The sequence below is a fragment of the Barbatula barbatula genome, assembly GCF_947034865.1.
Source record: "Barbatula barbatula genome assembly, chromosome: 21".
NCBI lineage: Eukaryota > Metazoa > Chordata > Actinopteri > Cypriniformes > Nemacheilidae > Barbatula > Barbatula barbatula.
In genome coordinates, this window is record NC_136784.1 from 564,759 (window position 1) to 626,900 (window position 62,142).

At 40.3% G+C, this 62,142-nt stretch overlaps 3 protein-coding genes across 4 annotated transcripts; all 3 read right to left on the bottom strand.

The window, feature by feature from the left end:
- Positions 1-6,153: 6,153 nt before the first annotated feature.
- Positions 6,154-12,644, bottom strand: lrrc3b (leucine rich repeat containing 3B). 2 transcript variants are annotated; one of them, XR_013788128.1, is made up of 3 exons: positions 12,134-12,644; positions 7,817-10,328; positions 6,154-7,771 (listed from the first exon to the last, which is right to left on the bottom strand). XR_013788128.1 is itself a non-coding variant. In XM_079484299.1 (2 exons), the coding sequence occupies exon 2, from the start codon at positions 10,192-10,194 to the stop codon at positions 9,409-9,411; it is 786 nt and encodes a 261-aa protein (XP_079340425.1). In that variant the 5' UTR covers positions 10,195-10,328; positions 12,134-12,644; the 3' UTR covers positions 6,154-9,408. The 2 variants fall into 2 exon arrangements, 1 of the variants encoding a protein (XP_079340425.1); XM_079484299.1 differs by having other exon boundaries at positions 6,154-10,328.
- A 10,630-nt stretch (positions 12,645-23,274) lies between these two features.
- Positions 23,275-52,785, bottom strand: slc45a4a (solute carrier family 45 member 4a). Its single transcript, XM_079485413.1, has 9 exons — positions 52,697-52,785; positions 51,877-51,959; positions 38,853-39,608; positions 32,478-32,666; positions 28,293-28,472; positions 27,097-28,193; positions 26,909-27,008; positions 26,618-26,829; positions 23,275-26,477 (listed from the first exon to the last, which is right to left on the bottom strand). Exons 3-9 carry the CDS (start codon positions 39,145-39,147, stop codon positions 26,103-26,105), a joined length of 2,448 nt encoding a protein of 815 aa, XP_079341539.1. The 5' UTR covers positions 39,148-39,608; positions 51,877-51,959; positions 52,697-52,785; the 3' UTR covers positions 23,275-26,102.
- Positions 52,786-59,390: 6,605 nt separating this feature from the next.
- Positions 59,391-60,485, bottom strand: LOC306910435 (G-protein coupled receptor 20; the record flags this gene model as incomplete). The annotated part of the gene is made up of 1 exon (XM_079485011.1): positions 59,391-60,485. The coding sequence occupies one exon, from the start codon at positions 60,483-60,485 to the stop codon at positions 59,391-59,393; it is 1,095 nt and encodes a 364-aa protein (XP_079341137.1).
- Between the last annotated feature and the right edge of the window lie 1,657 nt (positions 60,486-62,142).

The window sequence follows — 62,142 nt, forward strand, 5'->3', positions numbered from 1 at the left end:
TCTCTCTCTCTCTCTCTCTCTCTCTCTCTCTCTCTCTCTCTCTCTCTCTCTCTCTCTCTCTCTCTCTCTCTCTGTCTCTCTCTCTCTGTCTCTCTCTCTCTCTCTCTCTCTCTCTCTCTCTCTCTCTCTCTCTCTCTCTCTCTCTCTCTCTCTCTGTCTCTCTCTCTCTCTCTCCGTCTCTCTCTCTCTCTCTCTCTCTCTCTCTCTCTCTCTCTCTCTCTCTCTCTCTCTCTCTCTCTCTCTCTCTCTCTCTCTCTCTCTCTCTTTAAAAAGGATAAAAAATCAACACTCCTGATCAGACTGAAAGCAACAAACACTGACATGGAATAAAAACCAATCAGACTGTATGATTTTTTATCTCTTTAAAGTATGCAAATGTATTCAGATTAAATCCAGTCCACTGAAAAACATTAACACCTTTTAGCAGCCAAATACTGTGTGTGGATATAGAAAGGGTTTATATGTGATGTCTTGAAGGCACGGGAAGAGAAAGATGAGAAACACTGAGAGACAGAGAAAGAATACAGCAAGATTAACATAATCATTTGTGTAATGTGAGAAATCAGATGTTTCTCTGTTGTGTTTCTGGCTGACAGCATCGGTCGCTCGAGTAAAACATGTGTGAATCAGGTGAGAAAACCCTTCTGTTGTCCGATGGATTCTCATCTGTGAGCGGCCACAGAATAAAGGTATTTCCCCTTTACTTTCTTTTTAGAGCCTCAATTCCCATCAGACGCCGATTGATTCCATAAAACCTTCACTTTATTTCTCTCTAGAGAGAATAACACAAGCCAGACCAGAACTGCTCTGCTCCAGGAGATTTCAACAGACAGAAGGATGGATTTTCATATATCATGTTTTATTCTGTAAAAGTGAACACATCTGTGGGCCTTTTTTAATTCTTTCCCCATAAAGGAGCTTTGCCGAATGAACGGTCTTGGCTCTCTGCCCTGAATAACACAATTAAGCAAATCTTAACTCGGTGGAAAGACACAAGGCCAAATCCTCCCTCAATGAGGCGTACAGAAATTAATTACCAGAACACTTCATGAGGAGTTGGAAAGCGAGGCAGTGTGTTGTTGTGCTGTGAACTTCTGCAACTCGTGTGAACAAGGATTTATCTTTCACTTCATGTACATCTCCATGTTTCTAAAAGACACCCTGAACGTCAAACGACGATTAAGAAAAGAAAGTGATGATGAACCACTGTCACAACACATCTGAGATTTTCAGAGAACACGTATAAGACTATAGTTTGTGAAGGTAACGCTAACAGCAAACAAAAAACCCTCAGAACACCTTAAACGTTGCATTGAAATGCTGTAATGTTACAATAACGTGAGATGATGTATTTTCAGACATTACTCAGTTTTGATGTCATGTTGTCTTTGAGCAGATGAGATGCAGAGCATGTGGAGAAACAGAAACTTCACACACATCAACTTCTATCCGAGCCAAAGGAACGATGAACGAGGATGTGTGTGTGTGTGTGTGAGATCTGAGAAACAGAAAGTAGGCAGAGATGAGCAGACAGAAGGTGCCAAATGGCATGTTTGCTTTCTATAAACAGACATATTCAGGCGTGCTGGGTTCGAGTAAACATCACAAAATCACTTCCATTGAGACCATACACACATACATGCACACACACAGGTCAAACACAATGAATATAACACATAACAACACAACAAAGACAATCTGAATCAAATATAATATTTTTGTTCCGTAAGGTTGTCAGTATTTTACTGTAATACAGAAATCACGCTTGGATTGTATTTCTGGTGACATTTCTCATGCGCTTGGTCAATAGAAGGATTGTGTGGTGCTGTGCACTCGGGGAAAAGCTGTTTGCTTTAAATAGACGAAGAGTCTAGATTTAGCTGTCATTGCTTAACATATGCTGTGTGTGTGTGTGTGTGTGTTTAAACTCTTCTATAGCTCTACCTAAAAGCTTCAAGCCTGTCAGGCTTCCTCTCAGAATGTGTAATTGCAGGATGGATTAAAATGTTTGACACGGCACAATTTAAACACGCAGAGAGATGTGAAAGTGCTTTAAGCCACATGAGATTCACAGATTCTCCCGGTGTTAAAACACACAGCTCAGCATCACAGGTTGCCCTGGACAACCTCTGTTCCGTTTCCAGTGTTAAAATTACATTACAATAACACACAAACACTCAAGCCTTCAGTCTTTATGCCTTCATTTCTCCTGCAAAACCAACGGACCAATTCAGGTCAGAGGAATGATTTATTTTTCTCGAGACTCATTTCGGTCTCAGTTTTGTATCAGATGTGTCTCCTAATTCCTTTAGAAATAGAAACGTCTAGAAACTAGACACCTGGAGATAATAAAGTAAATTCTGGTGTTTTGGTTTGAATGTAAGTGGAACAAATGTGTAGTTTGTTGAATATGAGAAGATTTTTGTCAGAAGGAGATTCACTGGACAGTGTTGTAACGGAGGCGGATGGCGGGTGTAGGTGTGTACAACTTTAATCCGGTGTGTGAATTTAAACTTACACCCACTGAAAGGTGAGTCGAAAAGAATTTACGCAAAACTGTGGTAAAAACAACACTGACAGAGTCACTCTGTTTTATAATAATAAAAAATCCCAGATGAGATCTCTTTAATATAATAAAGTCAATTCTGGTGTTTTGTCTTTTGAACATAAGTGGAACAAATGTGTAGTTTATTATCTCGAGGGGTCTAGTTTCTAGACCTTTCTGATAGAGCTGGACAAAGGACGTGGCGACTCTACAAAATTATTAATGATAATCTTAAATCATTTTTTGTATTTTGCCTTGTTGTGCAGCACTGTTGAGCTTGTGCAGAGGCTGCAGTTTTTGCCAGAGGGGATCTGGTATCCCCTGGTTAGTCCTGGTTTCTCTCTGAGGTTTTTTTCTTCTCCAATGGAGTTTTGGGTTCCTCGCCACCGTTTGTATACTGTTCTGCACTGTTTGCCTGGCCGGGGGGGCTGCCAGAATTTTGTAGTTTTATTTAATTAACACTGAATATAGGAATTTATTGTGTGTCTGATATTTGACCTGTGTTTTGACTTGCATAATCTTATATGTTTTGCTTATAGTCAATGTTTTCTTGTACAGCTGCATTGTAACAATGAAAATTTTAAAAAGCGCTAAATAAATAAAGCTGACTTGACTTAATATCTCAATTATTTCCCAGACATTCAATGAGATTAGTGCAAATGAAACTGTTCATTTATTCTCATCTGCATCTCAGATGTTTCTCCTGAGAAAAAGAGTCACAAAATATTTGAGAAGAAATGTCCACAATCTGTCAAACTGAGCTCAGATTTGTCTCATCTGCAATCAAAACTGAAATCAAACGTTTCTCATCAAATCACACCAATCCAGATCTTTTGACCTCCACAATTCAAACATTGATGTACACCTCCATACTTTCCCTAACAATTGCTGAAATCCACAATAGGGTGAAAATATATAATAATAATAAAATAATCCTTTTATAAATGTCCAGGAGAATTTCTCATTGAACATCATTGCTTCTTGTGTCCTCAGAGACCTTTCTGTCTTCATTAGTGGAATATTCCGGATGATCTGCATGAGAATGAGTCAGTTTTACACAAAAAGCATTCATTCGGAAAATCAGGCTTCATTTCTGACATGAATCGATCATCGCTGGAGTGAGATGTGGTGGTTTGTCATTAGATGAATAGTTCAATAAGAGTGTAAATCCTCAACTTCTCAGTCTGGATTCTATTGATGATGTGTTGTCAAAGCCTCAGCATGAATCCTGTTTTATTCAAACACTATATCTCAAACTCAAAGATCACAAGTCACATCTCATTTATAACTTCATTCTTAGACAGCAATGATATGAAAAAAGAGACGATCGCATCATTTATTCCTCATGTGGTTGTTGTTTCTTCAGTGGAACACAACAGAAGATATTTGCAGAAATGTCTCAGTGGTTCATTGTGTTCTGCAGAAGAAAGAAACTCAGTTTTGACATGACATGAGGATGAATAAATGCTGAAGGAATGTTCTTTTTTGGATGAACTGTCCTCCTACTCCCGCCTCTCAGATTTCCCCTTGAAAACACAGTCCAGTACTCTCACGTGAATGATCGCGATATGATCACCAGATCTCATAGATTTACTGTACATCACCAGATCTGAGAGCTGTATAAACTACAGTAATCAATCCGTCCAGGAACGGCTCAGTTTCTGTCTCTCAGGCTGGTGTTATATGTATAGAACAGCAAATCCACAGGGACTCTCTCCACACAGCATCCTATCACACATCTGTGAATTCAGACTCCACATAAAACTCATTAAATGTGAACGTGTCCAAACCTGCTCGTGACACGGACGCCACATCACGTGAAGTCAAAGCTAATATTCATCCTGTGCCTCTCACACATCAGAAGGAGATTTCAAAAACGCCCCGGACACATCCGCTTGAGTTATAGAGAGAAAGAAACTACTGTTTATGTAAAAAAAACTGTCCAGTACATGAAACACTTCACTTCGCTCACATATCAATAATATTACATTTCATCACGTATGAGCAAAACCACACTGTGATTGTCACCTGCTTGTGAGTTAGTATGTCACAGATCACCTCCAACATATGCCAGATATCCTAAACACTATTCTGTAAATCTATATTAAACTCCAACCTGGACGTGTTTGTAATAACTGAGATGTCTCTACAAACACACGATCTCTTCTCAAGGTTTTCACAGCTATTTTAAACTCAAGAGTCCGTTTGAGGTGTCGAAGCACGTTTAGTTCTGGCTGTCTGAAGTTTGCTCTTGGCAGTTATTAAAATGTCTAAAGAGTCTAGATGAGATGAGATGCTGTTTGAAGAAATAACACAACGCTAAGCTTCCTACAGATCTGCTTTGTCTCACAACGAAAGAACATTTGAGGAGATAAATACACAAACTCTCACAAAGACACTTTTCAAAGAAAACATTTCATAAAAAGAAGTCGGTTTGGACACCTGTGTTAACGTGAAAACTTTCACTCTTAAGAATAAAGGTGTTTAAAAGGTTGTTCACAGCGATGCCATAGAAGAACCGCTTTTAGTTCCACAAAGAACCTGTTAAATGTTCTTTAAAGAACCATCTCGTCTCACTTTCTATAATCTGAAGCACCTTTTTTCCCCACAAAAAAAACTTTTGTGAAACAGAACGGTTCTTCAGACGTTAAAGGTTCTTGATGGAGCCAAAGGGTTCTTCCATGGCATCGAAGACCTACTTTTGAAACACCTTTTTGTAAGAGTGTCACCGTTTACATCCAATAAAATCACATTGACATCAGGTCCTAAAAAAAACGGAAAAAGTGTTATTGTGAGAAAAGTTTTTGCAGCGTTTGTTTTTGACACTGGTTCTTGAATGCAATAACGTTCTGACATAATTATTTTGCATATTCTTGTAAGTATTTAATGTGTATTATAGGTTAAGACTGCACACGAAACCATCACATTCATATGAAAGAACTCTTACAGATGTCATTGTTTGTCTCGCACATGTCTCTCAGAAATCTCACGTTCGGCAGCTGACCATGAGGCGCAACAAAACCATCTCAAAAATAGACTCGATGTGTGGCCGGCTTTAGACGCTAATGTGTCCACACTTCATATGAAAAGAACAACAGCTGTCGGTGTCAGAGAATCAACGGCGCTTTCACCACAAGCCTCCTCTCCAATGCTTTTGTTTTCATCTCGGTCTCTTCAGTTTTGGCCTCCTGTCAGAATTCTGCCCGCGTTTTATTCATGAGCTTCCAGTTTTTATCTCACAGCCAAAGAATTGCCACTGGATGCAAATTTGCCACTTTAGAGGCGTATTATTCTCTAAAAGAAGAACAACACTGGGCACTGTGTGTTTTCTGGATTTAACGATATTTTTGCCTCTGGATATTGGTTATATTTGAATGAAAGGTTTATTGTTAATACAGTAACACACATACAGTATAAATCTCACATAAAGAGCCACTGAGCTGACTGCTGCATACATAGAAAGCACCCTAACAGAAATGAACCTTGTGAGGATGAAAGGCTCCACACATAGATATTTTAAGTCTTAATGCATGCATACTGTGCCTTGACATACCACCTACAAAGGTAGGTCACTAGGTTTGGACACAAAAAAACAAGAGCCCATTAATAGCCGAAACAGAGTGAATACATCTTTTATTTCAGTTTCTCTATATCATGCACTTACAATGTCCTGGACCATTAGTCATCCTTCAGTTGAACATAACTTTTGGAGCAGAACAGAGTTTCATGTATATCATAAAACATATCAAGAACATGGAAGAGAGAGATGCTGCAGTCTCTCTGTCACATGATGGGTGTCGATGTATGGATCTCTACAGAGAGATGTGAAGATACAGCAACATTTTGACCGTTACCATCAATAGACCAACCACACTGACGCTACATACATCAGACTGTTCTGCTTTTCTTATTATTACCCTTGAGAAAATGAACCATGGTTTTTTGAGAGTAAAACTATAGTAACCCCGTTTGGTTAAAGTGTGGTTATAATGATGAGTCCATAGTAAATGTGTGGTAACTATGGTTTTAAAAACATGGTTACTATTGTAAAACCATGGTGAAATATCCTCAGTCTATTACTTCCGTGATTCGTCTGCAACGATGTGGAAGTGACATGTGTTAAAACAACAACACCAACCATGTGACAAAGATTTAAAACAACGTATCAATGAAACCATTACCCATAACTAACATCATTTGTGTTATCTCTGCAGTACAGACTCATTTCAGATCAGGTAGACTTGAGTTCAGCAAGACTGAATGTTAAAAAGAAAAGTGATCAGTAACTGGAAGTATGAGAAAGAGAGAGAGAGAGAGTTATAGACGTGTATTTCAGGCACTTAGAAAATCTCTCCGTGTGTCCTTGGCTACAGCATGCTTCAGTGTGAATCTGCATTAAAAACATCACGATACAACTGCAGACACACAATACAACACACTCCATCAATACATTCAAACACACACACACAAGTTAAAGGGATTTCTGTACGCAAACCATCAAGTCACTTTAATGTTGTTCTAATGTTTCTTTACGCTTCAGGATGATCCGATGTTACGTTTACATTGTCAATCAATCATTAAAGGGATAGTTCACCTCAAAATGAAAATTCTCTCATGATTTACTCGCCCTGAGATTGTTCCACACCTGTATAAATGTCTTTGTTCTGTTGAACACAAAGAAAGAATGTTCTGGGACATCATCCATTAGAGCATTAGTGCGTCTTTTCTATTGTTCTGTTCTGATATTTGGGAGAATTTAGGAAAACAAACCGTTCTGGGACTTCCATTGAATTTTTTCCTACTATAGTAATCAACAGGCCATTTTCCTTCCGTATTTAAAATAATATTCATTATAGTTACATTGAAATGGGTGTCACGGTTACATCCACAAAGTATTTCAGATAAACCAAATGATTACTTGGAATTTAAATGTCATTCATTTCATTTTAACATTAATATAAACTGTAACAGGCAATTATTGTCAACAGCAAAAGCTTCAGTTCTGCTCATGAGGTTCATTCACCTTGCATAACGTGAAAAATCTGAATAATTTTAACAGACAGGAGGGATCTGGGTTTATAGAAATTGCATGTTAATTCTCTAGTACTGTCCTGCATAAGCTATTAGACTTCTTTTATTTGAATTGTGACTAAACTCAAGATTGTGGACTGTAATGTCCAATGAGGGAAAACTGTAAACTGATCCTATGCAGTGGAAAGCCAAGTCCTCAGTCTGGTGATCCCTTTGGTTTACAGTCCTTATTAGTATTACAAAGTATTTAGATTAAGTTACAAAACTTGTGTAATCTAACAAGATGAGTTACAGAAGACTCTTTAAAGCATGTTCTTTGTAACTTGTGAAATATATTTTAAAGGGTTGCCTTCCCAGCCCCGGCAGTCAATGATGTCCCGGAAATGACTTTCTCACAAATATCTTTCTTTGCGTTTAGCAAAACAAAGTCATTTATACAGAGATGAAATGACATGAGTGTGAGTAAAGGATGGTTCACATTTCTTTGGTGAACTATCGCTTTAACTGACTGATGGTTATATGTCTTTAAATGTTTTGTCAAAACGCTTTTTACTGAACACAGAAGACAGAATAACACAAAATAAACAACAGACTTATTCTGCTGATGAAAATTGTATAATGTGGTATGGTACTGGCATGAGATTTAGCATATGTTCCATCAGGAGGACAAAAATATCCGTCTACACTCTGACTGATGGTCGATTAAACTAAGGTTTTAACATGTTTACTTTTGTTCCATCTTAATGTTGAATAAACACGTTCATCTATAACTACCAAGTTCTCTTATATGACATGTACTATAGTTATAATATGGTTATGTATCAAGGCAATACTACGTTTTTTGGGCATGTATCATAGAAATAACATTCTGGAGAAGCATGTAAATAACATAATACAGTAAAATCATGAATAATCATCTGAAACGATCACTATATCGTGCGTGCAACGATATCATAAACTGTAGCACATTACATCTGGGTAAGCGGCCTGATTTTTCTGTTTTTCATTTCCTCCGCCGTCTCTTCTCTGGTTCTCCAGGGCCAGAAACAGACTGACAGCTGTAATTTTCTGCTCATAACCGTCCTGGCACATTACAGTACACATAATAATATAACAGAGAGAGAGAGAGAGAGAGAGAGCTGCTTTCATTACACACCGCAGTTCCGTTTCACAGGTGGAAGTTTATGCGAAGGTAATAATCTCTTGAACTGAAACACATCAGCCATCCGAACTGTCCTTTAGATGACACGACACCTGACTAACACGAGCCGGCGAGATACAACGACAAAGAGTGTCACGACTAACATTACTGACAAACGACATCACGTGACCATTCAACAAAGATGTGCATTTAAACTGGGGCGCACAGAGTGTCACGGCAACACTTTAAGACGACTTTCCTCAACGCCGTTTGGCTAATAAAGGGTTCCACGGTTTCCTTTTAAAGGTTGTAAAATGATTTGTAGCTAACGTGCATTTCTGACACGCCTGGATTATCGTCTGTTTTACAAAACTTTGTGGCATCAAAACGCGGGTGGGGCTTTTACAAATCACTGAAGTCTATCAACACCTGAGATTTCATTTCTCAAAATCCCTGTACTGCTCATGAACGATTGACAAGCAAACTACATACTAAAATAGAAAACGAGAAGTTCTCACGCCGACGGTGGCTATTAAACAGGACGACAGAAACGTCACGATTCTCTCGGCTGAACGTGTATCACAAACTGTTCTACACACAAGAAAGCACACTGGAAAAGAGAAGACAGCTTTACTACGTCAAACCACATCGAGCAGTGTCACGCCGCGTACTGTTAAGTCTGGCTGACAGCTCACACCACCGTGCTGATGTCCTCCGGTTCGTCCGGTTTCTTGGGTTTGCTGGGAAGGGACTTCAGGTACTCCAGGTGTCGCCTGGCGTCTTCCTGGTTCTGCCGTACGTAATAGACGACGTACGAGATGACCATAGCAAACCAGCCGAACATGGTCACCAGCATGGCGTAGTCGGTGGTCCGCTTGGCGAGGTTGCACAAGTCGGCATCCACAGCCAAGAACGGCTGGCCCTCTTGGTCCCTAAGCTCGGAGCTCCGGCAGAGGACGCGTGTGGCCGCCTCGTGGTTGTGCGCCATGCCGCCCAGCGCCTGCTGCAGAGCGCAATCACAGTGCCACGGGTTGTTGTCCACCAGCACGCGAGCCTTCAGCCGCACGAAAGCGTCCTTGTGCACGCTGGTGATGCGATTGTGAGACAGGTCCAGGACCTCCAGAGAGCCCTCCAAACCCACGAAAGCCCCCTCTCCCAGCGTCTCCACGGCGTTGTGGGACAGATTGAGCCTCCGCAGCATCCTCAAACCGTGAAAGACGCGATCGGGCACCAGCGATATGTGATTCCTGTCCAGCTGCAGCATCTGCGTGTCCGGCGGCACGTCGGGTGGGATCTCCTTCAAGCGGGACAGGCTACAGGTGACGTTGAGGCCGTGTGGGGGGCTCTCGGAGCGCTGGCAGGTACAGCCTTTGGGACAGGTGCTGGCAGACGGAAGGCAGAGGGCCATCAGTACCAGACTGTGCAGCAGAAGACACATGGGGATGGAACGCGAAAGCCACAGGTCCAACGGCGTCATGCTGACTGGCGCTCGACATGCTCCTGACGCCGGCGAACCGACGCCCGGGGCGATCACCGGAGCCCCATGGCCGTCAGCATGAACCTCGGGTCTCTGGAGAAAAGCGTCCGGCGGCGGTCATCGCACGTTTAAACCTGCGAGGGAAGACGACAGGGAGAATTTTCTGTTTGGCAACACAAAGCGATTAAACTGAATTGGACACATTTAGCAGATATCCAATGCGACTTACAGATGAGGTAAACAATGGAAGCAATTGGAAAAACTAAAAGCATACGTGCGATAAGAAAGAGTCAGATTCATGACGGACATGTTTGAATCTCATTCGATATCAATGAACTGTGACACACGGACGAGTTGACAGAGCTGTAACACAAGGTTAAGGTCACGGTCTATAATTAACACGCATTCACACTGAACACATGCTTCTCTCCTACGTGACATTCATCACGGGTTCATGTGAATAACTAATGACATAAGCACACGTGGAGTGTCGTCGCCTGAGCGCGCTCACTTAAACACACAAGAGGAAAATCATTTAACTGTAGAAAAGCATGTTAACCTCATCATGCGTGTGACCGGAACTGAAAGACACATAGAATAACTCAAAACAGCATGTAGTATCATTTATTGATAGAACTGTTCTTAGTACAGTTCATCTCTCTCTCTCTGTGTGTGTGTGTGAGACTCCTCAGCTGATGTAATGGTTGTGCTCATGGGATATTCTGTATGATAACAGCTTACACACATCTTGACTGTGTGACTGACAAAGACAAAACTAAAAAACATAGGTCAGAAACAACTTCCTGAAAGAATTATTGTTTAAGTCTAAATCTAAATACCATCCATTTGGCGCTTAGATGCTCAAACCCAGTTTCATTACGGGTGTTATTGATGTTACACAAATCGATGACACAAATGCAAATACATTTAGAAATGCATTTTAAAGATGATTTTGAATGCAAAACCAATATTTTATATTCTTAACCATCTCATGATGAAGTCCACACTTCAAATCCTGCACTTTAAATGATAAGAATTGATCTTATTGAAATCATGTTTGGATATTAAAATACATTGGCGCAAATGATCAGGCGCAGATCTCGTTCACATCGCTACGGAAAGTTAAACGGACCGTAAAGCTTTTATCATCATTACAGTCATTATAACACATTACGGCTCGTAATCTGAAGATTATGCAAATGAAGAACATTTACATTTCACATTTATGCATTTTGAAGACATAATGACTATTAAAATCATTTTTGCTCAGATTCCTTTAAGTGAACTTGGATGTGTGAGAGCGCCTGAATATAAACGACTTGGTATGTTTCTGTAATTCAATAGCAATAGTGTATTAGAAATGAAAATGGTATTTTATAGTATTTCGTGTTAAGGCTCACGAGAATGAAAGTGTTTAAAAAGAATGAAATGACATCATCTAAACAGCTGATGTGATTCCCATCAAACAGAAACACAATCACATACGAGCTTTCATCAGAACATGTGACATGATGTCTGACCCCTTACAGTCTCAACATCACCACCTCACAACAGACCAACACTAACACACATTATTCAAACCAACTTTTGTTCGCCTTGTGAACCAACGGAGAGTGATTTTCGACATCACAGATGATGTTTCCTCACCCAAGTCAACACAAGATCAGTGTTAATTTAACCCGCGTGAGTGTTAATGTAACATTAGAGGAGATGAATCAACAACTGTTTAAACAATCACTCACTCACACACCCAGTGATGTCAGAAGATGCAGACGACACCAATGCAACAGCATGTAAATGGTCTCATGTTATTATGCGCGCACATATGAGAAGCATGTTCTGCAGATATCAAAATGCACACATATGAATGCGCGTCCAGTGTGCGTGCGTGCGTGCGCGCGCGCGCGTGCGTGCAACAGGCGACATGCGTGTCTCTCACCTGCGACACAAACACTCGTGAATCTCCGCATCCGTGACGCTGAACATCCTCACACATCTTCTGATGCACGCGACCGGTCCTCGTGTCTCGTAACGTCTCGTGTCTCCTGCAGATTGTTGGCTGATGTTCGCGGGAGTGACTGGGAGGGGTTCGATCGCGCCCGCTTCTGAGGTCCGGTTCGCGAATCGAGTCGTTTGTGCTGAACGGATTCGACCGAGCGCGTTTGTGAATCGGTTTGCGTGAGGGATGAAACCGCGATATAACAAGCATCAATAGCCGGATTGATTATAGTGGGGACGGTTTCGTTAATGATGATGTAACGGTACACGCTGTGAGATATATAAACCAATCGAAAACAACGATAAACACAGTTACGTCACGTCAGATGTCACACTGGGAACAGGTTTCCATCATAACTGAAAGAAAAGAAGGTTAGAAAGAAGAAGACCCGAACGAACCGACTCTCTGAACGAACATGACTTCAGCGGAGCTTTCGGTCGGTCGCGCGCGTGTGTTACCGGGGTAACTCCAGCCCTCTTAAACGAGGATGTGCAGGTGTTGAGCTAAACCACACAGCTGTTCCTTATGAAAATATCAATTATATTATTGTCATACAAACAAATACATGAATGTGTGATGATAATATCAAGTGTCAAAACAAATATAACGGTATTTATTATGGCTACATGAATGGGAGAAGCAACCTGCAGTCGAATATCCCAAAAACATTTAACATCACAATACAATGAAAAGAAAGATATGGTGACTAAACTTTGGTACCTACAGATGAACTCTTGTGTGGTATTCAGTTTCAACATTTACAAAAACGATTTTTTTCCTTTTATTTATTCTGCCGATGATCAAAGAGCGTTATGATGGAGAAACATCTCAAGACATTTGCAGCTAAACGAACGAAACCAAGCTCAGTCACTTTGCTTAGACTTTGATGACAGGAGATTGAGATGGTATACCCAAGAACAAGAGCTGTTTGGTTTTTTATTTGTTTACACAATCTTTATTTTGACTGTGTTTCTTGGTAAGCGTGTTTGTGCGTGGCACACTACCACCGCAGCTGCTGTATAGAGCTTGTTAATCGACATCACGGCCCATTGCATGCTGGGGCAGCGTCGCCATCTTTGGAGGTTGTTTACTAGCGATTGTTTTGTTTTACTACGGCTCTCAACTTGCTTTTGCGTACAGTGGTGTGAAGAGAATTAGAAGCGGTGGAAGATATGAATAAATCAAGTCAAACCGAACGACATTGAACTGAACTCACCAGAAGAAAAGAGCCGCTGCCACCTACAAATATGGCCGCGACAGCCATCATTTAACACGGCGTGACGTCAGCGCCACATTCTCTGTTATGTGCTGATGTGATTTACAAGAATGAAACTGGCAGCTTGCCTGCGAAGCGTGTCATTTAGAAATCTTTCTGTGTGGAATAGATACATTGCATTTGACTGACAAGCAAACAAAAGAAGCCAAAAACAAACACATGCGGCTCCTTTATTCCGATGCCAAAGGGGCCGATTTGAAACAAGACATTTACATTCCTGCTTTTCGAAGGTCATGCTTTGTGACGCTCATTTGCATACTAAGTGACTAATTATTTGGCAGCCAATGAGCAGATGTGTGACGCTGCCGGTCACGAACCCTCGGCAGCGCACACTAGATAGTGCGTGTCAGTGAATTAGCGTTCAATGAAGGGATATTAGTCTCGTTACACATCACACACACAAAACATCTCGCCGTCTTTTTCTAATATAACAACGTTCTCTACGGCTTAAATTTGGCAGTATGCTGTTCGCATTATATAGTGCAGTACGCTCATTTCATGCATGCAATATCTTAACTTGTGCTGTTTTCAGAAAGCAACGCAATGCACTTGTAAGTCATGACAGATATTTCATATATTCGCTTTGAATGTATATTTTTTGAATTGATTCTTTTCCGGTAAAACAGAGACAGAACCACGGAGAGAACAGTGTCGCTATGTTCTCTGTGCAGACTCTAGATTTGTGTTATTTTATTTATGAAGAAAGTTTTCAAGTCAATCAGATTTCCATCTTTGCTGTAGAAGTCAGCACACGGGGAATGCATTACAGACACAGTCTTTCACATCACATTACAGTCTGAAGATGATCTTTTGGATGGTATTGTTCGTGTGGAGCCCGGACCTGCTCTGAGTGAATTAATGCTTGAATTTCTGATGATGACATTCCTCCAGAGATGTTAGATGCGTTAGATCTGCACTCACCTCTGACTGATGCGATACAATCATCCGGTCAATACATCTGCATATTTAGTTCCACTTCCATGTAATGTATGCAGATTTGAAGTGATGGAAACCTTTCAGATGTAGTCTGACCTGCTTTGACCTCTGACTTATTCTGATCATTTATAATAATCCTCTGCGGCTCTGATCTTCTGACTCGGCGAAAGGTCAATGCAGATCACAGAGGGTACCTGCTGGAATATTCCATACATCACTCAGAGAAATCAAAAGGGCTTTTAGTCATGAAGAAGTTTCAATATACAGAATAGAAATCGAATGTGCTGAACAGTGTATACGGTTTGTTATAAAAACAGACCAAGCTCAAGTTCTGAATGTATGACACAAGAGCATACTGTATGTGTTTGTGCAGTGAATGAAAGTGTCAACTCTGGGTCTCGTACATTCTCATGAATAATTCATCCGGGGCAGATGCATTTGTGATGGTTGTTATTATAGTGTTGGGTCTGAAATGTTGCACCTGATGTATTATTGATTGTTATTCTTGTGGCTGAGACTTTTCAATGGAGCAAATGGTAAATGGCTTAAAAGAATCTCTTACTTTTACAAGATCGCTCTGTGTTCTCAGCGAGGGCTTCTGGAGCACAAGTCATTTATTCTGACATCACTGATGAAACAAACAAACTGTTTGTCAGTTTTCAGGTGTATGAACTTTAAAAGGAAACAACAAAATGCATTCTGTGCAGTCAGTGTTCTTATTTGACATTAATTTAGCTTATATTTACCCTGCATTAACGTATTTAATCATTTATTAAAAGCATTTATTCGAGGAATATTGTGTTGTATACTTTAATTGTCACTGAACATGTATGGAATATCATCAATAAACGAGACACACTGATTTAGAAAAGAACAGTGATGCACCGGAGCGGGGTGCTGATATGTGATTTATTATTCAGGAGTTGAGTATATGTTTGTAAAAGAAAAACATTTTAAGAGGTTAATCTCAGATTCTCAGCTAATTCCAGATCTGTTTAAAGCATGTTGAAGGTATAATAATAATAATAATGATTTGTTACATTAATAAGGCTTTTCTGGGCACTCAAAGTGCTTAACATTGAAGGGGGGAATCTCCTCAACCACCACCAATGTGCAGCATCCACCTGGATGATGCAACGGCAGCCATATTGCGCCAGAACGGCCACCACACACCAGCTCATTGGTGGAGAGGAGACAGAGTTACCAAACCAATCGATCCATATGGGGAGGATTAGCAGGTCATGATGTATAGAGGCGAATGGGCCAATTTTTCACACACTTTCCAAATAAAAATGTCTATGGTCAAGTCAATGGCGGCTGTTTATAGGTGAACTCTTACTTTAAGGCCATGAAAAAATAGAAAAGCTCCTAAAAAGTATAATGAATACATATCTGTTCCTGGAAACGCCGGAGCCGCATTGAGTCAAACACAGAAGTGAGCAAACGCATCACTAAATCCATTCCGTCTGTGGAAAACATCCACCATCTGTTCAGCGGAGACCCTCACGGTGAAATAAAGATGTGATAAAAACCAAAAGGCTTCATTATGAAGAGCAAAATAACAGTCATGTGCTCATGTGGCTTTTGAAGGCGCTGGATATCTTTATCACATTATGATTTTATTTCTCTCAGCGCTGTCGGACGCGGCTCTCCTCGAGACCCTGCTGTTCCTGCTCTTAACATGAACCTGAGAGCACAAATATTCATGCTTCTCCTTCACCGTCACACATCCGAATGCAAACCACAGAGGATATGTTTGATTATAGAAATAAACCTGTGCACATTTATGAGATCTGACATAAAGGATGTGAATAAATTGTGTGATGAATGAGTGTGTCAGTTATGTTGTGTGGGGGCGGAGTCGAGCATCTCTACAGAAGAATCACATGATCATCTGATGATGTTATCGTTATTGATCGTAAGGTTTCCCAGAAACACAGATCAATTCAGCTCTCATCTGAGATAAAACACACCCATCATTGGAAAATATTCTCCTCGTACTGTAATAGTTTGTTCCTAAATGAGTTCCTTCACCCTTTATCATTTATTTATTTTTCATGAGAAAAATGTGAAGAAAAAAGCAGATTGTTCAGTCGATTGGCAGTCGTGGTCTCATTATTTCTGGCTGTCCTGTACAAACCGCTGTGTAAGACAGTGTTGTGCACGTATCTGTGTGTCTAGGGCATGATGGGTATTTTTCCCTTTAACAGTCGTCTGTTATGATGCAGTAATGATGGTGATGCCCTTCACATTCTGCCGCAGCTGTACCAGCGTCCCCGGGGTCTCTTCTTGAACCTTCCGTCTCTATGAGTTCACACAGAATCTGGATAGTGTTCGGCACAGGCTTCAGCTCTGGAAAGGCAAGAAACTCACAGCCTGAGGAGCAAATATGAAAATGAACATGAGGTCAGACGGAAAGATCTCTTCAGGAGGAGAGAGCAGACTATCAAAGATCATGAGAAAGGTCTCACGCTTGTTCAGCGCTCATATTCTTCAGCTTTCTAATGACAAAGAAACATCAAACAATCAAAGAAAACACAAGAGTGTATTGTGAGCAGAACATGAGAGGAGTGCAGGAGAAAGAACGGCGTCATACGTGCTTCATTACAGTCTGAGAGCTTGCCCACGGTATTCTCGTTCATAAAACATTAAAAAAATTCAGAGGGCCGTGTAGTCTCACTTTCAAATAAAATCATTTCAGATTCGTTCCATAGGAGAGAGAGAGATACTGTACCTGAGCGGATCTTCAGAGCAGTCAAACAGACGCTGTTCACAGAGTTCACCATTAACCATGTGTTGAATGAGAAAAGAGAGACGTCGCATGTTTTCATTCATTACGGTGAGAGAAACCTCTGTGTTAAGCCCTTGCATCACCACACTTACCTGACATGAAGACGATCTGATTTATATTTCAATTAAAATGCTCATTTTCTTACACACTATTGCTTTGGTTACGATTCATGATTTATTATTTTAAAAAAATGTAATCAAAAACTTGAAGCTCTTTTCTTCATGACGTAAGGTCTGAAAAGACTATTCTGTATTAGTCCAACTTACAAGCAGTTAGGGGAGGGCGACATGATGAAGTCCTTTTTTCAGATTTCACCGTTTCACTTGGACTAAGACTATTTTTTACTCCCTAATGCCTTATGGGGGTCCTGGATCCCCCCAGCCCCTCCTGAGCTATGAAAGAGCAACCTCAGAGCCACTCAGATATATCTGGTGAATTCTCAGGAGAGCACATAATATGATCATTTTCTCTCTAAGCCGATTCACACATTTTGAACTATTACTGCACAACAACAGCGAGCGCTGGAGATCAAAACAACCAGGACCTGTACACATCCATCAACAGAACATCATCTGAGCCCATCCGTTTCATTTCTGACTGGGGTTTAAAAGCACTTCTGCAGGACTTTTAACTCGTGTCCGGAGGAATCGTCTGGTCATTTTCACACTCAGCAGAAAGAAAGTGAAGTTTAAGAGACCGTGAGCGTCCATAAATCAAGAGCATAAAACAGATCTGAGGAAATGAATTCAGACGCTCACGCTGCTTTGAACTGGACTTGTACGCTGTGAGAGAGAATGAAACAGATTTGACCTGCGCTGTCGCAGGCTTCTAATGTCTAGAAATGATCCTTTATATCGTGTATAGGGAAAGAGATCACGAGAGAGAGAGGGTCAGGTCTGGACTTCATTAGCGTGAGTCTCAGTAAAAGATGAATACAGGTGGCAGCAGTAATTGGTTCATGTTTATAAAGCTCTCAGGTCAATAGTGTCAGATGAGCGGACACAACATGAGCACTTAACAGAGGTCAAACACACAAAACTGATCGATTCACGCTCCTGCTGCTGTTCTTTACACCTCAAAGACCCAAGAGAAACACTCTTCTGAGCTTCAACCTGTCTGTCTCTTCTTCAAAAAACATCTTCTCATGCTCTGGTGCATTATGGGATTGAATGAGAGCATTGTCTCCATAATGGTTTCAGACACACAAATGATATGATTCCTGCTCTTTACATGAGAAACTGATGTGATGGATGAAAGATGTGTGCTGATGGTCCTTTAATGTAAGTGTTTACATTACAAATGTGTGTCACTCGAGAGAATCAGAGTCATTGAGTCTTTCCCCGAACACTCGATGCTTGATTTCTGTTTCTTTACTTCTATCTGTTTGGCAGAAGCATGTAAGCGTGTATTATTTAATAAGGGTTTGTCCAAAAGTGACCGGGCTGTCAGATTTAAGTCACCATAACTACGAGAGAATAAGAGACTCATTTTAGCACGCGGTGATAAAGCTTCTTCCCGTTGGGACAGGCTGATATCAAAGACAAGACATGCTGATTTTGTTGCCATGGTGAACATAATTCTGCTTGGATGTTTCCTAATTGGAGAGCAGGGATATGGAGGAAAAGACATGAATTTAAAAGGGCTCCACGGTTACAGATGGTTTCATCTTAACAACATAAACAAATGTTACTGCGCATGCGCACTTCCGTGCATCACCAACTGAAGTCCCGGTACACATTCACAAACAACAGCGCCTGAAGATGATTTCCCAGAAGAAGGGTTACTTGACTAAACTGGTCTCTCCAATATTTACACTGCAACACCAAACTCAACCGCTAGATGTCAATGTACCGTACAGTGCGACCGAATTACAGGACCTATTCAACAAATCGTTTATTTAATACAATTATTATGCAGTAAAATAATAAAACGAATGAATATTAACACAAATTAAGAAATTGGAGACACAAGCCAAGCACAGACCGGATGTTAACTGGGGGTCAGGGGCGCACGCATCCGTCGCGGACTATCAGGAATCACTGAGTATTCACTGCTGTTATAATTGGTCAGGAGAGAAATAGAGAGATGAATGAAAGACAGGCGAGATGAGAGAGGATCAATGAACAGACAAACACATGACAGTGAACTCACAGAAACATCTCTCGCTGTGTTTGTGATGATATTAATAGTAGTCAAATTGAACCTTGTGGGGACAGTTTGGTCACCATGAGAAAAAACGATTATACATCAATCTAAATTATGTTCTCTGTCAGGGTTTGGTTTAGGGAATAAAATATGGGGTTTGTGTAATACAGACAGCTTCGGACTCGCGTGCCTGGACTGCAGTTCATTTCCGTGAAATAATAACTATATTTGATTTACTTCATTTGAATAATTAATTATAATATTATTTTATTGTTTAATAATTGGATTAAATAAACGATTTCTAGAATTAGTTGTATGTTAACTTTATTATAAAACAATTTGATGAATAGCTCCTGTAGTTAAATACCTTGTGGTACATTGACATCTAGCAGTTGAGTTTGGTATCACAGTCGACATTCAAAATATTGGAGAGGCAAGTTGAGGTTTTTCACGGATTCTTTTGATTGTTTCAGAAATAATCTAAAGTCGCTCCATTGCTAGTGAATTTATACCGGAAGTTAAGGGCAGTCCACAAACGTGCGCATGCGCAGTAACGCAGTGTGTTTATACACTTGTCAATGGAAAGACCTCATTACACATGGAAAGAACATGTGTGTGTGTGAGATATGTGATATTTCTATACTCTGACAGTATCCCTAACAACGACTTATACGTTATATAAACTAATAATTTGATGAAGATATCTCTTTTTATTTTAAGTAAATAACTACCAGAGAGGAGGCAATGATTCACCAAAGCAAATCATCACCTTTACAGTCTCACAGTACTGTCCTTAACCTATCAGGAAAATAAAATAAATAAATAAATGAAAAGGATGAAAATATAAAAAGGTACAGACACATTTATCAGCTGAAAAGATCAAATTATATAAAAAATATGAATAATTAATTTGTTCATTACCAGCCTACGACATCCGCAAAAGTTAATAAAGATTCCCCGGCCCTGAGAAGTCGATGATTCCTGGTGATTTATCAAACAGCCACGGCTCTCTCCGCAAAACCCCACGACCTCATCTGTATCCCACTGACACGAGACTCCAAACCTGCAGACATACTCTATACAGCATCAGCATCTCTTATCATTACACTGTAAAAGAGAATGTTACAGAGTTTACAAAAGAGACAAGCAGTCAATAAACTATCAGAAGATATTCAGCAGATATTCAGTGCAAGCATAATTATAAGGTACATTGATTTTCTGATCATTTCTTTTTCCAGGCACATTTGACCAATTCCTAACCACATCAGTCTTAATAATTAGCATTAATTGTGTATATAATCATTAATAATAGTTATCAAAGGCTTGAAGTGAAAGACGCTTTATATTCAGGTGTGCAGAATTATTAGGCTCTATTGCTTTTACAGGTATCAAAGAAGACATTTCATATACACAGAAAAGAACAATGATAAATGGCCATTATACCAACGCAATACTAGAAATGGCAACATTGAGTGGTGGGGTAGCAAAAGGCTCATTGGGTTAGTGGTCAAACAAAAACAGACAAAGAAGAAAACATACAGTTGAACTGCAAAAGAATAAGATGTGAGACCACGAGAAAGCCTTCAGCCTCCAGTGCCACTGTTGTACAGAACTGCAACCTAAATCCTTAAATATCCCTCACGTAATAAGAATCATGTGTTGTGAAATGCTGGTTTCATGAACGAATAGGATGCGGGTGACTTGTAAGGGATCATGACCTAAGACAGACCTCTCGGGGTTTGAGATCGACTAGAAATAAATTCCTAAGAATTGTTTCCTGATTCCTGAAAAAAAAGATTCAAACCGTTGTATAGAAGGATGTCATGCTAGCCCTTTAAGGGTCGCTTTCATCTTTATCCTACGGTTTCAACCTCTGCCTATAAAGCCTGTAAAAATCAGTATTCGTGTCTTTTCTAACATTTCAGCTTTATTATGCGTGAGCGGAGGGGTTAAGATTCTTCTGAGAGCCTGAGAACCTTGTGCTTCTGGAGACTCTGGGCAGGTTCTGTACAACAGTGGCACTGGAGGCTGAAGGCTTTCTCGTGGTCTCACATCTTATTCTTTTGCAGTTCAACTGTATGTTTTCTTCTTTGTCTGTTTTTGTTTGACCACTAACCCAATGAGCCTTTTTCTACCCCACCACTCAATGTTGCCATTTCTAGTATTGCGTTGGTATAATGGCCATTTATCATTGTTCTGTGAAAGGAATAGAGCCCTTATAATTCTGCACACCTGAATATAAAGTGTCTTTCACTTCAAGCCTTTGATAACTATTATAAATGATTATATACACAATTAATGCTAATTATCAAGACTGATGTGGTTAGGAATTGGTCAGATGTGCCTGGAAAAAACATGCACGCACTGAATAATCTAAATGTCGTTCAAAACCTGTATGTCTCTTTCTTTTGGGAACACAAAAAATATATTTTAAGAACCGTCTCAGTGGTTTTGTATTCATACAATGAAAGTCAATAAAGTTCAGTATTGTTTGATTAACAACTTTCTTCAAAATATCTTCTATTGTGTTCTGCAGAAGAAATAAACTCATACCGGTGTGACATGACGGCGAGTAAATGCGACAGAATCACTTCTTTGGCAATGTAAACATTCTTATCACATAACAAAGCTTTTTAAATGTGAATGTAACAGAAATATGGTACATTATTGTACTATAGTACAGCCATAGTGTAAAATGAGTCTGAATATGTACAACTAGTCTGTTCTGTTTTTCAGGATTAATTCCTTTGAAATCTAACCAGTAGATGGAGCCACAGATCAACAACTACAGAGAATATTGAACATGATGTGCATCAACATATTATACATAATGAAATAAAAATGACTTCCTATCATCAATACGTTCCTTATTAAATGACTTAACTTGTTCTTTCTCTATGACACACACCTTGAGTCTTGAATGTAAACTGAACATCTCGAGGGCCATAACCCGTTATCATTTCATTTAATCCAGTGCTGCTTCAATCTGCAACTAAACAGTTCAATGGCTCAACATTATAAATGAATAGATGATGAGTTCTTTACACAGTGTCTTTGCTTTTCTCAATATAACCCCAAAATTTTGTTGATAGTAGTTGGCAGGGGCGGGGCCAGACGTTGTAGACATTGGGGGCTTATCCCAAATAATTTCGCCTGCAGATTGGCGGAAGTTTGGTCTTCTTCAGTCTGATTAGCTGACATTTTGTTTGGCCTCTGCAATTTCATTGGCTGGAATTGCGTAAACTCTGTCTTTCTCATTTGATGAGCACAAGCCGCTGGTATCGCTTCTGTTACTGTAGGGCAAAGAAATCACGAGAATCTAGTAACAAGTCTGTTAAAAATGGTTACTGTTATTGTTTCTTTATATCCCAACAGTGGGCCGGCACACATTGAGCAACATACTATTGACCTAGTGTTGACATGAGCCATTAACTGGTAATCTCTGCATCAGCTAACAGTTTTCACATCACATAGACACTTTCACAATAATAATGATGCCACTGTAATACTGACCCATTTGAAAAGCGTGTTTATCATTTAAATTTGCACACATGTAATTTAACTTTCTTTTAATCTGAACATTCTCTTTGGTAATATTGACTGGACTGGAGGACAGAGTTTAAAGCTGAATGCTGACACCAGGCGTACTGGATGAATTCGGGTTTGCGCCCCAAAAGCCACCCCGCCCCTGGTAGTTGGTCTTTTATACGGCCGAAAACATCGTTTACTCCAGTGAGGTAAACATTTACATTTAGGCATTTAGCAGATGGTTTTATCCAAGAAGAATTCAGGGAGCAATAAGCCACAAGAGCGATAATACAATAGGTGCGATGGTAATAATCAATAATAATCAATAATAGGTAAAGTGGGCACAGATAGAATAGATTCATGTGAAACTCTTCAGGTGAAAGTATGAAGACACCAGACAGATGTAGTTGGTTTGAATTCTTTAAAGGTGCATTCAGTACATTGTAATTCTTCTATATTTGCAGGCATACAGTATGTACATAAATTATATACAGTCCTCATAGAAAATAAAACTAATAAAAAATAATCAGCTTTTGTACAGAAGCGAGATAAACTATATACATCTTTAAAATCACAAGGCATATGGTACACTGCAATGTTTTCTCCCATCTTACATTATGAAATAACAAACGTGAAAATGTTCTGCATTCAAACTGACGGAATAACAAGATTTACATGAGAGAGATATTCCTGTTCACTGTTAAATCTGAAGACTGCTTGTGTTTTACTGAACAGTGAACTGTAAACTAATGATGAAGTGTAAATCCCATGAATCATTCGGGTCAACAGAAGATGAAAACACGCTACAATGAAGAATTACTTAATTACTTAAAAAATACTGTAACAACAATCTAATGAAAATCACAAATTTGACATTTTGATTGTGTAGCAAAATGACCTGCTCGTGTTGTCATGAGATTTACCCTCAGAAAGAGCTGTGGAACACAAACACGCATGCACGCAGCGGTCATACAATCATGCACAAACATGCCTGTCTGCCTCTTTCTCTCTCTCTCTCTCTCTCTCACACACCTCACTCATCTTTCATTTCTGCACACGATGTAAATATATTTTTCTCTGTAGGTAGGCCTATAATTTCTTTAAATATTTAAGAATAAAGCGCTCAAAAAATAAATAACCACAGTATTTAAGTTTTCTCTATTGCAAGATAGTGATTCATTTTCTTTTAAACTCTGTATGTGCAAGTTCTGTGCAACAGTGACTCTTCTTAAACTAAACAAACAAACAAACAAACAAACATTACATTCAATACTGGGAACTTCAACTGCTGATGAAAGTCCAAACCCCGCTCTACAATCCCAACATTCCAGAATCTTTGCTCTGAGGTCTGAAGAAGTCATCACACGCGCTCAAACATATCCAATCACAACCGAGATTGCACTTCAAGTATTCAAATAAAAGAGTCCCGTGTGTGTTCTCGAGTACCAGAGCTCAGCGATTCACCGCGGTAATGCCAATACTTACTGAGGCAGGTGCACATATCGTAACTTTGATTTGTCACAAACTAGATGCGTTTTCTCAATCAAACTGCTTTTAGTTCAATAAACATTCCAGAAAATAAAAATCAGCTTATTGTCGAGATTTCAATACTCTCGGAAGGTTAAAGCCAGTTCAAAGGTCCCGTCATGAGACATGTAGTCCATGGGAAGCAGAAGTACAGACTTTTCAGCTTACATTAATCTCTGGTGTGCGAGTTAAATATAGAAATAAGCCTCCAGACTTTCATCGCTCACACCAGAAAAAACACAAGCTCGCTTGAGTCTGGAAACTGTAGAGTGCAGCAAGAGCCCAACAACATCAGTAAAGGGCCACAGACAAGCTGGCACGGCAGAGATGACTTCATTTGGACAGATGAGTCGAGGAAGCAAACGCACGGCAGGCGGGTGCTTTGTAAACGGAGAGCGCTAGTGTCCTCCAGGAGAATAAACATTTAAAATAAAGTTCTGCAACAAAACGCAGGAAGTCATTCAAATCCCAAACGCTTCAGAAAATCCGCAAGAAACTTGCGACGGATCAAACATCTCCAAATGTGCATTTATACAGCAGAAGAACTGCAGATTTTAGAATGTAGACGTCTGGTCAGTTTAAGAAGAATTTCGACTTGATTTAAAGTGAAAAGCGTATCAGTGTTTGGTATCTGATGCAGCATTGAGGTTTTTATTCACTCTCAACATTATTTATGCCCTTGTGTGTGTGTGTGTGTGTGTGTGTGTGTGAGCAGAGAATCATGGGAAATCTGGAAAACAATGAAAGAAAATGATTCTCTTTCTTAAAATGTAATTTACTCTGATTCACAGCTGCTGAGCTCAATGCATACAAACATATTAAAGCACTTCAGCACATCAAATATCTGACGCTCCGTCTCTCCTGTACATTCCTGCACATGAAAAACACACATTCATTTGGGTCAGAAACGGTCAAGAAATGAGTCATGTTTCACCCCAAACATATAGATAGCTAAAGAGAGAACAATTTATATATGCACAAAAACAATAAAGCCGGTTTAGTCCCATTTACATTCATGATTTTGACATTTAAACTTATTCTCACTGAATGCTTTTTATCGAAATGCAAAGAAATCTCTTCTGTAAATCTCTGCTGTAAAAAAATTAGTGCAAAGTCGAAAAGTAAACCAAAGCAAAACTTCTCCACAAGGGTTTGATATCTATATTATGAGAATTACATTTTTAATGTACTTTAAACTCTGTTTAAGTGCGTTGTTTAAAATCCTCATTGATTTCTGGGTGAAACATGACTCGTCTTTCATGAGGTTTGAGCGTCTGTCCGCATGATGTGTGAAATAAAGCCATTATAAAGAAACTCTTATTATTGCACGGAGCATCTTTTGGTAATCATAATGTCCTCTACAGGGACGTCATAAACACAGTTATTAAATGATCAATTATATTACAGATTTGACTACTACACTAGATTTCTTTAGAGTGGAAGTGTGCAAGGTAAGTGCATGTGGACGAGAGCGATAGAGAACCAACAGGTCCTCTCTCTCTCTCTCTCCCCTGAAGAGTTTAGCCAAGAGTCGCCCCCTGGTGGCCCTGAGAGGGAAAGACACCCGTCTTGTCTCCAAGCAGCCCTGAGACCACTACGCTATAGGCCAAACAAAAAGACAAACAAACACCAAGAAATCTCATCCGTGCAAGCAAAACGTGGTCATCCTCTAGGAATGACAGCAGCTGGCGCTAGTCGGGTCACATTCACAGCGTTGATTCACACTCAACTTTGCAGGTTGTGATGGCGGCGCCCTTGCGCGTGAGCTTGAGGAAGCTAGGTTTCTCCGACACCGTGGATTCTCCGTTACTGGGGTACGTCAGCGCCTTTGTCTGCTCGCCCTTCATGCTCTCACCCTCTCCGTTAGAACCGGGATAGATGACCAGGAAGCAGGAGGCCAGGAAGCCAAGGAAAGATCCACCGGACGCCACCATGGGAATGACCCGCACAGAGCCAACAGCGTCCACCACTGCACCCAGCGCCGACGCCACCAGAATCTGCGAGATGTACACTTGACACGAGAGGATGGCACAGTCGATGCCAAAACCTCGCTTGGAGTTCCCGGGACTGTGATGGATGTACTGCAGACGGACAGAAAGACACAAACCTCATCAGATATCAGACAGAAATACAATCTGATCCAGAACAATGGCATCGGAACACAGAGGAGGACTAGGATTAACATCTGTATGATGAAATGAGGATAAATGAAGACTCTGACCTCTTTCATGTCATGATACTGTCCCAGCAGAGCGTACGGACAGTAGGAGATGCTCATGGAGATGATTCCCATGCTGCTGATCATCACCATGGAGACGTAGACGTTCGGGAAGATGGCCATGACGGCCGTACCGACCGTGAAGCCCAGGGTGCCCAGAATATAAATTACCTTAATGCTGAGGTCGAAGTTATCCAGGTACTTTTGCAGTAAAGCTAGATTCAAAAGAACGAAAAAGTCAATAAACATGAAGCGTATGGATGCGAACGACACATCGACGTGAAGGACACTGACCCGAACAGATCGCAGCAGTGGTCGCATAGATCACCAGACCCCAGCAGCCCATCTGCACGCCCCGGTGGTAGTTATGAAGAGCGGTGGAGTTCAGTGGAGCCTGCAAAAAAACAAACGTCATCTCCTACAATCTCACAAGTTCTGAGTCAACGTGAAATCAAAGAACAGAGAAAGAGAACGTCTCTCACCTTAGGGTCTCCCTCGTAGATGACCTGTCCCATGAAGTCGGTGTAGAACACGGCCTCGGCGATGATGGCGAACCAGGTGAGCAGGTGACACACACACAGTCTGAAGAGTTCTCTGGGCATCTTTAACATGGACATCCACAGCAGACGGACGGTGGTCTCCACTTCTCCCTCCTCGCTCTCCGTGTCTCCGCTGGAGTTTGTGTTTCCGCTCTGATGTCTCGTCCTCTGGCCATGCCTCTGCCGTTTCTCCATCTCATAGATGTCGTTCATGCTGCGGGACGATTTGATGAGGAGCGCCGCGTTAGCCCGCCTGTAGCGGTAGCGATGGGAGCCGACCCGGCCATAGTACGAGAACGTGCAAGACGACTGTCGGTAGAAGGTGTGACGTCTGCGTCTCATGGAGGCATTGGTGCTGGCGGGCTTCATGCACACGCCGGTCGAGGTCTGACCGTTGAGGGCATTCGGATCCGTGGGATGACCGTTGGGAGGCTTTGATTCGTTGATACGGTGGTTAAGAAGAGCTTCCTCTCCGTCACGCTCGGGCTGCTGCAAGAACGCTGACAGACGGCTGAATTTACCACGTAGGAACTCTTGACTGTCCACGCTGCTGCTGCGGCGCGGGGGCGACCCGTGATAGGACGAAACGCGGTCTTGGAAGATCGAAGGCTCGATTTCACGCAAGAACAGAGTGTCATGGTCCAAGTGGTCCAGCGTGGCATCGGGCATTGCCAGAACAGAATCGCTCTTACTGCGGACGATGTCCATGTCCAGGAAGTCCATGTCCAACTCGCGCTCCGAGCGTCGGTCAGCGTAGAGGTCGCAAGGATCGTCTTCGTGGATCATGTCAAGCTTGGACGGATGTACCAGTGAGCTGGTGATTTTAACATTGGATTGGGTTTCCGCCTCGTCGCTCAGACGATCCTGCTGAGGGCTGAACTGTTGTTCCTCGATACTGAAGAGGTGCAGAGTCACAGACACGCTGAACAGAACCGCAGCGAAGAGGAACAGGATTTGCTCTTGAGACTTGAAGGTCCGACCCAGAAACGTGTGAGTCCAATCCAGCCCGCCCAAAGCATAACCCACCGCTCCACCCAGACCTGAAAACACACAACGTTACACACGTAATTTAAGTGAGCTGTTGTTAAGAGTTTGCACGTTCTCTTGCATGTTTATGGTTTTTATATGATGTGTTGTACCTGCGGAGAAGGCATGTATGTTGAGGGCCATATCTTGCTCTTCAGTGTCAGCCACATCTAACAGGTACGCTCGTATTGGACCCTCCGTCGCATCAGCACTGAAATCCAGCACCACCACCCCCAATACAGTCATTACAATCCCGATGGGCTGATTATTTGGAACGTCACTTATAGCAAGACCTGAGAGAGAAACAAACGTGAATGTATTCATTTATTTATTTTACGCCATATCAGCACAAATTCATGGCAAACTCAGTTAGTGTCCCACAATGTTACACCAAAAAATTTAAACAGTTATAAAGAAATACATAAACAATTAAATGAGATACTGTATATTACATACGAATAAAACATATACTTACATATACATATAGGCTAAATATACACTACACTACATTTAATTTCAAACAACACAATTTAAATAACCCCCCTCTTCACCAGACATAAAATACTTTCATTACCCCACAAAACAAAGTTAAAGTCTCTGTGAACTGAAAGTTTTGATTGTTTTTACTTTCTTATGGTGACGCATTTCCAAGTGAAATGGAATTTCGAATGAGAAAAAAGTGGGCGTGACATTAGTCTTTCTCTGGGATTTGATTGGATGTATAAAAACAGCTGTTGCATTTTGAAGTGGAACTGGCAGCAGTTGAAGGGGAGGAGTTACTGGGTGCTTCGCCCATGCCGTCTAAGATTTATTGTCACCACAGGATTGAAGCATTTTCAGATTTTAATTTAAGATTATGATCGAACACTAATTTTAAATGACATGCATTAAAATCTATTTACAATAAACGCTGAAATATTTCATGCAAAAATAGGAATTGTCATTTTTTATTTCACTGGGACTTTAAAGCTGTAAACACATACAGTATAAAGCATCAGTGACTCCATAAAGAAGTGTTTTAATCTTTCTTGTCAGCAAGCGCACCATTTTAGTCTAACCACATAAAAAATGATTGAACACGATTTTTCTTAGAGAGGGAAACACAAATGTGCACACACGCACAGACAGAGGGCAAGTGTTATTTTACTGTTTGTGTTGTTCTCTATGTGTGTGTGTGTGTGTGTGTCATCCATTCAGCTGCTCTGGAGTCAGATGCAGCGCTCATCAATATTTCATACACACACACACACACACAGCCTGAGGACACATGTCATAAACACATTATTGAGCTTGACCTTGATCTCCTGCACAGCACACGCTAACATGCAGCACATTACATGTGTGGAGCCTTACTTCAGTGCTTCACAACCTGACCAGTGTGCAACTATCAAGTGCACTTGCTTTGTCTGTGTACTGGCTTAGTTATTTAAAGCCAGGGATAAAACACAACATGGACAAACCAAACAGTTGGTTTGAATTATCTTTAAAATGTCATATTTACCCAGCTACTGTACAGTAAAGTATAGCACAGAATGTTGTTTATTCTGACCTAGCAAAAGATCTCAGATAACCTCGAGCAGGTGAATGGAGTAGAGTGAGAGATCTGTGTTATGTGTCAGCACAGTTTCTCTCTCACAATGGAGTCGGCGTGCAGTCGTGGAGACAGGAAGTTGTTTCTGATAGCCAATGAAAGGTAAGAAAGGGCACAACAGGAAACTGTTTCCTGTGAACTGATTCCTAATCCTTTCCCATGTCATAGAGAGCCACACACATGCACACACACACACGTTTCTGGGTTTCTCAGCAGCGGAAGGGGTCATAGCTGGGTAAACTTCTATAGCGGTGAATGAGAGACTACCACAGATATACTTTTTGCATTCTCATTTGCTCAAATAGCAAAAGAAGAACTCAACGATAGTGTTTTCACTACTTTCAATTCAATTTTTTTTCAATTCAATTTTATTTATATAGCGCGTTTCACAATGTGCATTGTTCCAAAGCAGCTTTACAGGGGAAAAGAAGGGAGGTGCAGACAGTGCATGGTGTTAATATAACAAGTTAAATGATACTAGTAAATAATAACTAATGTCAGCTTCTCCCGGTGGTTTATTTTGCTTTAAATTAATGCTTGTCTGTAAAGATGTGTCTTTAATCTAGATTTAAATTGGGCGAGTGTGTCTGATCCTGGAATAATATCAGGAAGGTTATTCCAGAGTTTAGGTGCTACGTATGAGAAAGCTCGACCCCCTTTGGTGGATTTAGTTATTCTAGGTATTATCAAAAGTCCTGCGTTTTGAGATCTTAGAGAGCGTGATGGGTTGTAGTGTGATAGAAGCTCTGTTAGGTAGGTAGGGGCTAAACCCTTTAAGGCTTTATAAGTGATTAAAAGAACTTTAAAGTCAATACGATACTTAATGGGTAGCCAGTGAAGGGTTGATAACATTGGGGTTATGTGATGGCTATGTGACTTTCAAACTAAATAAAAAAAATGAATGAAAGAGAACGATATCAAATTTACTTTGACTTCCATAGACACTGAATAATAAACACCCTTGCTAGTGTTAACAGTTTTTTTGTAATTTGATGCAAAGGCCATATAATAGAAATTATAGTGTTATTAACCTACATACATTAGAAACATCAAATACAAAGAACTTTGGAGGATTTACGATGCTGATGACAATTGAACAGAAATTGTCCATAAAAAGTCTTCTGGCAATGAACTTCTGCAAATTCACATCAGAACATGATCATTTCATGTTTAATATACAGCTCTGTGGACCAATTAGTGACCAAAGTTGACAAGTTATCAAATTATGCTAATATATATTGTAAGCAGGAACCTAATAAAAAAAGTATATTATCTACAGTACTCGAAAATAAAATCACAAGCATCTGTAAATGAATTCAATGAAACAAATACACCTCTACATGACTGACATGATAACATGAACATCCAACACTGATACATTCTAAAAGTTGCGATTTAATGAATAACAAATGCTCAATTTAATGCACAAGACTTGAATTCTGTATTATGTCACTGACAGGTATATTATAATACTGTGATCAGCAACACATCAAAACAATCTCTCAAGCAAATAAACGATTCACACTGTTTACCGTATCACTTTTATAACTGTAAATATCCCTGTCCTCATCAGAATCACTGCCGTCATGAACATAATGCAAAATAATGACATTTTGAGGTGTCTTCTTAACTACAAAAAAAGCTTTCCTGTATCTCAGTGGTAAGAGCATTGTGTTAATAACTCAAGGTTGTGTGTTGGATCTCAGGGGATTGCAGATATCTGTGTATAAATGTGTAGGATAATGCAATGTAAGTCGCTTTGGATAAAAGCATCTGTCAAATGCATCAATGTAAATGTAAATGTAATTCTTTGATTGGATGTACCTGATTTTGGCATGTCAATCACACAGCTCGGCTAACTTCATTGAGTGTACGAACAAATAAAATACATACATTTAAAACAATAAAGCTATTTGATACAAGTTTTTTTTAAATAATTTATATTCTATTTTCACTATAATATTAAGCATTTTTAATTTGCTTGAAATTTCTGTCCACCCTGTCATTATGGGATGAATGCCTGATGCCCATCTTGCCTTTCCTATCTACACTTATATTTCCAAATTTTCATCATATTGTGTCTGTAGTTGGATGTTGTCAAGCTCAACATGTCCACCCGTCATAGTGATATATTCATTTACATCATAACTTTTCAGAAGTCAAAATATATATTTGAAACAGCTTCAACAGGGAATCACCTTGCTAACTGTAGCCTGTAAACCACGTGTTCCTTGAATGCAAACTTTAGACAAAAATATCCACCCTGTCATTAACCGCCGTGTCAAATATCATATAAAACAACAGTTATAATACATCATTTATCCGTCAATACATGATGATATGAACTTTTCCTGGCTGTACTGTCATCAGCAGGTGTATTGATGATGATCAGTTTTGATTTATTCTACTTTGAATGTGTCCATGACAGGGTGGACATCTTTTGTGGTTCGCTCACATGGTGCTTCTTGTAGTTGAATAATAAAAAGAGTGGCAGCTTGACGAACATATATTTCTAACAACCTAAGGTCTCCTAAATACAATAAATATTTAGTTAAATGGAAAATCCCAGATTTCTTTTTTTGGGGGGGGGGGGGGGTTGTGAAGTCTCAAAGGCACTTTATAGTGATAATGACTATACAGCAAATGAGAAATACTGTTTGCAATATTGCTTTCAACTTGACTTTCGTCCCTCGCCATTTGGACTCACCAATGAGTGAGCCGTTGAGGAAGAGGGCGACGCCCAAGAGCACACCCACACAGAGCGCCAGGATGAAGGGTCGTCGGCGTCCCCATCTCAGTGTGCAGCGGTCACTGGCCGAGCCGATCAGAGGAGTGAAGATGAGACCCAGGATGGGACTGAGGAACCACGTCAGACTGTAGTATTGTTCTGGAAGACCTGAGAACACCAGAGAATGACAATCAGAATCACAAACTACACGGGGTGATGTCACTTTCCACGATTGAGACCTTTTTTCAAAACACAGACCAGTCTACATTTCGAAATAATATTTATGAATGAATGAGGCATTTATACAGCGCTTTATTGTGTATTACTGTACACCCAAAGTGCTTTACAGTCTCTCCTCAAACCACCACCAGTGTGCAGCATCCACCTGGATGATGCGACGGCAGCCACAGTACAGCGGCGCCAGTGCGCTCACCACACACCAGCTATAGGAGGAGAGGAGAGAAAGATACAGCCAATTCAGATCAATAATAATATTTATGAAACACAAATCAGGATAAATGATGTATATCACACAGCACGCGTGAAAGTCCAACAAACCCAAAAGAACAAGGCACAGATAAAAGACCTGTGTGTGTGTGTGTGTGTGTGTGCCCACGCAACGTAAATTGATTATAAATGTAAATTATTATTAATCTAACAAAGTCTTTCAAACTAATCAGGTTTATTTGAAACTGTAAAATGCAGAAATGTTTGTGTGATGGTTTGGTTTTGGGTTGAGGGGATAAAAATCATTGCGTCAATAGACGGTGTAATCAAACGCGAGCACACCTGACCCCCAGTTCACTTCCGGTCTGTGTTTGGCTAGTGTATAATAATATAAATTAATTTATGTTAATATTCTTTGTATCATTATTTTACTGAAATAGTTTATTTAATAAAATTATTTTAGTTGAATGGGTAATGTAAATTGCGGTCGCATATAAAGAAACTGTATGGTACATTGACATCTAGTGGTTGAGTTTGGTATCGCAGTCTTAATTCAAAATATTGGAGAGACAAGTTTAGCCAAGTAACATTTCTTCTCTTCTGATTGTGATCAGAAATCCTCTACAGTCTCTCTATTGTTTGTGAAGGTGTACCGGAAGTTCTGGTGGGTCACAAAAGAGCGCATGTGTATGTTGTTAAGATGAAACCGTCCATAGAAAGTCCCCACAATGCATAGCAACAAAAAAAAAAGGCCGGCCTGAATGATACTAATGAACACATGAAATCTTGCAAATTCTCTTGAGAAGTTTTTTATTATCTCACTGCATGTTTATTATATACGTGTTCAATATAATCAAATGCGTCCATATAACCTTTCAGTTGATTTTAAAAGTTGAGAAATTGCATAAGCAGTGTCGTCCAAAGCATTTAAACTAGATATCATTTTATTTGTAACTTTCAAATATTTTGACAAATAAAAGAGAAGGGTTTTGTTAAAGTCATGATCACGGTTGTCATGCTTCTGTCAGCTGGCTTTCTGATTGGGTATCGTTTCATTCCACGTGACAATAAACAGAGTTCTTGTGCGTTTGTCCTCAGGGTTTCCCCCAAACATCAGGAACATGTTGAATATTTACGATTCGCGATCGGGGCGGCACCGATTGTTCTTCCGACCGTGTTCATTCACTCTTAACACACATCACACCACAGGAACATCTGATAAGATAATCTGAAGAGCCGTTTAAGATCATCGGGACTTTACCTAGGATTTTCTGAAGGGGAGAAATTGGTCCGATTATCTTGTGGTGAGGCTCCGGCATAAGGATGCCATAATAGGATTACCTCTCTCTATATCTGACATGCACACACACACACACACGCATGCACACGCATGTACACACACACACACACGCACCCACACAGACAGGCGTGTGCACACACAGACACTTTGTAAAAGTTTGTTATGCAAGTGATGAGGTTTGAGATGTCGGCTTGACACAGACACACAGGACACCAGCAGATACGTCACAGAACTTCACCGAGGTGTGTGTTTATGAAAGATTCTCAGCGGTCAGTAAACGTCCAGCACTGGATTCTGAATCTGATCAGTCAACACATTCAAATCTGACCAAAAAACAAACATTCTTCACAAGCTTTCAAACAATCCACCGGTCTTTCCCAGAAAACAAACGCAATCTTTAAACACTTCAACTGTTCACACAAATATTTCATCTGTACTTGGAGAGAACGAGAGAGACTCAACAACATAACTGTAGAATATATACTGCATACTCATAAACATCACAGGAAGTACATCATTCTGAAGTCGAGTTCTCACGGCTTAAAACTGAGCCAACTCTCAAACATCTCAATTCTCAAACATTCTTATCAGAGTCAGATATGACCTGAGCTTCACCTCACGCTACCACCAACCTCTTCCTGTCACCATCCGCAACAAATCCCCTTCCTCTTCCTCACACAAATACAGGTTTGATATATATATTTGCTCTTTGTTCACACAGTTCACAACACAAACTGTACAAACAAAAGATCGGAATCGGTTGGTAAGCAAGTTATTTGTTCTTGGAGAAAACCGTCTAGTAAACATCCAAACAGGACGTGGAGATTTCAGTAAATAATGACGGGACGTTTCGCTTTCCCACCGGGTCAAAAATGACCAACAATGCTGAGAGCCGAGCGCGTGGACCGGAGGAAGAGAAGAACGGCGGCGGTCTGTAAATCTCACGTTCTTCTGTCTTATCAACGAGAACACAAACAAACTCCCTGTCTGCCCGTGTTATCAGCCACCCAAATACAAAACATCAGATTCTCACAGCAGACCTCAAAGAAAACAGATGCTCATGCTGGACGATGAGTGTAGACACAGAGAGAGAAGAAGGTCGGCTGTGTAAAAGACAGGAAGTAGGTGCTCTAAGGCTCTCAATTCCGTTCAACAGGTGCAATACAAAATCAAACCAGAAGAATAGATCAAACGTGGACCAGACTTCAGCCTTTCGGTCACATTAGGTGATACAGGACCTGAAAGAGAAACCCAATCCCTCCTGAACGCTGATTGGTCAGAAATGGAGCAGATGGCAGAATGAAATATTAACAGGCCGCTCTCATGTTCTGTTCCACTGCAGCGTGTGTCCGGAATAACCCACTCCGGCTCAAACACAACTGTATGAATTAACCAACACGCATGCACACACTCGCACACTGACACACACTCGCACACTGACACACACTCGCACACTAACACACAAACACACACTCGCACACTAACACACAAACACACACTCGCACACTCGCACACAAACACACACTCGTACACTCTAACACACAAACACACACTCGCACACTGACACACACTCGCACACTGACACACACTCGCACACTAACACACAAACACACACTCGCACACTAACACACAAACACACACTCGTACACTCTAACACACAAACACACACTCGCACACTGACACACACTCGCACACTGACACACACTCGCACACTAACACACAAACACACACTCGCACACAAACACACACTCGCACACTAACACACAAACACACACTCGCACACTAACACACACTCGCACACTAACACACAAACACACACTCGCACACTAAGACACAAACACACACTCGCACACTAACACACAAACACACACTCGCACACTAACACACAAACACACACTCGCACACTAACACACAAACACACACTCGTACACTCTAACACACAAACGCACACTCTAACACACAAACACACACTCGCACACTAGCACACAAACACACACTCGCACACTAACACACAAACACACACTCGCACACTAACACACAAACACACACTCGTACACTCTAACACACACTCGTACACTCTAACACACACTAACACACACTTGCACACTAACACACAAACAGACACTTGTACACACTAACACACACTCGTACACTCTAACACACACTTACACACACTCGCGCACACTCGCACACTAACACACTCTCGCGGACTCGCGCACACTCGCACACTAACACACTCGCACACTAACACACTCGCACACTAACGCACACTCGTACACACTAAAACACACTCGCACACACACTCTAACACACACTCGCACACACACTCGCGCACACACTCTCGCACACACACTCTCGCACACGAACACACACTCGCACACTAACACACACTTGCACACTCGTACACATTAACACACACTCGTACACATTAACACACACTCGTACACATTAACACACACTCGTACACACTAACACACACTCGTACACACACACAGACAGACAGATGGAGACGTGTGCTTTTAGATTTGCTCATACATGCGCACACACGCAGACAGATGGAGACGTGTGCTTTTGGATTTGCTCAGCTACCCTGACAGATAACAGACTGCTCTGAGATCAGTATTTATTGAGCTCCTGACAAATAACAGCAGGTGCGTCTAGCACTGATGTCTTTGAACATTTCTTAACAAGATCAAGTAAACACTCACCAATGTTTTAAACACAAAATAAGTTTAAGTGATGACACACACACACAGCGCAGTCAGTTCTGTTATGTAACACTGCGGTTGCAGTGACGTGTACTAGAGTAAAACTGGATGTTAAAAATATCTCATCTATACACACGCACGCACGTTTAAATGAGGAAACCATAGTTATTACTTTTACATTAAAAAAAGTTTTGACAGATTTAACACATAAACACCTCAATTATTGTCCAATGTTAAGATAAAAGCAAACCCAATCACCACTAGACTTCCAGACGTCTCTCAGGATTGACGGCTTCTACTTTTGTGGACACAAATATCAAAGGGAAACAAAGTGCTCAACAAGATTTCGCTTTGTTTCTGTGAAGAAGTTTTAATATAATCCACCAGAGATTGACTAAAAACTGTCTGAAAGCTGTATAGCTTCTTCTCTTTGTAAGAGACAACAGCCTCAGATTTACAGACACCCAACAAACACGTTCATACACAAATTCAAAACATTCATGTATCAGTTAAATCCTGCACTCCATCTGTAACTCTCAGGTGTGTGTGATGATGTGACATACCCATGATGCACTGCAGTGAATCAAATGTATTGGACAGCAACTATGCTCAACATACTAGTGTACTTTTAACTACACATTATACTGTGCAGCATGTACAGAAAACAATTAATCGCTGAAATATATTTTAAAGTCCCCCTGAAGCGGAAGTTGCGATAGTTTTTACTTCCGTATTTTGATACATTTCCAAGTGAAATGTAATTTCAAATGAGAAAAAGTGGCCGTGGCTTTCGTCTTCCTCTATTGGATGTTTAAAAACTGGCAGCAGACTCACAGTTAAAGGGGAGGAGTTAATGGAAAGCAGCCTAACTCAAAGATCGATAGTCATTACAGGAAGGAAGTGAATTTTCAGATTTTAACTGAAGATTATGAGGTCACACAAAGTTGAAAAGGAGAATGATCCGCATTGATAAACTATTTACAATTAATGCTGCAATATTTCATGAAAAAATAGGAATTGTCATTTAAAATGTCACTGGGACTTTAAGGAAAGACAAACAGACAAACACAAATGATCATCCATGATAACATTTTTTTCCACTGTTATTCAAAATAAAGTCAAACACTCCTCCTGATTTCACGCTCTTCAGCATCAGTCAGTGTTTTTGTTGTGAACTTTATGAGTGAAACCACACACAGAATAACCGTGGCTTGTGTTTGTTTTGTGAACGCTTGAAATCCGTTGTGAAAAACTAAATTCCCTTACGATCCTGCACATTCCAGGCTGAAAAAACAGCATCCCTCTTTCAGTCCGTCCAGTTGAGCATTGTGGGACACACGCTTCACCCCCAAAAACGTAGAAATCTGCAGTGTCACACATTCCCTCTGCCTTTGTCATGTTCTCATTCTCTACGGCTGCACATAACTGAAATAACTGCTTTCACACATTGTGGGGTCTCTCCACACATGTAATGATTTTTATCCTGTACAAACTGTGTGTTGTATCCTCTAAACCAGTGGTTCTCAACAGGGAGGCCGGGGACCACGAGGGGTCCCAGCTAAATTCCAATAAGCCAAAATCACTATTTTTATCTTTAATGAACGTTTTTCCATTTGATGTTAAGCACTAAAATAGTAGAAGTGGTTGTAGAAGTGTTGAGGGTTTGTGAGTGGGAGGGGAGCCTTTTAATATTGTTAAATACAATGGGGGGCCTTGGAGTCAAAAAGGTTGAGAACCCTTGATCCAAACCAATACACACACCTTTCTGCATTTTGACATTTTCAAATAATCATCATTTAGTTTGATTTAGATTCAGTTTCCATTGTGGGGACTACTGGTCTTTACTGTTTTTGAAATCCCTATGTGTCGTGTCATATATGATCAAATCTTTTGCTTTACCTATCTGTAGCAGCACAGGTGTGACCAGCGCCGTCTCCATGGCGTAACAGAACTCTCGTCCAAACATGATGGCGCCGTGCATGATCCACTGTCGCAGCGGGATGCGATCTATAGATCCCTCGCTGACGGACTCCTCCTGACTTTCCAAATCTGGCCCTGGAGCTCCTCCTCCGCTGGCCCCATTAGCCCCGCCTCCTGCACCTGAGCGGCTGCTGTGTTTCTGCACCGCCTCGACGGCCTGAAGCTGCACGCCATCCGCGTCGCTATTCTGCGGGGCCATCGCCGTCGCCGGCATGCACTCGCGTCACACTCCAAGCTAATCAGAACAGAGGCGATCCGACACAAAAAACTACAAAATCTAGACGCAAAGCCAACAGCGGCTCGGTTTCCTGGTGTTAAGAAGCTCCGGCAAGTATCAGAATCCAAACTCCAGACGCTCGCAGGTGATTTGGATCAGACGGATGGGATGGATATAACCCGATCATGAGGTCATTCCCTGTGATGTGTGTGTGTGTGAGAGTGTGTGTGTGTGTGTGTGTGTGTTTGTGTGTGTGATGTGAACGTGTGCGTGTGTGTGTTTGTGTTTACAGTCTACTGGAAACAGTAAAAATCCATATCATATGCCATTCAGTTAATACCAGTTTCATGATTTGTATGGAGGCGGTGCTGTAGAGGGAGGTGGGACGGCTGAGGGGTTCTGGGTAGGAGAAACCAGATGGAGCGCCCCGGAGAATCCCCATGGAGTGACCGATCAATCTGACAGAGAGAGAGAGAGAGAGAGAGATTAAAATGAAGAACGTCAAAGAAATCACAAGTGTTCTTCACAACACAACATGTTTGGCTCACATCACTCTTTCAAGCCACACGTTTTACCACACATCCTTGGTGTCTGTATAACCCAAACCAGTCAACACGTGATTCTTCAGGTGTAAAAGACATAATATGACCAAGAGTAAATCTCTTAGAATATCATGACCTAATATTAAACCCATCTCTAACAGAAACACAAGCTTCACCCGTGCAAAAACATTTCAAATGTGTGGTTGAATCTCATGTAAATATCCCCACATGTTCAACTACGGTGATGTTGTCTTCACGAGGTGAAATGTTTATTACATGTCATTTTGCACACTCTGTATGAATGTTTAATATCAAGCTACACCTTACATTATTTTCCACTGGGGTTTCAATACAATGTCATCACATTAAGCATCTCTAGATTCTTCATACGTTTATATGTGTTTTAATGTAGAAGAATGAACAGCTCTGGAGGAAGAATCAGACACAAGACGTTCAGAATGGAGCAAAACATAAAGAGGTAAATGTGGCACGCTTCAGAAAGCCCAAACAAGCAGATTATACCTCTTAACATGACTGACAGATTAATTTAATCTGCAAGTGCCCTCTCGAGGGTTTTATTAACCACACACAAAGTAAACAGGCTGGACATTGTGTTTGCTTATGCAGATCAAATGACCCTGAAATGAACACAAACACACAGTGTAAGTGCACAACAACACATCACAACTCCGACAGGTGATGCGGAGCCAGACTCCTCCAAACTTGAATCTGTACTGGATCATCACAAAGACAAAAATCTATCAGTCACAGACACACTATCAGTCAGTGTACTCATCCAGGATTTAAAAAAAAAAAATCACAACTGGAACAGATGACTAGAATTCACTAGGGGGTCACAAGAGTCACGCTTTTACTCAATCCAGAGATTTATGAGACGTCTAGACTTGATAAGAATACTTTTCATTCATAAACCCGTTAAAGACACTCAAGGTCACTTTACAAACATAAAAACACATTTAATCCTAAAGAAACATCAATACTAACGTTAAACAAACATTACTACGATAAACACTGAACATATAAAACACAACACAAGCAAGATAGAGTATTTAACCGTGGACACAGATTCACTTCAATTCCATGTTTATTTATATAGTGCTTTTCACAATGTGGATTGTTCCAAAGCAGCTTTACATGAGAAGATTCAACACAGAAAAGGACAGTACATGGTGACGTCGAACAATCATGATCATTCTAATAAAGCGATGTTAACAGAATTTACCGAACCTTTAAGCTTATCTAATATCAGCAGTGTCCCGGTGAGCCCTGTGGTGAAGAACCCAAACTCCAATGATAAATAAATGGAGAAAAATACTCAGCAGGGAGGACCAGTTCTCCTCTGACATGTCACAGCTGCACTCAGAGACTTTAAATAAACATTACTGAGTAAATGTTTATGAATAACAAGGAGATATTCTTAGACGTGATTTAGGACATTTCATTTGTTGAAAGTCTTCGGTCTAATTTTGGCTTGTTTTGTGACCGATATCAGACATCAGAGGAATGTCATAAGCAGAGACAATAGTGATGGCATAATGTCACTGAGTGCAGCTATAACTTCAAACTGCTCTCATGTGATGTAAGTTTAGCATTAAGTACTGAAAATACTGTTTAGCATTAATGCGACAACAGGCAGTCCGTCTTTGCTCCTGGTTGGTGATGTGATCATTATCAACTTCAAATTTAGATGCTATTGCAGATAGGATGAATAAAGTAATATTGATGGGAATTTTTCAGACTGAATGTGTCCGTGCTCTTCAGTTTGGTTTTTAATAAGTAAATAATATTTTTATTGTACAAATAAACATGTAAAATGTAAATGTTTAGCAAAATTCTCACTGTTAATATGTTAAAATCTTTGCAGTTCAATCACACCACAGAAAGAGCAAGACATCACTGTGAAATATAGTATAATCCTGTGCATGTTTTTAAAACAGAGTGATTGAAACTGTAGCCGTTTGCATCAGAACTTCAAAGGAATATGAAGAGTAAAGGATATGACACCAGAGATAAAACAATACAACAGATGAATAAAGATCACGTCTCAGGAAAGTCTGCTGACACAAACGCCTGACGCATGCTAAACACTTCCAAGCACGGCTTCTATTCTACACAGAGAACACGTTTTCATTCTCATTCATAATCATCATTAAGTATGAAAGATGCAGAGAGGTCATGTTTACTCAACCAGCATTAGCCAAAGAGGCCTTTAGCATCCACCAGTTACAGTCAGGGAGAGAGAGCATTGAGTTTCCTCATATTAACTTTAAAAGCTATACAGCATTAGTGAAGCCATTAAACAACCACATTAGTCGTATCATCCGGCATCAGAAACCTTTGCATTACATCATCACAGATCTGTGTCCGGCATGCGAGAAAATCTGCTCAACTAACCAGACACCTCTGAAACTACACAGGTTACTATCTCAGAGGAATAGCAGGAAAAGAGTGTAAAGAAAGAGACTGAAGTGTTCTTGTGAGCGTGTAATGTCTCTCCTTACCTGTGCTCAGACGGTTACATAACATCACATGGGGCCAAACCTCTCTCTCCCACAAACAAATGTGCACGCACACATACATTCAGACTTGTGCTTTGATATTGTGGCAGAACCTGAATCTTGACTCTTTGGTATTTGTGTTTTACTCGTGTATGTGTTCGGCTCCACCTTAAAGTGAATTCTTTAAACACAATAAAGAGACGCCCACATATAACCACTCTGCAAACAACAAAACAAACGATGACAACTGAGTGTGTGTGTGTACAGTGGATTTACAAAGCAAGTGCCAACAGAACAGATACTGTAACACTGTTTACTGCACATACATGACACTGTTCAATCATTTCAAACATGACAAGCATCCATCTCTCAGACTCACATCCTGACACAGAGCAAGAGAGAGACCTGCTGAAGACTGACCGCCGGTCCAAACATCCCCACAGGAGCATCAGAGGTCTCATGATATCAGTTTTCATATCACAATCATTTATGGACCTTTAACAGCGCTACCATCATGATCTTGAGTATTTAAACAAAACAAAAATCACAGTCAAATAAATAGAAATGTTTAGGCCTTCAAACAGTATCAAATACAAAAGAACACAACTGTGAAGAACATTTTCTACCAATATTTCATGCTGACATTTCAGTACAAATTCACCTTTATTTCACTATAAATATCTTACAGTAACAGTCATTTCTTCATGCGTGTCAAGAGTTCATGCTTTTATTTTGCTTTAGTTCCTTTAATATCCGTTTCAGTCATACTCATGATAGTTCTCATTCAACACCACTGCAAAAAAAGAAATCTGATAATATTGTAATTCTGTAAGATTTACAGTGCATGCCCATTACTGCAATATATCGCATTACTGCACTTTTATTAATAAGTTACAATTTTGGTAGGCTGGATTCAAAAACGATTTCCGCTCAAGTGCATTATGAAAATGTTAATAATTCTAAATAATTCTGGTAATGATGCGATTCTGATGGATTTACAAAGCATGCTCATTAATGCAATATAGACGTTTTTTTAAAGTGACAACATAACGCACGCATTCGTGGACTGCCTTAAATTTCTCACACATTCACGAACAATAGAGAGCCTGTAGATCATTTCTGAAGAAGAGTCTCTCCAATATTTTGAATTTAGACTGCGAAACCAAGCTCAAGCCCTAGATGTCAATGTAACATACGGTTTCTGTAAATGCGATGGAAATACAGAACGCAATTCAACAAATCGTTTATTTAAAACGATTATTATACAATCAAATAATAATAGAATAGATCAAAGTTAGATAAGAGATAGAATTTCTTCATTGAACAGTACCTGTTTGATTAGGGAGGTAAGACACTAGTCAAACACAGACCGGAAGTTAACTGCAGTCCTGGCGGGCTTTACCCTAACCAAACTCTAACCATATAAACTACCTATGATTGTTAAACTTGCTAAAAAATCGGTTGCGTGATGACATCAGACTCGAAACACCAAGGATTTAGTGAAAGCCGGTCTATACTGCATTATTTTCCACATTCTCTCTGGATCTCAGAAATAAACCAGCAGTGTGTGTTCCAGTATCTGTAGAACATCACACGTCCTGATTCACTTTCTGTGAGGACCTACAAATCCCATGATATCTTCTGTCTGAAAACTGCATGGATATGTCTACTCATACGGTTTAAAAATGATAAATTTGGTATTTTGTCACTTGGTTAAACACAATCCCTGGGTGAAACAGAGCCCTGGTGAGGTGAATGACAGTGGATATGTTTCATGAGTTCAGCTGACTGCAGTGGAGGTATCCTGTTTAAATGACCTACATCTACACCCTGATCCCGCGAGAAACAGATCAGCATCCCCACACAGAACCTCAGGACTATTTGGTTCACTTAACAAGGCTCACACGGAGATCAGGTCGGCACAATGTCTGGAGATGCTCTTATTACAATTAATCTAGAGATGTTGCGAATCAAATTTCCAACAAGTCTCATTTCAGAGACACATCAATCCTAACGTGCCAAAGAGAAATATTTAACTAACTACAGTATATGTTCATGCCACTTGTAATACAACATATTAAACAAACATGCATGCTAACAAAATGAGTGACAATCTTACATAAAATGTAAATCATAACAGCTTTGAGACGGACCGGGATGATAAAGAACATTGTGTTCAGATACCGACACGATTCAGTGCTCCTGAATCACATAGCACCGCTGTACTATCATTATTATTGTTTATACTAGAAAAAGAGAAAATGACACATCCAGAACATAATGTTCTGATCAGACCATCGAGCTACCAAGCAAAAAAACCCTAACAGTCCTACAGTCATGTGCACTGAGATTCATTCATAATGAAGATGACACCCATGAATTCTATTATTCACGCATCTAGTGAAATATCTGCACTCGTCTGTTCTCTGGCGTGATCTAATAATAACACACGTGTGATAGAGTCATGAGGTCACAGCCGAAAGCGTGTGCTGCCCGGAGACAAGACACCTCTCTACAACATCTCCGTGACATCACACACAGCATCGACCAATCACATTCTATCACTGAAGGATGAATGAAAGCATCCCACATTCTGCTCTGAAGGCATTTGGCTTGAATGATGTTGATTCTTGAACGCAGGCAAAGCGTACTAACGTGAATATAGTACATGTGGTAGTCAAAAAATAGATTCTTACAACATTCAAAATGTATTTCCATATTTGACGAAATATTCAAATGCCCAGAAAACTCTTATATAACTCTGCGAGGTCCTCGAGCATCCCGGGCCAATTTGATTGGCAAATAAAAGCTGGCGGTCTACGAATCTCATTTCTATGGCAACAGTGACTTGTATGCGGATCGCAAACTAAACTGCATGTGATGATGCAGCAGTGCACGAGACTCTCAGGAATGTAAACAAATGAGACGCAGTGGTGCAGCGCTGGAGGAGGAGCCACGTGCACGTCTGCATGAGGATGACAAATAAACTCTCTTTTTCTACCCCGGCGACAGCATAAACAACTGCTCACACACACACAAGCTTCTCTGGAGAGCTCGATCGGCTTCTGTAACAAACCCGTCTTATGACTCATATAACCCTGCGGACCCAGCGCAGACGCGCACACATGCAGATTTATAGGGTCTTGTTTAACGCTGCATCAGCACTTCTCTGCACGTGCAGTTAACACCCTGCGTCAAATCTTAAGAATGTCGATAAATGAGTTTTAATCCCCAGTGAATGAGTCATGAAGATGAACATGATGACTGAACTGAAACAAACAGCTGAGATCTCACTAGACATCTGAAGCTCAGCACACATTTACCACAAAACTAAATGATTTAACCTGTTTTTACTATACATTCAAACTTTCAGTAAAATGCAGTTGAGTCCTTAGAATTGTTATTTTAATAATGTACACAAAAGGTCCTATGCACATTTATTTTTGAGTTCAGAACAAAGCATAAAATATTCCATAACACAGTGTGATATAACCTCTCACAGAGAAGAAGTGATTCACACCTATAAGGTAAACTCATATCAAGTTTTTGCTTGTTCGAAATGATTTTCAGCCCTGTGGCACACATGCGGTCTATAAAACACAGAATCAAAACATGCATCTGCATGAATACCTATAGCAACAGATGTTGTTTTCAACCATGTCCTTCAGAAAGTCTCGCTCTGGTGTTTGGTGTCAGCTTTAGGCAGCGGATCAAACACAACACAACAATCCAAGTAAGTTTTCCTTGAAAGCTTATAGCTCTATATAAAGACCGTCATCACATCCACGAGGACTGCCGTTTACCTGCTCCATCGGAAAACACTCAACTCGGACCCATAGATAAATAAAAACATTTCATTACATCATCAGCAGCCCCTCCCACCTCTGACACACGCATTTCTGATCGGGTAACACCAAGGGCGTGGCCTAATGACACGCAGCTGAAAAGGTGACATGGACATTGTTGTTGGATGATGTCAGAAGTTTTGATGAGGGTAAGGCCGGGTGTTGATGTTGGGCCTGACCCAGTGTTGTGTAACGCTGAACGCTGGAGGTGTGTGGGGAACTGATCCTCAAGCCCCGTCGAAATTTTGTGGCTCAGCATCAATTCGCTAAAATCACGTCGCCTGGCAACAGCCATCGATTGTTGACAAAGCACAAGACAAAGTACACATTAGTATAAAACGAAGCACGAGCACAGAGACGCCGTCAGAAACGTGACACGCTCATGAATCACAAACTCTTGTTGACAGTGTTGACCTTCTCTTAACAGATGCATTCTGGGTAATGATCCTCAGTAACACGATCCAATCACAGGCTATGTTTGGAACAGAATATTAGTGCACTGAACAGTCTGTAGAGAGCCAGCTATTTTTATTTTAAGTGCGTGAAGTAGTATGCGACACTTACAGCCGTACTGTGCCTGTTCAATTCAGTGTTTAGTGTTCAATCAGTTTTTATTTCTCAATTTAACACCGCATGAAACTTTTGCGGGCCGAACACACTTGCTATACTCTTACAGTGTGGACTCTGGGTGAATGTTAGTAGGGTTTTTCAAGTATTTCAGAAACGATGACTGGTATGGGAGTATGTTGTGCTGGACACAATTAAGTGAACACGTGCAGATCCAGCAGGAGACATTTGTTCGGGACAACAACACTAAACCTTGAGCAAACGTCCTTGATTTGAACAACAGCAGCACCGCTGTTGAATTATAGTCTCCCACACGAAGACCTACAAAAATACCCTGTTCAGCTCCGCCCACAGCAGACCAACCTTCATGGAAAATTCCGGTCTTGAGAAAGCGGACCTTTGGCAGGAATGGACCGCCGGGTCGTGCCTCGGTCAAACACAAGCCAAACGTCTGAAACCTGTCTGAGTGACACACATAAACTTTCATACAGGACTACACAAACACTGTCTGACATAACACACACAACCACAACTGTGTGATGTTGATGTGATACTCCATTTATCAAATACACACACACACACACATCTTAAGCAGAACTATTTCAAATGTCTTCGGTGTTGAATGAATTACGTTAAATATTACACTAAAGGAATATTTCACCTACAAAATGAAAATTCTGTCATCATTTACTCACCCTGATGTCATTTTAAACGTGTTTGGTGATTATATTTGGAAAAGATGATCTTTTGGAAAATGTTGGTAACCATAAACCGTCGGTCCCCATTGACATGAATGGGGACAAGAGAGTGAGTAAATAATGTTTTTTTAACCATTTGTTGAAATGTATTCTGGGTCCTCTGCCGTATAGTTCATCTAAAGTGTGATAATGGTGCCGTCACTCCTTTGAGTCAGTCTTTACATCAGAAGCAAATCTATGATGACTATTTTTTTGCCTATGTAGGGAACTATGCAGATTTCAGAAGAGATCTAATCTTGCGGGTTTATTAGTCAACTCAAGTCTAGAAAAACTCTTTCTGGATATTTAGAGAACACAAAGCTTCCTTTATACACACCAGCTTTTCTGCAGTTATAACAGCCATTAGAGCGTTAAATGTTCTCACATCTGCAGGCAAACAAACACACACACGGTTTGTTTAAGACATCCACATGCGCAGACACACACGCGTAGACACACATGCAGATAAATGCAGGGTTTTTTTTAGACACACACGCATGCGCAGACACGCACGCGCAGACACGCACGCACGCAGGTTTGTTTTAGACACACGCAGACACACACGCACACACAGGTTTGTTTCACTGTATTAATGATGAGGACATCTCACAGACTACCATTGTTCTCACATCAGGCTAATGATTTTTTTCTATGGGCTACTCTATCTACTGTAACCTTCACACAAAAATTTGACACATGTGTAGCTCTATGCTTCCATAGAAAACCTTGAACATCTGCACAAACTGTCTGTTACACAAAAGATGAAAAAATCTTTACACTAACATTCAAACATACAAACACAGGACCAGATTTTTCTTCAGCTGATTTAATGGATGTTTATTTACATCAGTGTTTGCCATGCAGCGGGTTATGCGATCATGTCGGCCTGCAGGAGTCCTGACACACGCTGAGCACTGCGCAAGTGAGAGCGTCCATACAGTAATCCTTCAAGAACTATTCAGGTGTGCGCCTTTAATAAACATTGCAATCATAATGCTTAACATAACCATCAAATCATAAGTGCAGAGAGTAAGTCATGATGCAGTGTGTGACATCACAGCGTCTACACACACTTGTATAAATCAAGAGCATCACTCATTTAAAATACTGATAATAAACACCAGCAGAGACATGTTTGTCAAACAGTAAATCATCTTCTCTCTACTTCTAGAAAACAAACGCTTTAGTATTTCATTTGTATGGAACGTCTTTGTGGTCAGCATTGCACATCACATGAAAACTGTAAATCTGCTGGAATGTACACGTTATTTACACATCACAAGGCGTTTGTACAGGAATCAAGTGAGCATGAGAGTCACATGTATTACACAGCATCTCACATGAGCATCCATAACATCTCATATATAACATCAGTGTTGTTCGAGGCCGAGCGCTGGAAAGAGATAATGTTTGTCATATTTAATATTGTTACGGTCTATAAAAGGCTCATGAGGCGGTCTGACCAACATCTGTGAGAGAAACTCAATGTCAGGCTCTTCTGAAGGGTCAGGAGCAACATTCCTACATCAGCATCACATCCTAGAATGCAACGTCTCAGTGACAAAAATCAAGATGGCAGTCAGAGGCAAGACATCCCACATGAAAAAAACAACTTAGTTTACTTTAGTATTTACTATAGTAAATTGAAGTATTTTAGATAACTTCAGTATTTACTATGATAAGGTTCACTATAAACACTATCTTAAGTATCTAGAAATGTTACTAAAGTTTACTATTGTAAATACTATAGTATACTGCAGTATTTTAATTAGATGTAAATGAAGAGTTTATTTGCAAAAACAAAATCATGTTTAGTTTGCTGTATTTAAAAGAATCACTATTACAGCCTTGTAGTTTGTTTGATATTATACAAGTTTTCTTTTTGGATATAATATAACAATGTTTTATATTGAATTTATATTAATTCATAATAATGCTGTATTGTATATTTTTTGCATTAAGTTAATTTAAAACCAGTTATTGATTCTTTGCAGAGGTCTTCTGTTTGTTTTTGTAAATGCATCTCTCGTGCATTAATAAAATGGCTCATTTTCTAATACGTTCAGTTGTTAAAGCAACAATTACTGCTTCAACTAAATAAACCATCTGGGACACAGTGTACACTGAGAAAACATCTGTTAACTGAAGTAGGGAGCACTGACCCAACATCAGCCGTACATGAGCATTCACGACAGCCCCAGACAGATGGACAGATGGACAGACCCCAAACACAAACAGCTTCAGCACTGCGCTAATGTTTCTCTTGAATGACTGCCAATGTTCTCCAGGACGACAGCGGTGATAAACTCACCTGGAGATGCATCCACACAGACAGACAGACAGACAGACAGATGGACACGCTCGACCTCACAATGTCTCAAACATCCAGAAAATGAACACAAAATTTTGATTTTTTTAAAACAGAACAGAACTGCGCTAATGCCTCGGATTTTACATGCCTCGGTTTTCACAAGACTTGTGAAAGCAGTTGACTGCCATTCTGATCCAACCAACAAAACCTCAAAACTTACAGACGATCTACAGTACAGCGAGTCAGCAAAGACGCTTTCAGAACTCCCTGTGCCACTGATACCAGTTGACTTTATATTGAATGCGAGTCCACAGAGTGGAACTCCGTCGAGCTGCGGCTGATTATTCCTGCGGGCTCTGAACTTGTGATTCTCGAATGTGTGAGCAACTTCTCTGTAAGCACCTTATGACCATACTCATGTCGAGAGAGAGAGAGATTTCATTTATTTAATTTCCTTAAAGTTTGCTCAAACCAGCATCTGATTCTTCACCTGATTCGTTTCTCCTCGGAGCGATCAGGTTTGATGGACACTACAGAGGACTCACCTCTCTCCAAACACTATTATTAGCACGTGTTATTAAGTATTACTCCGGCATGCAAGGGTAAAGCGGTGAAGCTTAAGAGGGTCGAACCCGGACGGAAAAGTGCTTAGCAGCGAGAGGCCTTTACTAAAAAAAGATCTTATGCAACAGTACTGCGCTACTGCCCTTTACTGCCGTGGCAAGAACAACATACGGCATTCATTTACTCCATCGTAATGTCAAATGTCCTCTCAGTATCCGTCTATAAACTAAACCAGAGAGATATACAATTCTCACAAAGCCACAGCTTTATAAAACGCATGATCAAGGTCCTGAACGCCGATTTGTTCAGACAAGTCACAATACACAATGTTGTTCCAGCTATAATATTGTACCAACCTGAGATGACCATTATTTACAATATCAAACAACATCATCTCTTAAACAGTAACCATTTAAAGTTGCAATGTGTAAGATTGTTTCAAAACACAGAGCTCATCATTTATAAGTCGAGCCGTCGTTTGCCATTTCGCCATTTAACTTAAACACACGTTAAGATAAAAAACCTTGCCATTTTAACAGAGAGGGCGACAGAGAGAAAAAGGTGCTTGTAAAGCTGTTGTATATTATAGTCAGTCTGTCATGTGACGGACTATTTGTCAGTCCAAGCCGCCGTCATCTTCTGAAGCGTTCACAAACTCATGTAGCCCAGGGCCAGGGGCGTAGCAGCCACGGACACTTTTAGGGTGCGTTCATATTTGTACTTCGGTTTGTTTGGTCTAGACCAAAAACAAAAGATTTATTTAGTCCTGGAAGGGATTTTTAGCAAGCCGGTAACTGTATACAGGTGAGATTTGACTATTGACGAGGCAGTGTTTTCTTAATTGTGAAGAATTACACAACTACATAAAATGATATATATATTAATATGTTCAAATTGTTGAATAAATAGTGTTCCATAAACTATTTGGTATTTCCCAAAATTGTAACTAGGGTGCTCTAAAATGCCAACTTGTATTCTAAAACTGACTATATGAACATTTACATTTTGTGCATAATTTGTTTGGCCTTTGAGGGTCACCTGACAGCGGTCCACCCTCCCCACTTTTAAAATGGCTGCACATTATATCCACTTCAATACAAACAAGCCTGAATCATATGAATCATTAATAAACACGCCATAAACCAACACACAGACAGACAGGATGACATGACAGGCAGTCTTTCATTTATAAAGTACATTGGGACGTGACTGACTTCATGATATTCTTTAGTAATGTGACAGTAGCGCTGTTGTTTTCAGTATCGTGTGTCTTTCAGTTGCAAGCGTCTTAATTCAACAAGTAGATGTGATACATGCTACAAAACACTACATCACTGTTGACAGCGTATGTCGTCTCATGCAGGCTAGCAAAATATTTTGATCGATTCTGCATGTTTTGTAAATGCAATGCTTTCTAGTCTTTGATTCTAATGGATAGCTGACTTTTCTAATCTAATGATGACTGATTTAATGATCTAATGGTGATCCTTGTGCTTGTGCTTGATAAATGCTGCACTCGCTGCAATAATAGATGACATCATCTGCATCATTTAAACACACAAATCAAAGAATGGATAGAAACAAACGGCTCTTACAGGGAAGGAGAACACACGGATTCATCACAAAAACACAGTGTCTCACCAAAGGGCTTTGAAAGGTTCATAAAAATCCAGTCCGTCTGCATAGAACAGCAGCGCGTCTCCTCTGCACAGCCGGCTGAGAACCTGCAGAGAGAGTTTACACACATCTCACAAAACGTTCTGTACTAAAGCATTATGCGCTGGGACAACACACGCGCAAGCGCACACACACACACTTCAGCTTTGCATAGCGCAGAGGATCAGTTTACATGCATTGTGAATGAGAGCAACTCAACATACAAACATTCATCAAACACACAACTCAACACTGACCTTTATATTGCGTTTGCATATTCAAATAAAGGCAACAGGCATTCATCATCACATGACAGATATATAATATAATACTACTGTACATCTATATAAACACAACATGGCGTTCCCATGGTACATGATGCAACTACACGCATCTTTGCAATACACCAACTCAAAGCATCAGAGAGTGTTTGTGAAGGTCATGGCGAGATGTAAAGCTGACATTGAGTCAGCATCAGTCCTCCAGCATCACCACATCTGATCACACTGATTCAAAACTAACAGCTTATTTCTCATACATGATCAGTCACTGTCAACCTCATGTGCACCTGCAGAATAACAGCACTGAAGGACACACAGCATCTGTCAAAGCTTCAGTGTCGCTTGCACATCAGGACGGAACAGAATGCGTCTCTAAACATTCATGAAGCTCACATACACAACAAACAACAGATTCAGCGTTTGACACCTACGGTATGACGAACGCTTTATAAAAACACGACTGTGTTGAATGTCAATGACGACGACAGCGCTGTATATGAGAGAAACCCTGGATACACACTCACCCTGACGTGTCGGGAAATGATGTGCTTTATATGTTTCTCTGTCGCGGGTGTTGTGGTGTTACTGCTCCGCTCGGGTTCCTCTCTTCTTCAGCCGCTGTTATTATGCGCCTTTAAAGGGAACATAGGACGCGAGCCGCTTCCGCCGACGGATATGGTGCTCATTTGAATATGTGGGAGTGGCTTCGGGTTTAAGGGCAACTGCACCTGCCAGCGTGTGAACCGGATATATAGATAATGGATGATTAATGATAGATGATAGATGTATAGATGTATAGATGATAGATGATAGATGATAGATGTATAGATGATAGATGTATAGATGTATAGATGATAGATGGATGGATGATAGATGTATAGATGTATAGATGATAGATGGATGGATGGATGATAGGTGATAGATGATAGATGATAGATGATAGGTGATAGGTGATAGATGATAGATGATAGATGATAGATGATAGATGATAGATGATAGGTGATAGATGATAGATGATAGATGATAGATGTATAGATGTATAGATGATAGATGGATGGATGATAGATGTATAGATGTATAGATGATAGATGGATGGATGGATGATAGATGATAGATGATAGATGATAGGTGATAGGTGATAGATGATAGATGATAGATGATAGATGATAGATGATAGGTGATAGGTGATAGGTGATAGATGATAGATGATAGATGATAGATGTATAGATGTATAGATGATAGATGATAGATGATAGATGTATAGATGATAGATGTATAGATGTATAGATGATAGATGGATGGATGATAGATGTATAGATGTATAGATGATAGATGGATGGATGATAGGTGATAGGTGATAGATGATAGGTGATAGGTGATAGATGATAGATGATAGATGATAGATGATAGATGTATAGATGTATAGATGTATAGATGTATAGATGATAGATGGATGGATGATAGATGATATATGGATAGATGATAGATGACAGATGGATTGGTGATTGGTGATAGATGATAGATGACAGATGACAGATGGATTGGTGATTGGTGATAGGTGATTGATTGGTGATTGGTTATAGGTGATAGATGACAGATGGATAGGTGATAGGTGATTGGTGATAGATGATAGATGATAGATGTATAGATGTATAGATGATAGATGGATGGATGATAGATGATATATGGATAGATGATAGATGACAGATGGATTGGTGATAGGTGATTGATTGGTGATTGGTTATAGGTGATAGGTGATAGATGACAGATGGATAGGTGATGGGTGAAGGTGATAGGTGTTAGGTGATTGAATAGTTTTAAAAATTGTTTGAAATGTCTTATAAATTAAAAAATGAGACTCTGACGATCTCAGTCGTGTTTTTGACTACTTTAATGGATCTTTCAGTGATACTGTTTCAGCACATGAGATGAAGAAGAAAGGAATTAATGTGGAATAAAACATAAGCGCTTTAACAAACTTGTTCGCTCATTGCATTGTTGTGTGTGAGTTTGCTGCGTCTGATTACGCAGCGCTTCTTAAAGTATAATGTGTTGTGCTAAGTCTGCTTTTATCAACAAAAACACGTGATGCAATACGAACACGACAACCATATCGTGTGGACATTTATATAGATAGGCTGCTTCATTAGTGGTTTTTACTTTTGCTTTGCGTGAGGTAATATTCGCTTGTTCTGTAGACTATTTTAGAAACGATCACGATCTATAAGATTCGCTTGAGAAGTAGACTGTGGATGTCTTTGGAGTCGATCACGCCATAAAATCATTAGATTGCAACACTAAACAGCAGAGAACTTGATGCGAACTCAATCAAATACACGATAATATTCCGCGGATTCCGTTTGGCCCTGGTGAAATAGACAGACAGACAGACAGACAGAGAGACAGACAGACAGAGAGATAGACAGACAGAGAGAGAGATAGATAGGTGAAAGACGCAAGCCGCTTCCGCCGACGGATATTGTGCTCATTTGAATATGTGGGAGTGGCTTCGGGTTTAAGGGCAACTGCACCTGCCAGGGTGTGAACGATAAATATATAATAATATATAATGACTTAAATTGGTTAAATTAATTTACTAATTATAAATATTATATTACTCTATTTAATAAATATATAATGACTTTTTTTACTAATTATAAATATGATATTACTCTATTTAATAAATATATAATGACTTTATTTACTAATTATAAATATGATATTACTCTATTTAATACATATATAATAACTTTATTTACTAATTATAAATATGATATTACTCTATTTAATACATATATAATGACTATTTACTAATTATAAATATGATATTACTCTATTTAATACATATATAATGACTTTTTTTACTAATTATAAATATGATATTACTCTATTTAATACATATATAATGACTTTATTTACTAATTATAAATATTATATTACTCTATTTAATAAATATATAATGACTTTATTTACTAATTATAAATATGATATAACTCTATTTAATAAATATATAATGACTTTATTTACTAATTATAAATATTATATTACTCTATTTAATACATATATAATGACTTTATTTACTAATTATAAATATTATATTACTCTATTTAATACATATAGTATTACTTTATTTACTAAATATAAATATTATATTTTTCTATTTGATACATATAGTATTACTTTATTTACTAAATATAAATACATTACTAGAGCTCTAGATCTATTATTAGAGATAGAGAAAGAGAGAGATTCCCTATTCCATGTTTCAGTGTATGTCTGCCCTTTCCCATGTGCTGTGAGCGTCAGTGCTGGAATATTCTTATGAGAAGGGAAGCTGACAGCACCAGCTGGAAGTGTTGGGTATTATACATCCATAAGAATAACAACCAGTGGGAAATCTTACGAAAAACTTCCTGTCTGGTCGTACACCACATCAATGTCTCTCACAAGCCATTCTGACACCCATGACCTCTCAAATCAAACAATATAAACATCTGCAAACCTTCTGAACAGGTCCACCATCGACTGATGGGGCTTCATCGAAACTACTCAAGCATGTGTTTCAGGTTTGGAATCTTGGAAACTAGTTTGAGAAAGTTCTGATTCTTTTCTAAATCTTTTCTTTTCTAGCTGTTTGTTTATTTATATATTTTGTTAAAAGCATCTCTATTGTGTTCAAAGGTTGGGATGAAAACTTCATTTTAGACATTTGACACAACACAATTAATGTATTCTCACTCTCAGGTCACATGATGTCAGGCTATAAATCTGTGCTTTATTTGTTGTGTTTATTGTCGAGCTGTCAGCTGGGAGCTGTTTTTCACTCGTCACTCTTTTAGCACCGATGAATGTCGGAGAGGAAGACGGGTCATCACAAACTTGCCGGCGGGTTCCTGTGTTCTCGCTGGGATCTGGGTCCACACGCTGACTCCACACCGAGCGGCAGGAACACATTGTGTTGATAAAGTGTGAGAGGCTGAGAGTTCAGGAGAGAGATGGAGTTTGACTATTGTTCCTCCATGAGAAGTGTGAGATTATATCAACTTTCACCGGAACCATTCATGAAAGCCTCCACCAATCACACGTCTTCCTCTCTTCCTCATAACACAAATCACATTTCTCATTAATGTCTCGACAGATAGTCAGACTTCTGAGATGAGCTCTGTGACTCAGTACAGCACCCGTGTGATTGAGTTTATTTATGTTAATTGATCTCCGAACAAAACACTCATTTATTCTGTTCACATGCTCTGATTTAACCGGGATAAGAAGGGATTTTGGTTCTGGTCCAAGAAAAAGAAAGAATGGTACATATTGTACCCGGAGTGTGTTTAAGTCAGTCAGTGCCTTTACTGAACCTGAACAACGTGCAAAGAGAAAGCAACAGAACAACAGACATGTCCCTCAGTTTCCATTTGTTTTGCTGTTTGACTTTTTGATGTCTGTATTTCATTCAATGACATGTTCTCATTGTAGTCTCGTGTATAATGTGCATGTGTGTTTTGAGAGTATGTCCGTATTTATGAGAATACAAGGATATGTTCTTTGGTAAGAAACGATACAGTTGGAGTTTGTTTTGTCCATTGATGGTTCACGGCGTCCGGTCAGGTGTGACCAGTTTTGCTGGTTTCCATCACAAAAGACACAATAGAATGAATGGGTGAGGCAGAGCAGGTTAACTTCAATGTGTCAGAATGTTAGAATTCTCTGCTAATCCTCGGGATTGTGTGAATAACTCTTTGTATACTCTGTCCTCTCCATGACATCTTCTGCACAAGACCTGTGACGTCGACATCTCACAGTGTTGTTCAGTTCATCGATCTTCAATGAGAACACCGGTGACACTTGAACTTCACAATCCTGTATGCACATCTTACTTCCTTTATTTCTGTATGCAGCTAAATGTTAAACAAAAAAACTAATTTGATACACCGGAGATCACAATGTAATGTTTTATTTCATGCTTTTTTCAGCACAGAGGATAAGAACCGCTGAGACAGTGAACTCCAGAACTCCTGAGTTTTCTCTTGGCAGAGGATGAAGATGCTGAGGTGGATGTCGGGAGGATAAACTGCTCATCAGGACTCAGAGAAACGCAGCCGGTGCAGTTTCACTCATGGGTGGAACTTCAGATTAAACGCTGTTATAATGCCAGTGTAAGAGGTTTCACATCACTGCTATTCTCATCACGTGTGTCTGAAAGAGAAGAGCGACGACATCACTGAACACAGCAGACAGTATTTATGATGAATATTTCATTTCAACACCAGATAAAAGTCAATCTTGTGTTCTTATATTTATTGTAACTCTTTTTATTGTATAGGAAAGTGAGCACGTTTCCGATGTGACGAAGTTGCAGTTCATGAAACTGACATGAAACAGAACACAAGTGCAGACAGCTCTCAACAAAAAGACATTTTATTGGACATAAGACAAAATATAACTCAAAATCCCTCGAGGGGGAAACCAAGAACAAAATACATTTACTTAACAAGGCCTAAATCTTAACTTAAAGAGACCAGGGGCAACAAGACAAGATCGAAGACAAACCATCCAGCACAGGTCAGCAAACACAAAGGCATCGAATAGGAGAGGAACAAACCCAGGCATACGGAGGGCAACAGGTGAAGGGCGTGAACTCATAATGATGGGCTAATTACTAAGGAAACAAGGGGGCGGGGCAAAGAGGACGGGATCATGACAGATTCAGACTTAAAAATGAATTAATCTAGTTTTTCCAGACGTGTATAAATCTCTTTGTTCGGGTGAACACAAAGGCACAGGACTTGGAGACAGACTGCTTGGTCTGTGAACTAAAGGATATAATGTGAGACAAACGAGGCAAACAGTTCTGAAGCACCATTGACTGCCATAGTAATTTTTTGGTTCTGTTGAACACTAAAGAAAGTTTTTTGAGGAATAAAGGAAAACAAACAGTTCTGGGGCACTTTTGACAACCATTTACATTTTCCCCACAACTGTTGGTTGAGAACATTATTCCAAAATATCTCTCTTTGCATTTAACCAAACAAAGAAATGTTAACATGTCTGGAACAAATAGAGGACGAGAATTTCATGACAGAATTTGACATTTTTGTATCACTTTAATATCTACAAAGTGAAATTAAACATGAATAACTGGCACTGATGTTTATTAGTTAAATGTGTAAGAGGTTTTCCATCAATTTGCTATTTTTATTTTTTGTTGCTGTATTTTTGACGGTGAGTTTTGTACGATGTTCTGCTCAAGTCATTCTGAAGCAAATGTCGTCCTCTTGTGGTGGGTTTCATATCTGTTTGACAAAAACTTCTTGATAGAAAAACCTTTTTTAGAACATTCATGTGAACTGACATGAGGGATTGAGCCTACGTCATACTGTACTCTACTCCTATAAATACTTATAATACAGTAAAAATGTAGTAAGCAGATTGTTTGATAGCCATTTCTACCATTAGTTTGACTAAAATACCTTGGTTAGATTTTGTAAATGTAAACACCACATGTCATATGTTAAAACGCACCTGCTCATCTCTTCAAAAACAACGGCCGTGGAATTATGAGAATTAAACAATGACAAGAACTATTAAACATCCCGAGACGTTTTTTAAACAGACTGATCGAGTCCTCGTGTGTGTTGTACAGTTGAACCGTTTTCCCCTACTATTCATTCCAAACCATCCATTACTAAAACTGCAAAAGAAACATCTTTATAACCAAACGAAATGATGGAAGCATTAGATGTAATTTAGTTCATGCCGGTGACACAGATCTTCCGTTCACTATCGCTCCTGTCAACACAGATCCATTTACTCTTCAAATACCTGCAGTTGAGTTTATATCTGACAAACACAGTTATCTGATTCTTTCCCCATTTACTCTCACAGTAAAAGTGCTCACAAAAGAAGTTTATTTTGAGTTGGATGTGTATGAGCGTGCCGTGGGTTCAGTGTGGTCCTCACACATAAACACATGAGCGAACACCTCCATTAAATCAAGTGTAGAGCAAAATAAACAGCACGGAAGGGAACACCGTGTAGGGTAGAAGCAAACGTTTGAGCCACGTGACTTCACTTGAAATCTAATTGGTCACACCCCAAAGCTAACCGTCACTGGCGCCACAAAGGAAGATCTCTTGAGGATTTTTCTTTACAAATGGATGTGAATTAGCCACCTTTTGAATGTTTATGAATTGTGTTTGTTTGTTTATTTGTGTTGTTTCAGGCAGGGATGTTTTTGGGTGGAAGCGTGCAGTGCGTAAGAGTCAATGTAGCCACGCTGTACCCAACGCCCGCTGCCGTTCCCGAATCTTTGGGGCTCCTGTTTCCTTTGACCACGGATCCAGGAATCGGGTGCTCCGTCAATCTCTTTCTCCGATCCCTACGCAGTGTCGAACGGAAGTTATCGGGCACAAAGCAGTAGACCACTGGGTCAAGGCAGCTGTTCAAACTGCTGAGGGTGATGGTGATGTGATACGCCACCACGTGCTGTTCTCTGCTGCCCCCCAGCTGGAAGTACACCACAGCTTCACGAACGTGATACGGAGTAAAACACACGGTGAACACAACCAGCACGGCTAAGAGGAGCCTGACGGCCCGCGCTCGCCGTCCCCAGCTCTGCGGCATGAGCCCGCCGTCCGCCAGCGCACAGGCCGCGCGTACGGTGAACGTCACGATGACCAGCAGCGGCAGCACGAACTCCAGCAGGGTGAGGGCGAAGAGAACGGCCAGACGACAACACGATGTGCCGCCGAACTCCAGGGCGGAGGTCTGCAGGGAGTAGGTGACCACCACGGCGAACAGCCACACGCACACGCTTACACCTTTGGCTATCACGGGGCTTCTCCAGCGGCCCGCCGCTCCGGACGGACGGACCACCGCCATGTAACGGTCCACACAGATGCTGGTGAGAAACAAGATGCTGCAGTACATGTTCATGAAATAACTGAAGGCGTGGACGTAGAAACAGGCCGAGCAGTCGCCCCTGCTGTGATAGAGGGCGATGCGGGCGGGGAGAGACAGTGCCACCAGCAGGTCAGCCACCGCCAGGTTTATGGTGTAGATGGCGGGAGTCGTGCGCGAGCGACTGCGCTGACAGAACACGTAGAGGGCCAGACTGTTGAGAACCACGCCCACCACAAACATGAGCGTGTTCACCACCATCAGTGTGATCCACAGAGCGTAGAAGTTCTCATATAAAGTCTCTTTGTCCAGATGAGAGTGTCTCGTCAGATACGGCACACCTAACAGATGAGCGCTGCCGTTCACGGGACACTCGGCGGTGATGTTAACAGGACCTCCCAGAGACGTCCCCATGACTGCAACACTGAAAATAAAACATTCACAGAAAACTGATCATTTTCAAATCCCTCTGAGAGACAATGACAAACCAAAAAATTAATATTCCTTCATCGTTCCAATTGCAGGTTTGAAACTGATGAAGATGACACGTGCCACTCTCAGACTCCACAAATAATCTACAAAAGCCCTGTAGAGAACAACATTAGAGTAAGCTGAGCATTGTCGTCATGTTGCGTCAAGAAGAAAGTCGCTCCAAATCGCCAGCGAGCACATGTGTCCTTTAAAGTGTATAAAGGAATATTCTGTCAAAACACCACAAAGCTTTTTTCAAAGTAAAACTCCATCACGAGTCTGTTCGATCGGCTAGCTCTTGTTCTCTCACACTGTAAAAGTCTCCGACATGTCGACGTACACAGCTTGACTTAAACACATGAACACATTCTCTTACACAAATACTTGACAAATGTGAATGGTCCATATTAGGCTGTTGCTCGACTCCATCATCTCCCTCATGGTTCAGTCAGCAGGGGAATCCCGCTGGAACTTTCCATGGAAATTTACATCCTGAGTTTTGGAGTTAACCCAACTTTACAATAAATACATACATAAACATGCAGAAAGAAAGATGGTTTTACCTGCTCGTCTGGATGTTTCTCTCTTAAGATTCTTAAATCACATGAGTTCTAGATGATGTCCACGGCTCACGCTGACCGAGGTTTGTCTCCTGAAATCGTATTTGTGTTACAGATCATCTCCTCTAAATCTCCTCTCAGCTGCGACGATGACTCTCAGAGAAACGTGAGCGAGTGACTGTTGGTGCTCTCTCTCTCTCTCTCTCTCTCTCTCTTTCTCTCTCTCTCTGGTCTATGGGCAGAATTCTTTTCTTCACAGTCATGAGGGACAGGAACTTTAAACCTCACCCCATGAACAGGCCTTTGGGAGGTCAGCCCTGGCAAAACATGACATCCACACTCCATATTTAGATGAAATCAACTCAAAGCTCTGAGTTGAAGTACAGGAATGACACTACGGTGTGAACTATAATATCAAATCCAGAATATGAAGCCCGTCACAGAGGTGACATGAGAGCAAAAGACTCCTAACATGAAGGCTTTGGGGTGAAAGAACGGTGGACATTGACTCAATGTTTCTGTGTGTTTGTGGGACTCTGTGGAGAGTTTAGATGGGTGGGACTCACGGGTGGTCTTCTATCCCTCATAATTGTCTTTCATTTCCCTTAAGGTGGTCTTGGCTGGACACTGGACACCAGCTAAACCTGCTCAAACCAGCTCAGACCGATAAACTTTTTTTGTGTCAGGCGTATGTATTCTGGCTTTTATTAACAAACAAAGACTATTTCACGAGGTGACAAACTTTATATCAAACAAAGGATCATTACCCGTTACACATAAGAATGAAACGTTGACATGATGAATGTGTTTCGTGTGATAGAAAGTGTCAAACATGTTCATGTTAACTAACACTGACCCACAGACATCACCGTCTAAACATCTGCCATCCTGATACAGGCCAGAAATACAGTACATCACTCCTGTCCTTCAACAAGCAATAAAACCCCTGCTGGATTCAACTATAGACGCTGAATCTTTACAGAAAACATGTTCTGTAACACAGTTATCATTTGGTCAAATACAGGAGTATTCTTTTTTTT

Bases quoted from the DNA above. Each gene is read 5' to 3' on its own strand.
- slc45a4a (XM_079485413.1), bottom strand. From the start codon at position 39,147: ATGCCGGCGACGGCGATGGCCCCGCAGAATAGCGACGCGGATGGCGTG. The intron at 32,667-38,852 runs GTAAAGCAAAAG...TGGTGTTCTCAG, and splicing joins ACCTGTGCTGCTACAGATAG to GTCTTCCAGAACAATACTAC. The intron at 27,009-27,096 runs GTGAGAGACGTT...GTTTTTTTGCAG, and splicing joins TCTACGAGGGAGACCCTAAG to GCTCCACTGAACTCCACCGC.
- lrrc3b (XM_079484299.1), bottom strand. From the start codon at position 10,194: ATGACGCCGTTGGACCTGTGGCTTTCGCGTTCCATCCCCATGTGTCTT.